Source organism: Ranitomeya variabilis, chromosome 2, assembly GCF_051348905.1.
Source record: "Ranitomeya variabilis isolate aRanVar5 chromosome 2, aRanVar5.hap1, whole genome shotgun sequence".
Taxonomy (NCBI): domain Eukaryota; kingdom Metazoa; phylum Chordata; class Amphibia; order Anura; family Dendrobatidae; genus Ranitomeya; species Ranitomeya variabilis.
The window spans coordinates 115,644,887-115,708,829 of NC_135233.1; the positions used below are offsets into that span (position 1 = coordinate 115,644,887).

General features: G+C 45.0%; 1 pseudogene across 1 annotated transcript; it reads right to left on the bottom strand.

The window, feature by feature from the left end:
- Window positions 1-313: 313 nt before the first annotated feature.
- LOC143803669 (barrier-to-autointegration factor-like protein) lies at window positions 314-24,528 on the bottom strand (annotated as a pseudogene). Its single transcript, XR_013220954.1, has 3 exons — window positions 24,520-24,528; window positions 24,277-24,409; window positions 314-567 (listed from the first exon to the last, which is right to left on the bottom strand). The product of XR_013220954.1 is annotated as a barrier-to-autointegration factor-like protein (transcript).
- Window positions 24,529-63,943: the final 39,415 nt, after the last annotated feature.

Genomic DNA, 63,943 nt, shown 5'->3' on the forward strand with positions numbered 1-63,943 from the left:
TGTCCGGGATGGGCTCCCTGGTTTTGGACGTGCGCCCTTGTGTCCGATGAGACCTTCAATCTATATATAAAAGGGTGCGGTTTTGACTTTCTTTTGTTTTGACTCTGAAAACCCACTGAGCAGCAATACACTACCATCACCATATGTGGATATGTTTATACTGCCTATGATATCAAATATATGGACAGTCACACAATCACTTTCTCAGTAGCAACTTTTCATCTATACCTCATACAGCAATTCGGAGTATTAAATAAAGGAATGTACAAGTAGGATGGAGTTTCCAAGTTTGTTAAGTCATTATGGCATTATTTTACATTTTATTTCTTAGAAAACTAGAAACATTTAATTAAATGTGATTACATTGCAGGTAAAAACATCAACATGAACAGACTAGACAAAAGTGCACACACAGCATCACAGGAAAGAAGAACACCATTCCTTCAGACAGGTAGAACACAACTCTGCTTGCCGAGAATTGGCCCCACAGGAATCCTTCAGCCAGTCTTTAAACAGATCATCTACATCTTTCTTTAGAATAAGAAATTGTCCCAGGAGCACATAGGCCTGAAAAATAAAAGTATCCATCTAATGTGTGTTTAAAGAGGTTGTCTGAACATGTAATATAGATTACCTGTGATTAGGAAACCAATACCAGATTGGTGAGGGTCTTACCCAGCACTTATCTGGTTTTCGCTCTGAAAATATAAACATGAACATAGATTCTGGGCAGCGACGAGGTCTAAAAGTATTATACAATGGGGTCCTCCCTATTGGAATCACCTTTGTTAGCCCTTTGCGGGACCTAAATCCATTTATTTTAAAGTAAGCCATTTCATTTTTCCTTGCCAATTTCCAAAAGATATCAAGTTCATATTTTGTGAATCAATGTGGGAAGGAGGTTGTCCAAACTGGGCAGCACCTTATGTGAACACTGAATGGAGCTTAGCTGCACGGCTCTGTTCTGTGTGGTGGAAGCTACTACAGCTCAGCTCCTATTAACTTCAGTAAGAGCTAATTTGCAGTAGCTGGAAGAGGTCGCTGAACATCCAATATACGACACCCAATGAAGCATCATATACAGTCCACCACAGCAAGTTTGCATGCTGCTTACATGACTGCCATGTGGCCAAGATCTTATCCACAGGTCCTGTAATAGATCTTCGAGACAAGAACTCAAACTGCAGTGTCTGCACATGCGCTACTAGAGGCCTGTGAGGAATACAGCAAAGAGGGTAATGTGGCTTCATTCTGTGCTGCAATGTGACAGCGGCTCCAGTGTATACAACAGCAACAATGATGAATTGCACAGGATGAATCTGTAACATACACCGATATACTGAGGCTGCCACCGAGACTGTAAAATTATGCTATGGATAAAGGATAATAACAGATTTACCAAAATAAGGCTGTGCGCACACGTCCGGAATTGCCGCGGAAATTTCCACAGCAATTCTGCAACTGTGCAGCGGGTAAAACACATGCGGAGTTGGCATGTGTTTTCCCGCTAAACACTAGCGTTTTACAAGCGTAATTAGCTTGCAGAATGCTAGCGTTTTCCAAGCATCAATAGTAAAAAGATCTAATGTTAAAAATAATAAAAAAATAATAAATTGTGATATTCTCATCTTCCGGTGTCCCTCGCAGCGTTCCCGCTCCTCGTGATGCTCCTGTTCCTAATAATGCCTAGAGGCAATGACCTCAGATGACGTAGCGGTCTCACGAGACCGCACATCATCACAGGTCATTTCCGCAAAGCATCACTGGGAAGGGAAGAATCACGAGGAGCGAGAACGCTGAGAGGGACGCCGGAAGGAGAGAAATCATGATTTATTTATTTATTTATTTTTAACAATTATATATGGTTCCCAGGGCCTGGAGGAGAGTCTCCTCTCCTCCACCCTGGGAACCAACCGCAAATGATTCGCTTACTTCCCACATGGTGGGCATAGCCACATGCAGAAAGTAAGAGGATCAATGCAATCCTGTGTGTGCGGAATCCCAGCGATTCCGCACAAGGAATTAACATGCTGCTTTTTTTTCTGGAATGAGATTCCGCCGCCGAAAAAAACGCAACATGTGCACAAAAATTGCGGATTGCATTCTAATAGGATGCTTAACCCCTTCATGACCTTGGGATTTTCCGTTTTTCCGTGTTCATTTTTCACTCCCCTCCTTCCCAGAGCCATAACTTTTTTATTTTTTCGTCAATTTGGCCATGTGAGGGCTTATTTTTTGCGGGACGAGTTGTTCTTTTGAACGACATCATTGGTTTTAGCATGTAGTGTACTAGAAAACGGGAAAAAAATTCCAAGTGCAGTGAAATTGCAAAAAAAGTGCAGTCCCACACTTGTTTTTTGTTTGGCTTTTTTGCTAGGTTCACTAAATGCTAAAACTGACCTGCTATCATCATTCTCCAGGTCTGTACGAGTTCATAAATAATAAAAAAGTCTCGCACTCAACTTAAATCTTTTAGATTGACAAATTTAATTGTATTGGAGTAGCACTGGAAACGTTTCAGCTCTTAATGAGCTTTCATCAGTCACTACAGTGTTCAAAATAAAGAATATATACAGTGTGTAAATAAAAATACATAAGGAAACAAAAGTATGTACATAATTTCAAATAATCCAACAATAGCCGAGTGTGCAGAAAACATCATAGATATAGTATTGCAGTGGATACATGCATATACATACTGGCCCGATATATTGTTAACTCAGAGATTACACATACCGTGCTGTGCCTTTCAGTGTGTGTTAATCATATCTTTGGTTAGAATATAGATCCTAAATTGTGCCTGGGAAGAGGACAGAATTTGTGTCATGGTATAGCAGGGGCTATAGGTGTTGTAGCCTAAACAGAATGGAGTGAATACTCACAGTGGATGGCCGCCCCGGGATAGCGTATTGGATATTGCTGGTATGCAAAGTGCATAGGAGCTAGGATTGAAAATAATAGAGAAGCAAGGAGGTTCATGCTAGTTTATAGTATGTTATATAAATTCTATATGCCGTGATCCCCTTCTAAATGTTATTACCTCATTTATATATGTTGTTGGAGGGGGTGGCCTCAATGAGGAGGGCCAGCACTTAGGTAGAGGCTAAGAGGAAAGTAACAAAGAGAATTATTTGGGGATGTGAGGTCACTTGTACATGCTGTGTAACAGCGTATAAGATCATACCTGGAGGAGTGTTGCCAGCACAGAAGTGGGGGCTGGAGGGGAAAGTAATAGAATTCATTAGTTTCAATAAGGCCAAGTATATGTGTGACGCTGGAGTGTGTCCGAACATACCTGGAGGGGAGCCGCCTCGACTTGTGTGTCAGTTATCCTCTCAGACGCGGTGTCCACCGCTAGTCTGTGATGTCTATGGAGTGCGCGCTATTTAAACAACACTCGTGCGTCGGGTTAGGGCGCCGAGACCGGATGTGACGTTCTAGCGTCCGGTCAGGGCGGAAGTACATGGCCGTGCGTTCCACCTTATGGATATGCGTTCCACTTGGCAGCGCTATAGCGCAGCTTTTAGTAAAAGTGTATTTTAGCAAGTGTGGGCACGATGTAAATAAGAATTATGGCTGTGGGCATGTAATCTGTATGTTTTTTTGAAGAATGTCCTTATTTTTCAGGGGCAGGAGGGGCCTTTGCATAGAAGGAATATGGGGGAGGAGTGTAAGATAAACAGGAGTAGGCATCCACTGGGGTAGATAGATGAGAGAGTACAGGGTGATATACGTACTGTATTAAAAGTGCCTGTGGAATGTTAAACGCCATGTATTGTGCGGTACCTAGTGGTCTATAGAAATGGACATATGATAGTGGTAAGAGTCCGTGACCGAGGTGCCGTTCACATAAAGACACGTATCCGTGGTGAAGGGTGGCACGACAGGTGGTGTTTGCTCTGGTGATCATTCGTGATGTGCCAATCATCATTAGTACAGACGGCTCTAAAAGATAAAATTCTCAGTCAGTATTTTCAAACATATTATACAGGATATTTGTATCAAAGGTACATGGAAATAACAGGCTGATTCGGTATCTAATGCTATGTCATCACATAAAAGCCGACAATTCATATTCCCTATTCAGTCCTTTAGGTGATAATGTGTCCAACATGTGGATCCAGTATGCCTCACGTTTTTTGAGCATGAGTATTCTGTTGCCCCCCCTGCGTTGTTTGGGGACTTGTTCCAGAACCTGAAATCTCAATTGTGCGATGCTGTGTTTCAATGCGTGGAAATGATGGGGTAGTGGTAGCAAGAGGTTATTGCAGCGGATAGTTGATTTATGTTTAGACACTCGGTCCCTGATCGGCTGTGATGTTTCCCCCACATATAGTAGTCCGCATGGGCACTTTATCACATAGGCAGAATTACACGTGAAGTATCCTCTGATTTTAAATTCTTTCCCAGAGTGTGGGTGTCTAACAACATTGCCTCTCTGGACATTGTTGCATTGGACACAATGCAAACAAGGGAAAGTGCCATCCCTTGGTGTGTCTAGGAAGCCTTGCCTTGTGATGGTGTTTGTGCCAACATCTGCTTTCACTAAGTTATCCCGTAGGCTGGGGGCTCTTTTGAAGCACGGAAGGAAGGGGTTTTGAAACTCCTTGACACTCGGGTAGGCACTGGAGAGGATTGCCCAGTTACCGCGGATGGCCCTATGTAATCTGTACATGAAGGGATGAAACGAATGTACGAAAGGGATTCGTGACGTGGTGTCTGTCCTGGGTCTATTAGTGGTGATCCTAGATTCCTCAAGGAGGGATGGCGGGTAGCCCCTAGCTATGAATTTTTGGGTCATCTCTTGTGTACGTCGTTCTCTGATGTCTGTGTCGGAAACAATACGTCTTACCCTCTGATATTGTGCCTTAGGTATGGATCTTTTGGTGGATGGGGGGTGGAGACTCTGAAAATGTAGGAGACTGTTGCGGTCTGTGTTTTTGCGATAAAGATCCGTACTTAATAGACCGCTCGAGTCCTTCACCACAAGTGTGTCTAAGAAATTCATGTTCCACAAGTCATAGTTCATGGTGAAAGTGATGCCAGGCCAAGAGGTGTTTAAGAAAGCTAGGAAGGTTTGGAGCGATTCTTCCGAACCCTGCCATATACAAAAAACGTCGTCTATATATCTTTTCCACACAATGACGTTATCTTTGAATAGAGTGCTGAGGTATATGATGCTTTCCTCAAATTGGACCATATACGCATTTGCATATGGGGGTGCTGCGTGTGATCCCATCGCGGTCCCCCGTTTTTGCAGGTAAAAGGTATCTTGGAATAGAAAAAAATTTGATGTAAGGATGATTCTGAGAAGGTCAATGCATAGTGATGTTTGGTCTATGTCTCTATCTGTACTTTCAAATAGGTGACGTACCGAGAGAATACCCTCTTCATGGGGGATGGAGGTGTACAGATCCTTTACATCTAAGGTTACTAAGAGGGCATCCACAGGGATGGTTTTTATCTCACTAATGAGGTGTAGAAAGGAGCCGGTGTCTAACAGAAATGATTTAGACTTTTGTATAAGTGGAGTGAGTATCCGCTCAATGTACTTCGCTAAGGGGGATAGTAGGGAATCTGTAGAGGCCACTATAGGTCTTCCTGGTGGGTTCTCCAGATTCTTGTGAACCTTCGGAAGGGTGTAGAAGACAGGTATGATGGGATTGGAGTTTAGGAGAAAACTACACGTTTTCTGGTCTAAGACACCTAGGTTAGTGTATTTGTGAAGTATGGTCTCAATTTTGTGACGTATGTCAGGTGAGGGATCCCTGTCCAATGCCTGGTAGATGGAGTTGTCACCCAGTTGTCGCATTATCTCAGACAGGTATTTGGTCCTGTCCATGATCACAAGCGCCCCACCCTTATCTGCTGGTTTCATTATAATGGACCTATCTCCCTGAAGATTTCTAAGGGAGTGTCTCTCCTCAATAGTTAGGTTTGGGGGATAAAATAGATTTCCCCTTTCAATATCCTCTTTAAGGGATGTGAATGAGTCCTTAATGAAACCAATAAAGGTTTCGACTGCGTGGGAGCAATGTGGGGGTTTAAAGTGGCTCTTGTTCCGTAAACCCAGACTGGATGCGGACAGTAATTTAGGATTAGGCTCAATAGGAACCATATCTGTAGCATGAGGGGCGGTAGAGAAATGTGCTTTCAATCTAATTAGACGAAAGAATCTCTGCAGATCCATGTCTAAATCGAAGGTGCGGCATCTATATGATGGGCAGAATGATAGTCCTCTTTGTAAAAGTGAATGTTCTGCCACACTAAGGGTACCGTCACACATTGAAATTTCCATCGCTACGGCGTTACGATTCGTGACGTTCTAGCGATATCGTTACGATATCGCAGTGTCTGACATGCTACTGCGATCAGACACCCTGCTGAGAATCGTACGTCGTAGCAGATCGTTTGGAACTTTCTTTCGTCGCTGGATCTCCCGCTGACATCGCTGGATCGTTGTGTGTGACAGCGATCCAGCGATGTGTTCGCTTGTAACCAGGGTAAACATCGGGTAACTAAGCGCAGGGCCGCGCTTAGTAACCCGATGTTTACCCTGGTTACAAGCGTAAACGTAAAAAAACAAACCGTACATACTCACCCGTCGGTGTCCTTCAGGTCCCTTGCCGTCTGCTTCCTGCTCTGAGTGCCGACCGGAAAGTGAGAGCAGATCACAGCGGTGCTGCGCTCTGCTCTCACTGTACGGCTGCACTCAGAGCAGGAAGCAGACGGCAAGGGACCTGAAGGACACCGACGGGTGAGTATGTACGGTTTGTTTTTTTACGTTTACACTGGTAACCAGGGTAAACATCGGGTTACTAAGCGCGGCCCTGCGCTTAGTTACCCGATGTTTACCCTGGTTACCCGGGGACTTCGGCATCGCTCCAGCGCCGTGATTGCAACGTGTGACCGCAGTCTACTACGCTGGAGCGATGATTATACGACGCTGCGACGTCACGAATCGTGCCGTCGCAGCGATGAAAATTTCAATGTGTGACAGTACCCTTAGAGTCCGAGCTGAGATATTAATAACTAAATTGTCCATACCTTCGACCGGGTGGTTCTGTAGGTGTCTTGATTTCTCCTTACGTTTCCGTCCCCGTCTCGTCTTCTTGTAGGATAGCGACGTGGTCCTAAAAAAGGAAGAGTAGATGTAGTGGTAGATGGTCCAGATTCGTGTTCGGACCCCGAGGTAGATGGATCTGAGGATGCTTGACGTGTGTTCATGCGTCGAGGGTTGTCCTGCCATCTGTAGACTTTGTTGTTCTTGTAGTCCTCTGCGTCTCTTGCAAATTTGTTGCGTTTCCTGACCTCAATGTCTCTTTTGTGTCTGGTGATCCGCTCCTGGATTTCGGTCTTGAGGGTGGATAACTCCTCCGGTGTACCTGTCGCAGACAACTGTAATTCAATAGCCTTGATCTTTTCAGTACTGTCAGTTATGGCGCGTTGGAGGTGTTCTACTGTTAGGGTGATAAGATCTAGGGAACACTTATTTAAGATGTGCTCAAATCTAGTACAGAAGTCAGGTGAGTCTTTAAACAGTGTGGGGCGCAGAGGAACCCGTAGTCCTCTTGGGATTCTTTGTACTTTTATATATTCTGACAGAGTGGCACAATGAAGTTCCAAGTTGGTTTGGGATCTAAGTTCACGTTCCAAATCACGCCCACAAATTTCTCGTGGGGGAATTAATAGGAACTCACTAGATAATTGTGATCGGGCAAGGATGTTAGCGGTTTCCTCTGCGTTGTAGGAAAATACAGGAAGGGTGGACATGGCTTGACAGCGTGCAGACACGTATGGGTAGACTATATATATATGTAAACGCCGTGTGCACAGCTGTATTTCTGGTGCAGAGACTAGGTTCCCAAACCATATAGTAAATAATAAAAAAAGCTTATTAGCTTTCTTAAACACCTCTTGGCCTGGCATCACTTTCACCATGAACTATGACTTGTGGAACATGAATTTCTTAGACACACTTGTGGTGAAGGACTCGAGCGGTCTATTAAGTACGGATCTTTATCGCAAAAACACAGACCGCAACAGTCTCCTACATTTTCAGAGTCTCCACCCCCCATCCACCAAAAGATCCATACCTAAGGCACAATATCAGAGGGTAAGACGTATTGTTTCCGACACAGACATCAGAGAACGACGTACACAAGAGATGACCCAAAAATTCATAGCTAGGGGCTACCCGCCATCCCTCCTTGAGGAATCTAGGATCACCACTAATAGACCCAGGACAGACACCACGTCACGAATCCCTTTCGTACATTCGTTTCATCCCTTCATGTACAGATTACATAGGGCCATCCGCGGTAACTGGGCAATCCTCTCCAGTGCCTACCCGAGTGTCAAGGAGTTTCAAAACCCCTTCCTTCCGTGCTTCAAAAGAGCCCCCAGCCTACGGGATAACTTAGTGAAAGCAGATGTTGGCACAAACACCATCACAAGGCAAGGCTTCCTAGACACACCAAGGGATGGCACTTTCCCTTGTTTGCATTGTGTCCAATGCAACAATGTCCAGAGAGGCAATGTTGTTAGACACCCACACTCTGGGAAAGAATTTAAAATCAGAGGATACTTCACGTGTAATTCTGCCTATGTGATATATGTGATAAAGTGCCCATGCGGACTACTATATGTGGGGGAAACATCACAGCCGATCAGGGACCGAGTGTCTAAACATAAATCAACTATCCGCTGCAATAACCTCTTGCTACCACTACCCCATCATTTCCACGCATTGAAACACAGCATCGCACAATTGAGATTTCAGGTTCTGGAACAAGTCCCCAAACAACGCAGGGGGGGCAACAGAATACTCATGCTCAAAAAACGTGAGGCATACTGGATCCACATGTTGGACACATTATCACCTAAAGGACTGAATAGGGAATATGAATTGTCGGCTTTTATGTGATGACATAGCATTTGATACCGAATCAGCCTGTTATTTCCATGTACCTTTGATACAAATATCCTGTATAATATGTTTGAAAATACTGATTGAGAATTTTATCTTTTAGAGCCGTCTGTACTAATGATGATTGGCACATCACGAATGATCACCAGAGCAAACACCACCTGTCGTGCCACCCTTCACCACGGATACGTGTCTTTATGTGAACGGCACCTCGGTCACGGACTCTTACCACTATCATATGTCCATTTCTATAGACCACTAGGTACCGCACAATACATGGCGTTTAACATTCCACAGGCACTTTTAATACAGTACGTATATCACCCTGTACTCTCTCATCTATCTACCCCAGTGGATGCCTACTCCTGTTTATCTTACACTCCTCCCCCATATTCCTTCTATGCAAAGGCCCCTCCTGCCCCTGAAAAATAAGGACATTCTTCAAAAAAACATACAGATTACATGCCCACAGCCATAATTCTTATTTACATCGTGCCCACACTTGCTAAAATACACTTTTACTAAAAGCTGCGCTATAGCGCTGCCAAGTGGAACGCATATCCATAAGGTGGAACGCACGGCCATGTACTTCCGCCCTGACCGGACGCTAGAACGTCACATCCGGTCTCGGCGCCCTAACCCGACGCACGAGTGTTGTTTAAATAGCGCGCACTCCATAGACATCACAGACTAGCGGTGGACACCGCGTCTGAGAGGATAACTGACACACAAGTCGAGGCGGCTCCCCTCCAGGTATGTTCGGACACACTCCAGCGTCACACATATACTTGGCCTTATTGAAACTAATGAATTCTATTACTTTCCCCTCCAGCCCCCACTTCTGTGCTGGCAACACTCCTCCAGGTATGATCTTATACGCTGTTACACAGCATGTACAAGTGACCTCACATCCCCAAATAATTCTCTTTGTTACTTTCCTCTTAGCCTCTACCTAAGTGCTGGCCCTCCTCATTGAGGCCACCCCCTCCAACAACATATATAAATGAGGTAATAACATTTAGAAGGGGATCACGGCATATAGAATTTATATAACATACTATAAACTAGCATGAACCTCCTTGCTTCTCTATTATTTTCAATCCTAGCTCCTATGCACTTTGCATACCAGCAATATCCAATACGCTATCCCGGGGCGGCCATCCACTGTGAGTATTCACTCCATTCTGTTTAGGCTACAACACCTATAGCCCCTGCTATACCATGACACAAATTCTGTCCTCTTCCCAGGCACAATTTAGGATCTATATTCTAACCAAAGATATGATTAACACACACTGAAAGGCACAGCACGGTATGTGTAATCTCTGAGTTAACAATATATCGGGCCAGTATGTATATGCATGTATCCACTGCAATACTATATCTATGATGTTTTCTGCACACTCGGCTATTGTTGGATTATTTGAAATTATGTACATACTTTTGTTTCCTTATGTATTTTTATTTACACACTGTATATATTCTTTATTTTGAACACTGTAGTGACTGATGAAAGCTCATTAAGAGCTGAAACGTTTCCAGTGCTACTCCAATACAATTAAATTTGTCAATCTAAAAGATTTAAGTTGAGTGCGAGACTTTTTTATTATTTACTATATGGTTTGGGAACCTAGTCTCTGCACCAGAAATACAGCTGTGCACACGGCGTTTACATATATGTACGAGTTCATAGACACCCAACATGACTAGGTTATTTTTTACCTAAGTGGTGAAAAAAAATTCCAGTTTGCTTAAAAAAAAAAAAAAAAAAAAAAAAAATCGCGCCATTTTCCGATACTCGTAGCGTCTCCATTTTTCATGATCTGGGGTCGGGTGAGGGCTTATTTTTTGCGTGCCGAGCTGACGTTTTTAATGATAGCATTTTGGTGCAGATACATTCTTTTGATCGCCCGATAATGCATTTTAATGCAATGTCACGGCGACCAAAAAAATGTAATTCTGGTGTTTCGAATTTTTTTCTCGCTACGCCTTTTAGCGATCAGGTTAATGCTTTCTTTTATTGATAGATCGGGCGATTCTGAACACGGCGATACCAAATATGTGTAGGTTTGATTTCTTTTTTATTGATTTATTTTGATTGAGGCGAAAGGGGGGTGATTTAAACTTTTATATTTTTTTCACATTTTTTTTTCCTTTTTTTTTTTTTACTTTTGCCATGCTTCAATAGCCTCTGCTACATAGCAGCGACCTGCTGTTCGCTGCTATGTAACAGAAAATCAGGTGTGCTGTGAGCGCCGACCACAGGGTGGCGCTCACAGCTGCCGGGGATCAGTGCCGGGTCTCAAGGACCTCTATGGTTACTATTCTGAAGCATCGCCGACCTCCGATCATGTGACGGGGGTCGGCGATGCCATCATTTCCGGCCACCCAGCCGGATGCGGTAGTTAAATGCCGCTGTCTGCGTTTGACAGCGGCATTTAACTAGTTAATAGGCGCGGGCAGATCGCGATTCTGCCCGCGCCTATTACGGGCACATGTCAGCTGTTTAAAACAGCTGACATGTCCCGGCTTTGATGCGGGCTCACCGCCGGAGCCCTGCATCAAAGCGGGGCTTCTGACCTCGGACGTACTATCCCGTCCGAGGTCAGAAAGGGGTTAATGTATGCTTTTTTTCACGGTTTTATTGCGTTTTTATAGTGAAAAAACAAGAAAAATCCTGAACGTGTGCACATCGCCTTAGAATATGTGCCCACAATCCAGAATATCAGCGTTTTGGATGCAGCTCACCTGCGCTTACAAGGACAGTGGATGGGTTTTTAAGAAATCCCATCCTCTGCTTCTATTTGACGCTGTGTAAACTCCTGTGGTGTGGGTTTACGAGCCGCAGCATGTCAATTACCTGCACCGTAGACGCCAGTCTCTATACTGCATAGCCATTCATTGGATGTGGTAAATCCACCAGGTTCAATGAACACATGCAGATTTACCTGCATGATTAGAACGCAGCATTTTGAATGCACTGAAAGCATTAAGCTACTTACGGGTAGCGGCATTTTTCGGAGGCCCATGACAGCACTACGAGAGAGGGGATCCGCCCTTAAGGAACAGGAAACCTACAGATACAAAAGGGCGGCACCTCTCCCATGCATCAGTTGTATTTCAGAGCCTTGAGAGGACTACCGTGGTTAGTGGCATACAAATATACATTATATACATTTTGAAACAGAAATATTTTATTAACTTATAACTAGACACCATACACGAGATCTACATATCACACTATATACATATCAGGAAGTGCAACCCCCAAGTGAATAGGGCGGGAACTAAGGGTGCTGTCATGGGCCTCCGAAAAATGCCGCTACCCGTAAGTAGCTTAATGCTTTATTCGGACTCCCATGACAGCACTACGAGAGATTTACAGAGATGTAAGCTACCTTAGGGAGGGACTATAGTCTGCAGCACCCTTAACCCGAAGGTGAGATCAGAGGAGGACCCCAAATCCAACCGATAGTGCTTAAAGAACGTGGAAGGGGATGACCAAGTGGCCGCCTTACATATTTGTTCCACCGACACTCCAGATCTTTCTGCCCAGGATGACGCCATGGCTCGGGTGGAATGTGCCTTTAGATTCTGCGGAGCTGGCCCCCCACCCGCTGTATAAGCCAGAGAGATAGTTTCCCTAATCCATTTAGCCAGTAAATATTTTGACACTCTACATCCTTTCTTTGGACCTTGGAAGGAAAGAAGCAGTGCCTCATCCTTCTTCCAACTATCGGTGACTGAAATATACTGTAGGAGAGATCTCCTAACGTCTAGCGTATGAAGCTCCTGCTCTTTAGGATTAGATGGATTAGGAACAAAAGATGGTAAAACTATTTCCTGCGACCTATGAAACCGTGTTGCTACCTTCGGCAGATATGCTGGGTCTGGTCTAAGGACTACTCTGTCAGACAGGAACTCTGTATATGGGGGAAGCCTGGAAAGTGCCTGGATATCCCCTACCCTGCGAGCTGAGGTTATGGCAATAAGGAAGGCTGTTTTAAGTGTCAACATTTTAATCGAGGCCTCGTGTAGAGGTTCAAAGGGGGGTTTTGTTAGTGAGGATAGAACTAAATTTAAATCCCACGGAACCGATCTATCTTTATACACTGGTCTAGTTCTACAGACCGCCTTCATAAACCTCGCTATCCAATAGTTGTTAGCTATATTACAGGAAAACAGGGCACCCAGAGCTGAGACCTGTACTCTAAGGGTACTAGTAGAGAGTTTTAGCTCAAACCCCTTCTGCAGAAACTCTAAGATTTGTTGTATCGGCACCCCTTCTTGGATGTTAAACTTTGAAACGGTCAAGAACTTCCACCAGGTCCTAGAGTAGATTTTGGTAGTTATTTGTTTCCTACTCTTTAGGAGCGTTTCTACCAAGTTCGGGGAGAAGCCTTTATCTACTAACAGTGACCGTTCAACCTCCACGCCGTTAAATGGAGCGCTGCCACTTGTGGATGGGAGATTGGTCCCTGAGAAAGTAAATTCGGGATCTCCGGCAGTACCCAGGGATCTGCTACAGACATTGTCCTGAGCCAGGCAAACCAGGTTCTTCTGGGCCAAAAGGGGGCAATAAGGATGACTTTTGCTCGATCTTCCCTGATTTTTCTCACCACTAGAGGTATCAGATTCAGTGGTGGGAAGGCATAAGCCAGTGGAAAATCCCATTTTATTAGAAATGCGTCCACCGCCAGGGGATTCTCTCTGGGATTCAGAGAGCAAAAAAGTTTTACTTTTCTGTTGCCTCTGGTGGCGAACAGATCCACCACTGGTTGACCCCATCTGTGGATGATACGGTTGAAAATGCCATCGTTGAGAGACCACTCTCCTTGCTTTAACGTGTTTCGACTTAGGAAATCTGCTGTTATATTTTCCTTTCCTTTGATGTGGAGAGCTGTCAAAGATTGAAAATTGAGCTCTGCCACCTGGAACAAGCGATCTGTGATCTGCATTAAAGTCTCGGAACGTGTTCCCCCTTGCCGGTTTATGTAGGCGACTGCAACTCTGTTGTCCGACAGAATTCTGACGTGCTGGCCCTGCAGATATATGAGGAATTTTTTAACAGCCAATTCAATTGCTAACAATTCCCTTTGATTGGATGAAAATGTTGTGAAGGGTTCCCATTGACCCTGGACCACCATGTCCCTCATATAGGCTCCCCATCCCGAAGAGCTGGCATCTGTGGTTATCACCTGGGTGACATTCACTATCCAGGGTACCCCTGCTGATAAATTTTGTTTGTCTAACCATCACCTAAGGGAATTCAGTGTTATTGGCTCCAACGTTAATCTCCCATTTAACACACCATTTAAGGCCCTGTCATGGAATAAAACGTCTTTTTGCAGGGATCTGGTGTGGAACTGAGCCCACTTAACAGCTGGGATGCAAGATGTGAGTGACCCTAGTAGGGACATTGCTTGCCTAAGTGTCATGGAGGGTGTTTTAATTGCTTTTAGCACATAACTTTGAATTAACTCTATTTTTTCTATAGGGAGAAGGCACTGCTGCGTTACTGAATTCAATATTAACCCAAGGAATTTTTGCATATTTAGAGGCTGTAACTTAGATTTTTCGAAGTTTATGATCCAACCCAGATGTTCAAGTTTAGCTTTAGTAATCACCCATTGTGACATACAGTGATCTACTGAGTTCCCGACAATGAGGAAATCGTCTAAGTAGGGGATAATAAGGACATTTGATTCCCTTAAATGCGCCATGACTTCCGCGATTATTTTAGTGAACACTCTAGGAGCAGAAGTTATCCCGAAGGGGAGTGCCCTGAACTGAAAATGTTGAATCCTTCTCTCCATTATCAGTGCTACTCTCAGGTATTGTTGGAAATCAGCATGAATGGGTACATGATAGTAGGCATCTTTCAAATCCACTACTACCATAAAACTGTTTTCAAAGAGCATTTTTATTGTCGAATTGATGGACTCCATTTTGAAAGTATGCTTTACCAAAAACTTATTAAGACCCTTAAGATTAATAATGGTCCTGTAAGTGTTATCTGGTTTTTGGATTAGGAAAAGGGGAGAGTAAAACCCTTTCCCTGCCTGAGAATATGGTACTTCCACCAAGACATTTTTAGAACAAAGAGTCCTCACTTCCTCTTCCAAGGCAATTTGTTCAGTGGGAGATGAGCGCCAAGGTGTTAATTTGAACTTGTCCCGCGGAGTATGAACAAATTCAAGTTTGAGACCATGGGAAACAGTGTCTTTTATCCAAACGCTGTTTGTGATTTCCGACCATTCTGCCGAGAAATGCAACAGTCTCCCTCCCACCGGGATTGCTAGTCATTGATCTTGTTTTTTGCTTTCCGTCGGGTTACGGCGAAACATGAGACCTGTACCTCGTTTTCGCTTATCATCCCATCTGGATCGATCTCTGCCCGGTGAGAAGGCGCGTTTCCCTCCCCGATTGAACCTTTCCTTGTTGAAGGGATGACGGTATGCATTAAACATATTGGGAAACTTTTTCTTATCGTCTCCTGCCTTCTCCAGGAGTTCATCCAGGGTAGGCCCGAATAAATACTCGCCTTTACAAGGGATAGCGCAGAGTTTTGCTTTAGCCTGCATATCCCCAGGCCAGCATTTCAACCATAGGGCTCTCCTTGCAGCATTAGAAAGCCCTGCTGCTCTAGCTGCCAACTTAACAGAGTCAATTGAAGCGTCCGATAAAAAAGCTGCCCCCTCCTGGATTACCGGCAATGCTGCTAGAATAGAGTCTCTGGAGGCCCCCTGTTTTAATTGGGTCTCTAACTGGTCCAGCCAAACCATCATCGACCTTGCCGTGCAGGTTGACGCCACCGCAGGTCTTAGGGTATGTATCCACGTTCAGGATTGCATCAGGATTTGGTCAGGATTTTTCATCAGTATTTGTAAGCCAAAACCAGGAATGGGTGATAAATGCAGAAGTGGTGCATATGTTTCTGTTATACTTTTCCTCTAATTGTTCCACTCCTGGTTTTGGCTTACAAATACTGATGAAAAATCCTGACCAAATCCTGATGCAATCCTGAACGTGGACACATACCCTTAAGGAGCCGGCTGCCATTTCCCAGGTCCCCTTTAGGAAGGTATCCACTTTCCTATCTAGGGGGTCCTTAAGCGTTCCCATACCTTCAAACGGGAGAGAGGAACGCTTTGCTACCTTGGCAATTGCCGCATCCAGTTTCGGGGCCTTTTCCCAGTTACCCACTGCTGGGTCATCAAAAGGGTATCTACGCTTTTGCGCAGGTGGTAAGGAGCCTTTCCTTTCTGGTTTTCTCCACTCCCTGTTGATAAGTTCCTGTATCTTTTCATTCAGGGGAAAAACTCTGCGCTTTCTCTGTTCTAAGCCGCTGAACATCATTTGTTCTTTAGAGAGTTGAGGCTTGGGTTCTACTATACCCATTGTGCCTCTGATTGCCTTTATTAATTTGTCTACTCTCTCCAAGGGTAAGCAAAACCAAGCAGCGTCTTCTTCCGAGGAGGAGGATGATGCTGCTGAATCGTCCGATTCTTCGCTTTCCTTATCCACAGATGAATCAGACGTCAACTGAGCTCTCTGCTTAGAGCCTCCTGTCTGTGAAAGGTTCTTAATGGACTGTCTGACCTCCATTCTAACCATCTCCTTTAGACTGGCCGCAATAGAAGAGGATTCTTCCGCTACCTAAGGGGATAAGTAAGGCAGACTAGTGTATAAGAACTACATGCCATACCCCCTCCCCTCCTTCCAGGACCTCACCGTCTGCTGGATACAGGGGTCACATAGTTTTTTAGGGTGTGAGTCGGGCAAGGGAACCCCGCAGATGGCACACTCCCTATGCTTCGTCTTACTGACATTTTTCCTTCCCTGCATAAAACATATGAGGGGACACTAGTCACTAAGTGAACTTTCTCGGAGATCACTTACCAGTGGCTGCCCACACCCAGAGAGATACCGAAGTACGAGGGGGATTCTTCTTGGCTGACACTCCAGACCCCTGTCTGGAGGAGCTTCTGCGGCCTGAACTATCGCTCCTTTTTTCGTGTTCCTTCTCCTTAGGCTTCTGGGATGCTTCTTCCAGCAGTACAATCTGCTGATCCTGATCAGACTCCATCTTCAGTAAACTAGAATCAGAAGCCAGGAACACGCCGCTGGAGCTTCCTTATAAAGGCCCCTCCTTCGGACAGCACACTTTGCTCAGCGTTCAAAAATGATTTCCCCGCCTTTCCGCAGCTGTGGGGGACCCTCCGGCGTTCTGAGGGAGAGCGGCATGAAACCCCGGTGGGCGCCGCCATCTTGGAGCCCCCGCGCATGCGCAGGAGCTCCGCGACCCGGAAGTCGTCGTCGGCTCCGCCTACCGACGTCACCACAGCTTACAGCGCTTCCTGTCAGCGCTGCAGCCATCGTGGGACGCCGAGGCCGGCCAGCTGAACTCTAGTCGGCGCCTCCAGGACACTGCCACCGCCCCCACACGCAGGGAGACCCACAGCACACGAGGGGACTTATACTTACCATACGCTGGCACCTGGAGACCGGACACCCCCTGGCGACCGCTCCTTGCTGTTTTAGTCACTGCCGTGCCGCCCTGCCAGGGCCACCGTGACCACATCAGGTACTCGCACCGGCCGAGGTAGGAGACCCCCTCGCTACCGGATTCGGTCCGGCCGGCCTGGAAACCCGTAGAAAAACTTCTGTAGGAATCCAGTCCCTTCAGGAACAGGAAACCAACTGATGCATGGGAGAGGTGCCGCCCTTTTGTATCTGTAGGTTTCCTGTTCCTTAAGGGCGGATCCCCTCTCTCGTAGTGCTGTCATGGGAGTCCGAATAAAATACGCTGCGTGCAAAGCACTGCTATATTCTTATCGTGGGCACATAGCCTTAGTGCAAAGGAATCCTTGTAAGGAATCTGTCAGCAGAGTCTTGCCATTTAATCCGAGAGTAGCATAATGTAGAATAAGTGATCCTGATTCCAGGGATGTATCACTTATTAGACTGTATGCTTGAGTTTCAATACCATCAGAATTTAATCAGCCAGAGTATCATTGCCTGACCAGGTCTCATGTGCACATCCAGCTAATCTGTGTAACCTCACCCCCAGGACTGATTAGCAGCTTGGTGACAAGTCGCTGTACACAGGAAGCTGACAGTCAGGGGTGTGGGTAGGGTTAGACAGTCCAGAAGTCTTCCCTTTGCTACTTCTACATCACAAAAACAAACAAACACAACAACAACAAAAAACAAAAAAAAAAACACGTATTCTATAAAAAAAACACTACACCAAGAAGCCCAGCACGTGATACACCCCTGCAATCAGGCTTTCTTGCCCTATATTAGGATGTTCTCAGGTTACCAAGCAAAAACTTCCTGACAGTCGCTTGAAAGAAATTTCAATAGGATCAACCCTCCTAAGCCAGCTACATGAGTATGCAGGTCATAGGAATTAAATGATACCTTAATATCGGTGATCTAATAGATCATTCCATAGAAATTCATGTTTTTGCTATATGGAAAAGAGTTAAACTATAGGCCGGACACAGCTCTGCATCAGAATCTTCCTCTAGAAGTTACAGTATTTTTAATAAAAGAGGTGTTACTAGTTTGAGACACAACAGTACACTAGAACTGAACGGTCTCCATATAAACACATTTGCTGCAGCTCTCACAGCTCTGCAACCCCATCTGCCTGTGAGCTGGAAGCTGAGAGGAACCTGCAGATGTGTCAGGTATAAATACACATGGCTCTGCAGTGAGATCAGAGAGCAGCCATTACACTTCACACTGGTAATGACTCCTTTCATTTAAAGAAATCTTTCGAAGCAGATCCTCATGCAGATCAGTGTATGGCCCATAAACTTGAACAGCTCTTTTACATACAAGAAAAATCTGCATTTTTACTTTTAAGAATTCATTATACAATGATAAACATATATGAGAGTGTGGTACAATAACCATGGTGAAACAATCAGGGTCATATAAATAAATCAGTAAGTCATTTTAAGTAGTTCACACTGGAGTGTCCAAGGTCATGGAGAGAATTAGTGCAACAGACATAAAAAAGAGGAGTATATATTAAAAAAAAAACGTAGGATGTAATCTAGCTCTGCATTAAAGGACCATACAGTGGGAGGGGAAAATTGCAGAGAAGGGAAAGGGTGTAAGAAAGTTTAAGAAACCGGGCATTAGGGAAATTGAGGGATAGACTGTGCGATTTGACATGACAGAGGAGAGGCTGGGGAATAGCAGGGGACAGGTGGATTAGTCGGGCTGCAGAATTTAGGATAGATTGGAGGGGTGTGAGAGTGTTAGAGGGGAGGCCACAAAGTAGGAGGTTGCAGTAGTCGAGGTGGGAGATGATGAGGGCATGCACCAGAGTTTTTGCAGATTCTACTGTAGGTTGAGGAATGTACAGATTCGGAAAAAAATTTTTTAGTTAAAGTCGGCAGGAAGTGGAAAGGGCCTGGATAGGTTGTTTGAAGGAGAGATCAGAGTCAAGGATTACCCCGAGGCAGCGAGCTTATGGGACTGGGGAGAGTGGGCAGCCATTTACTTTAATGGATAGGTCTGTTGGGGGGAATCGAGTGAGATTGGGGAAAGATGATGAATTCTGTTTTGTCCATATTAAGTTTTAGAAATCTAGCGCAGAAGGAGGATGAAATAGCAGACATATTGTGGGATTCTGGTTAGTAGGGAGGTGATATCTTGTCCAGAGAGGTAGATCTGGGTGTCAGATGAGAGGGTCTGTAGTAATAGGGAGTGGTGCACTGTGTCAAAGTCAGAGGACAGTAGTGTCGCTTGGCTTTGGCAGTTAATAGGTCATTGGTGACTTGTTTTTTGGGCAGTTTCAGTGGATTGACGAGGTCGGAAACCAGATTGTAAGCGGTCTAATGAGGGAGCAGGAAGAGGTGGGAGGACAGTTCAAAATGGACATGAAAATAATATCCTCCTCCTCCTTTTTAGGCATGTAGTGTTTTGAAGGACGAGATAAGTCTTCAGCTCCAGGAAAAGCATGTTTGATAAGTCTTAGGTCTTGTAAAGTTGTTTCCATCTCCCAAAACTAATAATTCAAGGCAGAACCAGAAAATATGGGAAAGCATACCTCCGTGGGAGTTGCATCTCCAGCATAGATTAGTTTAGATAAACCTAAATGGTGTAACAGCCCAGGGGTTCTATACCAACTGGACAGTATTGTGTAGTAATTTTCTTAAAGGGGTATGAATCTGGAGAAGACATGCAAATTAGACAGAATGGACTTTATGTCAGAATCAGAGTGCGATATTCACTTTTCTCCATCAAAGAAGGAAAGTTAGTTTATTGGATGTGTTGGGGAGATTAGATAATTATATTGTGGACATATCTGGTGACTGGAAGGGTAGTTTAGAGACCAGATCAAGCCAGGTCCATTCTCTGAGTGCAGAAAATTTTCACTTTAACCCCTTAGTGACAGAGCCAATTTTAACTTTTTTTTAATTTAAATCTGACCCAAGGTGCCAGAACAGCAGAAAAACTGACCCAGTTGTAGAAATCGCTCCTCTCAGTGAATTCATCTATGGCTGCAGTGACCATTTTGGAACATCCAGGCCAGGCTTTTTTTACCTGGAGAATTGCCAATCTGCAGGCCTAGTGCCCATAAATTGTGCCTTCATACAGTGTAGAGCTCCCATTGTTGCCAGCTTGTGCTTCTGCTGACACATACCATGTAAATTGATAAGTACCTTCACTCTACTACAATAATGCCAAACATGTGGCCACTTACTGTGGTTTAGGCACAGTGGGGCGTCTGAATTTGGGAGCACAGAATTCACTGGATTTTATTTGAGAGGGTGGGAGCCATGTCACTTTTCCAGAGTCTTTGTTCTACTAGTAATGAGGGAACCTCCTATAGTTTGTGACAGATGACTGTTATGAACTGGTGGTTTAGGAGCAACATGGGACGTGCTCTGGAGGAGGTGGTATCTGTACTGACCGCAGTTCCTGAGCTTATCACAACACTAGAAGTAGCCGTGGGATGTTCCTGTCACTCCCTAGACACCTCGTCACAGCAGGAGGACTAACTACCCCTAAAGATAGAAACAGGAAAGCTATCTTGCCTCAGAGAAAATTCCCAAAGGACAGACAGCCCCCCACAAATATTGACTGTGAGTGGAGAGGGAAATGACATACACAGAATGAAACTAGGATATAGCAAAGGAGGCCAATCTAGCTAGATAGATAGATAGATAGATAGATAGATAGATAGATAGATAGATAGATAGAACAGGACAGAATGCTGTGCGGTCAGTATTAAAAACTAGAAAAATCCACCACAGGAGTTTACAAAAATCTCCACACCTGACTAAAGGTGCGGAGGGTAAATCTGCTTCCCAGAGCTTCCAGCTTAACTGAATAAATCCATACTGACAAGATGGACTAGAAAAAAAAAACATAGAATGTGCTGAACGATTAAGTCCACAACAAGTGGAAAGCAAAAGAACAAAGCAAGGACTTATCTTTGCTGAACTGGTCAGAATATCAGAGAAATCCAAGAGAGATGTGAATCCAAGCAGGAACCATTGACAACTGGCACTAGCTGAAGGATAGAGCCAGGATAAATAGCCGAGCCAGAATAGACGATCAGTGGAAGCAGCTGCTGACTGCTAAGGCCATGTTCACACTTTGCGGTGTGCTCTGCAGGTTTATCCCGCAGCGGAATTGATAAATCTGCAGGGCAAAACCGCTGCGGTTATCCCTGCAGATTTATCGCGGTTTGTTCCGCGGTTTCCGCTGCGGGATTACTCCTGTACTATTGATGCTGCATATGCAGCAATATGCAGCATCAATAGTAATGATAAAAATAATAAAAATTGGTTATACTCACCCCCTCTGATGTCCGGATCTCCTGGGCGCTGCACCCGGCGGTCCGGTTCCAAAGATGCTGTGCCGAGAAGGACCTTCGTGACGTCACGGTCATGTGACTGCGGCGTCATCACGGTCATGTGACCGCGACGTCACCACAGGTCCTGCTCGCACAGCAAACCGAAGACCGGACGGCCGCGGGCAGCGCTGAGAGGTGAGTATAACATCATTTTTTATTTTAATTCTTTTTTTTTTTTTTACACTATTTATGCTTCCCAGGGCCTGGAGGAGAGTCTCCTCTCCTCCACTCCGGGTACCACCCGCACATTATCCGCTTACTTCCCGCAACGTGGGCACAGCCCCATGCGGGAAGTAAGCGGTTCAATGCATTTCTATGGGTGCAGAATCGCTGCAATTCTGCACAAAGAAGTGACATGCTGCGGGTTTTAAACTGCTGCGTTTCTGCGCGGTTTTTCCCGCAGCATGTGCACAGCGGTTTGCGGTTTCCATAGGGTTTACATGTTAATGTAAACGCTATGGAAACTGCTGCGGACCCGCAGAATCAAAATAACCGCAGATCCGCGGTAAAAACCGCAAAGTGTGAACATGGCCTAAATCCAAGGAGCAGCAGTTCCACTTAAATCCACCGGAGGGAGCCCAAGAGCAGAACTCACAAAAGTGCCACTTACAACCACCGGAGGGAGCCCAAGAGCGGAATTCACAACAATGACGGACCCGAGTGAGATCTGACTTATGTGGGATAAATTTGGGTTTTTATTGGCAACATTTTGGGTGATAATATATTTTTTTTATCTCTTCCAGTATAGCTGGGATCACATTCTTGTGTTCTATGTTGAGCACTTACATTGGGGTTTCCATGCAAATCCCACAAAAATGCGATTCAGATGGAACTCCCGATGATAGCACTCTAATGAGGCAGATGGAGTCACTTTGGTGTTTGTTCCAGTAGTATCCATCTTTTTAGGTGTGCACAGAACTGTGGTCAAACACACTCCTGTGTTAAAAAGACGCCAAAAATGATAGGACACTGCCAGAACGGACCAGACAGAGACCAAAGTGGCTCCATGTGCCGTGTAATTAAGTGGTTCTGTTAGGGGTTTCATCTGAATCACATTTTTTTGGAATTTACACAGAAATCCTGATGTAGGTACTCAGAGCACAGGATATATGTGGGCCGAACCTCGTTTTTGATTTTTCAGAGGCACAATGAACAAAGACTGCAGTACAAGAATAGTTATTTTTAGTTTTGCACAGTTCACTGTGCGGCATAAGTGATAGGACGGCTTTAATTTTCTGGTTGATGCAATTACAGTGATACCAGATTTATTTTGTCCTCACACAGTAGAAATGCTTTTTTTTATAGTTATTTTGTCGCCATATTCTGAGAGCTGTAACTTATTTTTTGGCATACAGCTGTATGAGGGCCTATTTTTTGTGTGACCAAGTGATGATTTTTTTGGTACCATTTTGGGATAAATAACGTTTGATTGTATTTTATTTCAATTTTTTTTAGAATCAGAATGAACCAAAAAACACAACAAATTGCTGTTTTTCTTTTTGTGGCCCTCACCATGTGGTAAATGTGAGAAGACTGATGTATTCTTCGGCTCAGTACAATTATAGCAATAAAAGATTTTTCTCTTTACTTTTTACTCTTTGCAACTTTTGCAGACTAGAAATAATATTTTACAAAAATTAATTTGTTTTTGCATCGCCATATTCTGAGAGCTGTAACTTTTCTATTTTTTGCTGACAGCCATATTAGGCCTTGTTTTTTGTGGGATGGTTTGGCGGTTCCATTTATACCATTTTTTTCCACGCATTTTTTCCACGTCTAATTGATTTTTATTCAATTTTTTTGTGCGTCAATATGAAATAGCAACATTTTCTGTGTTTTTTTATGGTGTTCACCGTACGGAATAAATAACGTGCCACTTTTATAGATCATGTCACTCTTGATGCGGTGATACCAATTGTATTTTTTTTTTCCATTTTAACGAAAACGCTCTTTAGTTGCTAAACTGCTTTTTCTGCCTTTTTTTTTTTTTAAACACATTTTATCTAATTTTTTTTTTCACTTTTTCCACTTAGTCCCACTGTGGGACATGTATAATTTTTACTGATTGGTGGTCTCACACCGCAGTACATGCAGGGTCCAGCCTGACTTTAGGAGGCCTTTTAACCCCTCAGATACCGTTGTTGCAATTTACAGTATTTAAGAGGTTTTAATGCACATTGGCAGTAGTTCATGGGTTAAAGAGGTTTAAGATATGGGCTTCAAGCGATTCTTCTAGCCAGAAGAAATGTGGATTTTTTCTGACAAAAAAAAAAAAATCTATCAGTTCAGATATCAAGGCATGATTTTATTCAGCCTTCTCTGTCCTGTATGCGCATATAGACGGCAGAGTTGATCCTACTGACAGATCCCCTTTAACTCTACACTTAAACTGAGAAAAGTAGTAAATATGACCAATTTGGGTTAAATTGGCACAGATTACTCCAATAAACATTTCTATTACCTTATCGAAGCCTAAACCTTCTAATTTGCCACCAAGAACTTCTCCAATACCAGCCAAAGCAGTAATTGGCTTTTCACCCATGTCTCAAGTCTCGGTGCTTCTGTGACGTGTGACAAAAAAAACAAAGCGACAACTTTTACTCAGATTTACCAAAACTTAAAACCAGATATTCACAAACAATGGCTAAGATAGTGGTGAACAGGCAAATACTTTTTGTAAAGCATGTATTAACCCCTTCCTTACATAAGACATACTGGTACCTCCTACGATATGCGAGTAGCACGAGTTCAGGAGCAGGGCAGGCACCATACACTGTGGGTGCTAACTTTACAGCCAGCACCTGCCTCTAGTGACAATGATGGGAGATGGCAGCATTTATGCGATTAAACGGGCGCAATTGGGCCATCATTTAAAGAATAATGTTTTAACTTTTATTCCATAAATCAACAGTACACATGAAAATAAGCAACTTTGCAATATTTTAAAGAACCCTGCTCCTTTCTCCTCCTAGAGACTGATAATTCTCAAATTTTGTAATTCTGGGATATATATATATACTAGCTGTACTACCCGGCTTCGCCCGGGTTAATGACTGCTGTTAGCAAAATAGAATGTGTTAACAAAAATTTATTCTGCACACAAAAACCACAAAACAAATAGATAGAAATGTAATTATTAAAAGGCAAAAACTAAGCAAATAGAAGCATTTCACAACATATATTAGCTTTGTTATACTGAGAATGTCTTTGTTGCCTATATTAACCAATCAGAGCTCAGGTTAATTAACTGTAGCAAAATAGAAGCTGAGCTGTGATTGGTTGCTATTGGCAGCCTGATAAATCCCCAGCCAACAGGAAGCCCTCCCCCCTGGCAGTACATATTAGCTCACACATACACATAATAGACAGGTCATGTGACTGACAGCTGCCGTATTTCCTATATGGTACATTTGTTGCTCTTGTAGTTTGCTTATTAATCAGATTTTTATTTTTGAAGGACAATACCAGACTTGTGTGTGTTTTAGGGCGAGTTTTATGTGTCAAGTTGTGTGTGTTGAGTTGCGTGTGGCGACATGCATGTAGCGACTTTTGTGAGATGAGTTTTGTGTGGCGACATGCGTGTAGCAACATTTTGTGTGTTGAGTTGCATGTGACAGGTTAGTGTAGCAAGTTGTGTGCAGCAAGATTTGTGCATGGCGAGTTTTGCGCGTGGCGAGTTTTATGTGTGGTGCATTTTGAGTATGTGCAAGTTTTGTGTGAGGCAACTTTTGCATGTGGTGCAACTTTTGTACATGTGGCAATTTTTCTGTGTGTGCAAGTTTTGCATGAGGTGAGTTTTCCATGAGGTGAGTTTTGCACGTGTGGCGAGTTTTGCGTGAGCCTAGTTTTGCATATGGCGAGTTTTGCATGTAGCGAGTTTTGAGTGGTGACTTTTGTGTTTCGACTTTTATGTGGCGAGGTTGGTGTGTGTGTGTGGTGAAATGTGTGCTGAGGGTGGTATATGTGTTCAAGCACGTGGTAGTGTGTGGCGCATTTTGTGTTTGTGTTCATATCCCCGTGTGTGGTGAGTATCCCATGTCGGGGCCCCACCTTAGCAACTGTACGGTATATACTCTTTGTCGCCATCGCTCTCATTCTTTAAGTCCTCATTGTTCACATCTGGCAGCTGTCAATTTTCCTCCAACACTTTTCCCTTCACTTTTTCCCCATTATGTAGATAGGAGCAAAATTGTTTGGTGAATTGGAACGCGCGGGGTTAAAATTTCACCTCACAACATAGCCTATGACGCTCTCGGGGTCCAGACGTGTGACTGTGCAAAATTTTGTGGCTGTAGCTGCGACGGTACAGATGCCAATCCCGGACATACACACATACATACATACACACATTCAGCTTTATATATTAGATATACCTGTATGTAATCTCCTGTATATAGTATATACCTGTGTGTCATCTCACCTATATATAGTATATATCTGTGTGTCATCTCCTGTATATAGTATATACCTGTATGTCATCTCCTCCTATACATAGCATATACCTGTGTCATCTCCTCCTGTATATACTATATACCTGTAGGTAATCTGCTCCTGTATATAGTATATACCTGTGTGTCATCTCCTCCTGTATATAGTATATACCTGTATGTCATCTCCTCCTGTATGTAGTATGTACCTGTATGTCATCTCCTCCTCTATATAGTATATACCTGTGTGTCATCTCTCCTGTATATAGTATATATCTGTGTGTCATCTCCTCCTGTATATAGTATATACCTGTGTGTCATCTCCCCTGTAAATAGTATATACCTGTGTGTCATCTCCTGTATATAGTATATAGCTGTATGCCATCTCCTCCTGTATTAGCCCTCGTTCACACGTTATTTGGTCAGTATTTTTACCTCAGTATTTGTAAGCTAAAATGGCAGCCTGATAAATCCCCAGCCAACAGTAAGCCCACCCCCTGGCAGTATATATTAGCTCACACATACACATAATAGACTGGTCATGTGACTGACAGCTGCCGGATTCCTATATGGTACATTTGTTGCTCTTGTAGTTTGTCTGCTTATTAATCAGATTTTTATTTTTGAAGGATACCAGACTTGTATGTGTTTTAGGGCGAGTTTCGTGTGTCAAGTTGTGTGTGTTGAGTTGCGTGTGGCGACATGCATGTAGGGACTTTTGTGAGATGAGTTTTGTGTGGCGACATGCGTGTAGCAACTTTTTGTGTGTCGAGTTGCATGTGACAGGTTAGTGTAGCAAGTTGTGTGCAGCAAGTTTTGCGCATGGCGAGTTTTGCGCGTGGCGAGTTTTATGTGTGGTGCCTTTTGAGTATGTGCAAGTTTTGTGTGAGGCAACTTTTGCATGTGTTGCAACTTTTGTGCATGTGGCAATTTTTCTGCGTGTGGCAATTTTTCTGCGTGTGCAAGTTTTGCGTGTGGCGAGTTTTGCACGTGTGGCGAGTTTTGCATGTGGAGAGTTTTGCGCGTGGCGAGTTTTGAGCGGCGACTTTTGTGTTTCTACTTTTATGTGGCGAGGTTGGTGTATGTGTGGTGAAATGTGCACTGAGGGTGGTATATGTGTTCGAGCACGTGGTAGTGTGTGGCGCATTTTGTGTGTGTGTTCATATCCCCGTGGTGGTGTGATTATCCCATGTTGGGGCCCCACCTTAGCAACTGTACAGTATATACTCTTTGGTGCCATCGCTGTCATTCTTTAAGTCCCCCTTGTTCACATCTGGCAGCTGTTAATTTGCCTCCAACACTTTTCCTTTCATTTTTTCCCCATTATGTAGATAGGGGCAAAATTGTTTGGTGACTTGGAAAGCGCGGGGTTAAAATTTCACCTCACAATATAGCTTTGACGCTCTCAGGGTCCAGACGTGTGACTGTGCAAAATTTTGTGCCTGTAGCTGCGACGCCTCCAACACTTTTCCTTTCACTTTTTCCCCATTATGTAGATAGGGGCAAAATTGTTTGGTGAATTGGAAAGCGCGGGGTTAAAATTTCACCTCACAACATAGCCTATGACGCTCTCGGGGTCCAGACGTGTGACTGTGCAAAATTTTGTGGCTGTAGCTGCTACGGTTCAGATGCCAATCCCGGACATACATACATACATACATACATACATACACACACACACACATTCAGCTTTATATATTAGATAAACAGCATCAAACACTACCTTACGACACATGCATATCTCTCCCGACCAGCAATCCAATGGTCACCAATGATAGATTCAAAAAAAGGAAAGCAGCACAAAAAAGTTTGAAGAAATAAAGTGGACTTTAATGCCTGAATGGCGTGGCAACGTTTCGGATGTGATATCCTTTCTCAAGCCAAGAAAGGATATGGCTTGAGAAAGGATATCACATCCGAAACGTTGCCACGCCATTCAGGCATTAAAGTCCACTTTATTTTCTCAAACTTTTTTGTGCTGCTTTCCTTTTTTTGAAAAATAAATAAATAAATAAATATATATATATATATATATATATATATATATATATATATATATATATTTTCAGTAATTCAGTGAAGATAGACTTTCTCCATTATTGAGATAGGATAGGAGATGATAATTACGACAAGTCTATGTTCACACGTTGCAGTTTTTATGCACGTTTTAAGCTGCATTTTACATTACCCGCAAAAGCTGATATTTCAGAAATCTCACGCTCGCACATTGGGTTTTTTCCTGACCGAGTTGGAAAACTGTTGCATTTTTTTTTTAAGAATCAGCATGTCACTTTCAGCGTTTCAGCAAAAGCAGGCATCAGGTTTTGCAGCAAAAACCTAAGGAAGTTGCATCATTTTTTTTTTTTTTTTTGGGGGGGGGCACTAAATTATATCAACATGTATAAGAGACAATAAAATACAGCAAAACCGGGAAAAAAAAAAAAACCAGCAAAACTTGCTTTTTGTAAGGCTTCTTTCACACTTCCGTCGCAGTGACGCATTCTGACGGCCGACGGAGGTCTTAAAAATAGTGGAAAACTGCTGTAACGCATCCAGTTTTTTGACGGATGGAGAGGGAGAGAGGGATATTCCCGACTAGAAAATCCTTCCGGGCATGCTCAGAAGAGAAAAACGGGATACATCGCTGGATTCCTACTTTTGACAGTCAGCGACGAATCCTGCATCCATAGGCTTCCATTATAGCCGCCGACGGGCAGCGCAGGACCCGTTGCTGAGCAATTTTCCGACGTGCAGAAAAAACGTTCTTCTGAATGTTTTCTCCGCCCAACAGACCGTTATTTTCCGACGGATCCAGTGCACGACGGATGAAATGGAAGGCCATCCGTCACTAATACAAGTCTATGGGAAAAAACAGGATCCTGCAGAAAAATTTTCAGGATCCTGTTTTTTCAAAAATCGACAGATTATGACGGGTGGTAAAAGACGCAAGTGAGAAAAAAAGAGGCCTAAGCAGCTTCTTTACTGCCAAGCGAGCAGGATTTGCATGCAGAAAAAAAAACTGCAAAAAGCAACGTGTGAACAGCCTTCAAGCACCACTCCAGCAGGTTTTTTTTTTTTTTTAATTTCACCGCTGGAGTGGTGCTTAAAATCCAAGTCCCCTGCCTTAGGCCGGCGTCACACTCGGCGTAAGACAATACGCCACGTATTATACGTCCGTACTACGGCCGTAATACGGAGAAATGTTCCCAAAATAGTGATCCGTAGTCAGGGTGTGTCAGCGTATTTTGCGCATGGCATCCTCCGTATGTAATCCGTATGGCATCCGTACTGCGAGATTTTCGCGCAGGCTTGCAAAACCGACATCTAATGGATTTATGTGCTCAAATGTTCATTAAAACATATATACAGTATATATATATATATATATATATATATATATATATATATATATATGTCATTGAGACACATATATATATATTCTGTATTTAGATTTCATTCAGCGCGATATCTGTGAACAGCCGGTAATTCAATTGCCGGCTTTTCATTTCTCCTGCACAAACCCGGCATGATATGAGACATGGTTTACATACAGTAAACCATCTCATATCCCCTTTTTTTTTGCATATTCCACACTACTAATGTTAGTAGTGTGTATGTGCAAAATTTCAGCGCTGTAGCTGCTGAAATAAAGGGTTAAATGGCGGAAAAAATTGGCGTGGGCTCCCGCGCAATTTTCTCCGCCAGAATGGTAAAGCCAGTGACTGACGGCAGATATTAATAGCCAGGAGAGAGTCCATGGTTATTGGCCCCCCCGTGGCTAAAAACATCTGCCCCCAGCCACCCCAGAAAAGGCACATCTGGAAGATGCGCCTATTCTGGCACTTGGCCACTCTCTTCCCACTCCCTGTAGCGGTGGGATATGGGGTAATGAAGGGTTAATGCCACCTTGCTATTGGAAGGTGACATTAAGCCAGATTAATAATGGAGAGGCGTCAATTATGTCACCTATCCATTATTAATCCAATTGTTGGAAAGGGTTAAAAAACACACACACACGATTAAAAAGGATTTTAATGAAATAAACACAGCGGTTGTTGTAATAATTTATTGTTCTCGCAATCCATTTCCAGGCCCTCGCTTGGCAAAATAATAAACGCACAAGATACATACCTTCTGATGTCAGATCAGGTCCCACGAAGTAATCCATCTGAAGGGGTTAACTAATATTACAGGCACGAGCTGCGATAAACCACTCGCTCGTGCCTGTAATCCCCCGGGTGCTGAAAGGAAAGCAGGATCTGTACTTACATTGAGTCGCGGTGATGCGCCCCTGCTGGATGTTCTCATGAACTGCAGCCTGGGAACTTTTTCCCACGCTCCAGGTCATATGAGGACATCCACCAGGGGGCGCCTCACCGCGACTGAAGGAAATGTAGATCAATGACCTACATTTCATTCATTCGCCGGGGATTACAGGCACGGAGCACACAGCTGCATTAGCAGGGCTCCTGCCTGTAATATTAGTTAACCCCTTCAGATGGATTACATCGTGTGACCTGATCTGACATCAGAAGGTATGTATCTTGTGCGTTTATTATTTTGCCAAGCGAGGGTTTGCAAATGGATTGCGAGAACAATAAATTATTACAACAACCGCTGTGTTTATTTCATTAAAATCCTTTTTAATCATGTGTGTGTGTTTTTTAACCCTTTCCTACAATTGGATTAATAATGGATAGGTGTCATAATTGACGCCTCTCCATTATTAATCTGGCTTAATGTCACCTTCCAATAGCAAGGTGGCATTAACCCTTCATTACCCCATATCCCACCGCTACAGGGAGTGGGAAGAGAGTGGCCAAGTGCCAGAATAGACGCATCTTCCAGATGTGCCTTTTCTGGGGTGGCTGGGGGCATATGTTCGTAGCCAGGGGGGCCAATAACCATGGACCCTCTCCTGGCTATTAATATCTGCCCTCGGTCACTGGCTTTACCATTCTGGCGGAGAAAATTGCGCGGGAGCCCACGCCAATTTTTTCCGCCATTTAACCCTTTATTTCAGCAGCTACAGCGCTGAAATTTTGCACATACACACTACTAACATTAGTAGTGTGGAATATGCAAAAAAAAAGGGGATATGAGATGGTTTACTGTATGTAAACCATGTCTCATATCCTGTCGGGTTTGTGCAGGAGAAATGAGAAGCCGGCAATTGAATTACCGGCTTTTAACACATATCGCGCTGAATGAAATCTAAATACAGAATATATATATATGTGTCTCAATGACATATATATATATATATATATACTGTATATATGTTTTCCCGAACATTTGAGCACATAAATCCATTAGATGTCGGTTTTGCAAGCCTGCGCGAAAATCTCGCAGTACGGATGCCATACGGATTACATACGGAGGATGCCATGCGCAAAATACGCTGACACACCCTGACTACGGATCAATATTTTGGGAACATTTCTCCGTATTACGGCCGTAGTACGGACGTATAATACGTGGCGTATTGTCTTACGCCCAGTGTGAGGCCGGCCTTAGGATTTGAACCCAGGACTCCAGTGCAAACCACTGAGCTAATCACAGTGCTGCCCATTAACAGATTTATATGCATGAGCCCCACGCAGCCTCCCCGATATGCGGCATGAGCCTCGCGCAGCCTCCCCATATGCGGCATGAGCCCCACACAGCCTCCTCCACATTTGGCATGAGCCCCACAAACCTCCCCATATGCAGCATGAGCCCCACACAGCCTCCCCATATGCGGCATGAGCACCACACAGCCTCCCCCATATGCGACTGTAATAATTATAGGGGATAACTCAGGAGACTCTTTGCGTGGAACAAGACAACTACAGGACACAGTTTTATAAGTGGTAAAATCTATATTATCACATGGTGATTCAAACAGGTGCAGAGAGAAACTCAAGTCCACAACACTTGGTGCAAATATCAAATGCAGCTCAGCAGTCTATAGGAAACTTCAGAGGAAAATGCAATCACACAGTAAGTCTATGAAACACAATTATTCTTGAGGATACTTGACACGAATAAGTCCTTGCTTAGTCCAAAACACAGATAGATATGCTTATAAGGCAGTTCAAATAATATCTTAGCTCAACCAGGGAGGTCTGGGTAATAGTCTCAGGTTCTTGCAGAGCAGCAACAGCTTACATGTCCAGCAAATGCAGATGGAAGTAAACACGAGCAGCAGATGAAGGAGGATTACTGGAACTGGTGTATGCAGCAGGAACTCAGAGCAGAGTAGCAAGATCACCACACAGGTTCACAGGAGCAGGTATATAGCCAGGGAGTCACCAGAGGTCAGGAGCTGGATGCAAGGCAGAATACTCTAGCACAGACTGAAGGCTGGGGTGGAGTTTTATAGCAGGAAGACACAGTGCACATGAGACCAAAGACGCCATCTTGGAAAAGGGCAGTAATGCACAAAAAGGTAATAAAAAATGTTCAGAGTCCTGACAGCGACATGAGCCCCACACAGCCTCCCCAATATACGACATGAGCCCCACAGAACCCATCCATATACAGCATGAGCCCCACAGAACCTCCCAATATACAGCATGATTCCCACAGAGCCTCCCCCATATGCAACATGAGCCCCACACAGCCTCCCCCATATGCGGCATGAGCCACACAGAACCTATCCATATACAGCATGAGCCCCACACAACCTCCCCCATATGTGGCATGAGCACCACACAGCCTCCTCCATATGCGACATGAGCCCCACACAGCCTCCCCCATACACGGCATGAGCCCCCACAGCCTCCCCCATATGTGGCATGAGCACCACACAGCCTCCCCCATATGCGACATGAGCCCCACAGAACCTATCCATATACAGCATGAGCCCCACAGAACCTCACCATATAGAGAATGATTCCCACAGAGCCTCCCCCATATGCAACATGAGCCCCACACAGCCTCCCCCATATACGGCATGAGCACCACACAGCCTCCCCCATATGCGGCATGAGCCCCACAGAACCTATCCATATATACAGCATGAGCCCCACACAACCTCCCCCATATGTGGCATGAGCACCACACAGCCTCCCCCATATGCGACATGAGCCCCACACAGCCTCCCCCATGTACGGCATGAGCCCCACACAGCCTCCCCCATGTACGGCATGAGCCCCACACAGCCTCCCCCATATGCGGCATGAGCCCCACACAGCCTCCCCCATATGCGGCATGAGCCCCTCACAGCCTCCCCCATATGCGGCATGAGCCACACAGAACCAGTCCATATACAGTGGGTACGGGGAGTATTCAGACCCCTTTAAAATTTTCACTCTTTGTTTCATTGCAGCCATTTGGTAAATTCAAAAAAGTTCATTTCTTTTCACAATAATGTACACTCGGCACCCCATCTTGACTGAAATTAAAAAAAACAGAAATGTAGACATTTTTGCAAATTTTATAAAAAAGAAAAACTGAAATTTCACATGGTCTGAAGTATTCACACCCTTTGCTCACTCATATTTAAGTCACATACTGTCCATTTCTTTGTGATCCTCCTTGAGATGGCTCTACTCCTTCATTGGAGTCCAGCTGTGTTTAATTAAACTGATAGGACTTGATTTGGAAAGGCATACACCTGTCTATATAAGACCTCACAGATCACAGTGCATGTCAGACCAAATGAGAATCATGAGGTCAAAGGAACTGGCCAAGGACCTCAGAGACAGAATTGTGGAAAGGCACAAATCTGGCCAATGTTACATCAGAATTTTTGCAGTACTCAATGTTCCTAAGAGCAGAGTGGCCTCCATAATCCTTAACCCCTTTACCCCCAAGGGTGGTTTGCACGTTAATGACCAGGACAATTTTTACAATTCTGACCACTGTCCCTTTATGAGGTTATAACTCTGGAACGCTTCAACGGATGTTGGCGATTCTGACATTGTTTTCTCGTGAGATATTGTACTTCATGTTAGTGGTAAAATTTATTCAATATAACTTGCGTTTATTTGTGAAAAAAAAACGGAAATTTGGCGAAAATTTTGAAAATTTCGCAATTTTCCAACTTTGAATTTTTATGCACTTAAATCACAGAGATATGTAACGCAAAATACTTAATAAGTAACATTTCCCACATGTCTACTTTACATCAGCACAATTTTGGAACCAAAATTTTTTTTTGTAAGGGAGTTATAAGGGTTAAAAGTTGACCAGAAATTTCTCATTTTTACAACACCATTTTTTTTAGGGACCACATCTCATTTGAAGTCATTTCGAGGGGTCTATATGATAGAAAATACCCAAGTGTGACACCATTCTAAAAACTGCACCCCTCAAGGTGCTCAAAACTACATTCAAGAAGTTTATTAACCCTTCAGGTGTTTAACAGGAATTTTTGGAATGTTTAACTAAAAATGAACATTTAACTTTTTTTCACACAAAATTTATTTCAGCTCCAATTTGTTTTATTTTACCAAGGGTAACAGGAGAAAATGGACCCCAAAACTTGTTGTACAATTTGTCCTGAGTACGCTGATACCCCATATGTGGGGGTAAACCACTGTTTGGGCGCATGGCAGAGCTCGGAAGGAAAGGAGCGCCATTTTACTTTTCAATGCAAAATTGACTGGAATTGAGATGGGACGCCATGTTGCGTTTGGAGAGCCCCTGATGTGCCTAAACATTGAAACCCCCCACAAATGACACCATTTTGGAAAGTAGACCCCCTAAGGAACTTATCCAGATGTGTGGTGAGCACTTGGACCCACCAAGTGCTTCACAGAAGTTTATAATGCAGAGCCGTAAAACTAAAAAATCATATTTTTTCACAAAAATGATCTTTTCGCCCCAAATTTTTTATTTTCCCCAGGGTAAGAGAAGAAATTGGACCCAAAAAGTTGTTGTGCAATTTGTCCTGAATATGCTGATACCCCATATGTGGGGGTAAACGACTGTTTGGGCGCATGGCAGAGCTCGGAAGGGAAGGAGTGCCGTTTGACTTTTCAATGCAAAATTGACTGGAATTGAGATGGGACACCATGTCACGTTTGGAGAGCCCCTGATGTGCCTAAACATTAAAACCCCCCACAAGTGACACCATTTTGGAAAGTAGACCCCCTAAGGAACTTATCTAGATGTGTTTTGAGAGCTTTGAACCCCCAAGTGTTTCACTACAGTTTATAACGCAGAGCCGTGAAAATAAAAATTATTTTTTTTTTTCACAAAAATAATTTTTTAGCCCCCAGTTTTGTATTTTCACAAGGGTAACAGGATAAAATGGACCCTAAAAGTTGTTGTCCAATTTGTCCTGAGTACGCTGATACCCCATATGTGGGGGGGAACCAATGTTTAGGCGCATGGCAGAGCTCGGAAGGGAAGGAGCGCCAGTTGGAATGCAGACTTAGATGGATTGGTCTGCAGGCGTCACGTTGCATTTGCAGGGCCCCTGATGTACCCAAACAGTAGAAACCCCCCACAAGTGACCCCATGTTGGAAACTAGACCTCCCAAGGAACTTATCTAGATGTGTTGTGAGAACTTTGAACCCCCAAGTGTTTCACTACAGTTTATAACGCAGAGCCGTGAAAATAAAAATTATTTTTTTTTCAGAAAAATTATTTTTTAGCCCCCAGTTTTGTATTTTCCCAAGGGTAACAGGAGAAATTGGACCCCAAAAGTTGTTGTCCCATTTGTCCTGAGTACGCTGATACCCCATATGTGGGGGGTAACCAATGTTTGGGCGCATGGCAGAGCTTGGAAGGGAAGGAGCGCCATTTGGAATGCAGACTTAGATGGATTGGTCTGCAGGCGTCACGTTGCATTTGCAGAGCCCCTGATGTACCCAAACAGTATAAACCCCCCACAAGTGACCCCTTATTGGAAACTAGACCTCCCAAGGAACTTATCTAGATGTGTTGTGAGAACTTTGAACCCCCAAGTTTTTCACTACAGTTTATAACGCAGAGCCGTGAAAATAAAAATTCTTTTTTTTTTTCTTCAGAAAAATTATTTTTAGCCCCCAGTTTTGTATTTTCCCAAGGGTAATAGGAGAAATTGGACCCCAAAAGTTGTTGTCCAATTTGTCCTGAGTACACTGATACCCCATATGTGAAGGGGAACCACTGTTTGGGCGCATGGCAGAGCTCGGAAGGGAAGGAGCGCCATTTGGAATGCTGACTTAGATGGATTGGTCTGCAGGCGTCACGTTGCATTTGCAGGGCCCCTGATGTACCCAAACAGTAGAAACCTGTTGTGAATTCCGTTCTCGTACTCCCTTCTGTGGTCATGAATGGTACTTTGGTTAGTTCTGCTCTTGGACTCCCTCTGGTGGCTTTGAGCGGAACTGCTGGTCACTGAGGTTGGCTTTGTCAGCTGCTCTCGTTTATTGCTTGCTGGCTTCCCTATTTAACTCCACTCAGAGCGTTACTTGATGCCAGCTGTCAATGGTTCAGTATAGGTTCAGATCTCTCTTGGACTTCTCTGAGGACCTGTCTACTCCAGCAGAAGCTAAGTCTTTGCTAGTTCATTTTTTGTTACTGCTTTCTGAATATATTTCTTAGTACTGCTATTTCTAGTCCGGCTTGCTATCATGATATTCCCTTGCTAGCTGGAAGCTCTGGGGTACAGAGTGGCACCTCCACACCGTGAGTCGGTGTGGGGAGTTTTTTTGCTTACTCTGCGTGGTTTTTTTAGCCTTTTGTGCTGACCGCATAGCTCCCTTTTCTATCCTCTTACTAAATTAGTGAAGTCTGGCCTCCTTTGCTAAAACCTGCTTCATTCCTGTGTTTGTGACTTTCCTCTTAACTCACAGTCATTATATGTGGGGGGCTGCCTTTGCCTTTGGGGAATTTCTCTGAGGCAAGGTTAGGCTTCTATTTCTATCTTTAGGGGTAGTTAGCTCTTAGGCTGTGAAGAGGCGTCTAGGGAGAGTTAGGTACGCTCCACGGCGCTTTCTAGTGTGTGTGATAGGAGTAGTGTTTGCGGTCAGCAGAGTTCCCACTTTCCCAGAGCTTGTACCGATTTCTAGTTTACTCATCAGGTCATTCCGGGTGCTCCTAACCACCAGGTCCATAACAGTACAGCTGGCCCACAAAGTGTTAATGCATCTCAAAAGAGGGATAAGAGAAGTTCTGAACCCATTTTTTTTTCTTTGCAGTGTGTTTTGTCTCTCTTTTCCCCTTAATCTCTGGGTGGTTCAGGACTCAGGTGTAGATATGGATATTCAAGGTCTGTCCTCTTGTGTGGATCATCTCACTGCAAGAGTACAAAGTATTCAAGATTATGTAGTTCAGAATCCGATGTTAGAGCCTAGAATTCCAATTCCTGATTTGTTTTCTGGGGATAGATCTAAGTTTCTGAATTTCAAAAATAATTGTAAACTGTTTCTTGCTTTGAGACCCCGCTCCTCTGGTGACCCCATTCAGCAACTAAAAATTATTATTTCTTTGTTGCGTGGCGACCCTCAGGACTGGGCATTCTCCCTTGCGCCAGGAGATCCTGCATTGCTTAATGTAGATGCGTTTTTTCTGGCGCTTGGATTGCTTTATGACGAACCGAATTCAGTGGATCAGGCAGAGAAAATCTTGCTGGCTTTGTGTCAGTGTCAGGATGAAGCGGAGATATATTGTCAGAAGTTTAGGAAATGGTCTTTGCTTACTCAATGGAATGAGTGTGCCCTGGCAGCAATTTTTAGAAAGGGTCTTTCTGAAGCCCTTAAGGATGTTATGGTGGGATTCCCCACGCCTGCTGGTCTGAATGAATCAATGTCCTTGGCCATCCAAATTGATGGGCGTTTGCGTGAGCGCAAAATTGTGCACCATTTGGCGGTGTCCTCTGAGCAGAGGCCTGAGCTTATGCAATGTGATAGAACTTTGACCAGAACTGAACGGCAAGAACACAGACGTCAGAATAGGCTGTGTTTTTACTGTGGTGACCCCACTCATGCTATCTCTGATTGTCCTAAGCGCACTAAGCGGTTCGCTAGGTCTGTCACTATTGGTACTGTACAGCCTAAATTTCTTTTGTCTGTTACTCTGATTTGCTCTTTGTCATCCTACTCGGTTATGGCATTTGTGGATTCAGGCGCTGCCCTGAATTTGATGGACTTGGAGTTTGCCAGGCGCTGTGGTTTTTTCTTGGAGCCTTTGCAGTATCCTATTCCATTAAGGGGAATTGATGCCACGCCGTTGGCCAAGAATAAACCTCAGTACTGGACTCAGTTGACCATGTGCATGGCTCCTGCACATCAGGAAGATATTCGCTTTTTGGTGTTGCATAATTTGCATGATGTGGTCGTGTTGGGTTTGCCATGGCTACAGGTTCATAATCCAGTATTGGATTGGAAATCAATGTCTGTGTCTAGTTGGGGTTGTCAAGGGGTACATGGCGATGTTCCATTGGTGTCAATTTCTGCTTCCACTCCTTCTGAAGTCCCTGAGTTTCTGTCGGATTACCAGGATGTATTTGATGAGCCCAAATCCAGTGTCCTACCCCCTCATAGGGATTGTGATTGTGCTATAAATTTGATTCCTGGTAGTAAGTTTCCTAAGGGCCGACTTTTCAATTTATCTGTGCCAGAGCACGCCGCTACGCGGATTTATATAAAGGAGTCCTTGGAGAAAGGGCATATTCGCCCGTCTTCATCACCGTTGGGAGCAGGGTTCTTTTTTGTGGCCAAGAAGGATGGTTCTCTGAGACCCTGTATAGATTACCACCTTCTCAATAAAATCACGGTCAAATTTCAGTACCCTTTGCCTCTGCTGTCTGATTTGTTTGCTCGGATTAAGGGGGCTAGTTGGTTCACCAAGATAGATCTTCGAGGGGCGTATAACCTTGTGCGTATTAAACAGGGCGATGAATGGAAAACAGCATTTAATACGCCCGAGGGCCATTTTGAGTACCTGGTAATGCCATTCGGGCTTTCAAATGCTCCATCTGTGTTTCAGTCCTTTATGCATGACATCTTCCGAAAGTATCTGGATAGATTCATGATTGTATATTTGGATGATATTTTGGTCTTTTCGGATGATTGGGAGTCTCATGTGAAACAGGTCAGAATGGTATTCCAGGTCCTTCGTGCTAATTCCTTGTTTGTGAAGGGGTCTAAATGTCTCTTCGGAGTTCAGAAGGCTTCCTTTTTGGGCTTCATTTTTTCCCCTTCTACTATCGAGATGGACCCTGTTAAAGTTCAGGCCATTTATGATTGGACTCAACCTACATCTGTGAAGAGCCTTCAGAAATTCCTGGGCTTTTCCTAATTTTTACCGTCGCTTCATCGCTAATTTTTCTAGTGTGGTTAAACCTTTGACTGATTTGACAAAGAAAGGTGCTGATGTGGTGAATTGGTCCTCTGTGGCCGTTGAGGCTTTTCAGGAGCTGAAACGCCGTTTTTCTTCGGCCCCTGTGTTGCGTCAGCCAGATGTTTCGCTCCCTTTTCAGGTCGAGGTTGATGCTTCTGAGATTGGAGCAGGGGCTGTTTTGTCTCAAAGAAGTTCTGATGGCTCTGTGATGAAGCCCTGTGCCTTCTTTTCTAGAAAGTTTTCGCCTGCTGAGCGTAATTATGATGTTGGCAATCGGGAGCTGCTGGCTATGAAGTGGGCATTCGAGGAGTGGCGACATTGGCTTGAGGGAGCCAAGCACCGCGTGGTGGTCTTGACGGATCACAAAAATCTGACTTATCTCGAGTCTGCCAAGCGGTTGAATCCTAGACGGGCTCAATGGTCGCTGTTTTTCTCCCGTTTCGATTTTGTGGTCTCATACCTTCCAGGTTCTAAGAATGTTAAGGCGGATGCCCTTTCTAGGAGTTTTGTGCCTGATTCTCCGGGAGTCCCTGAGCCGGCTGGTATCCTCAAAGAGGGGTTAATTCTGTCTGCCATCTCCCCTGATTTGCGGCGGGTGCTGCAGGAGTTTCAGGCTGATAGACCTGACCGTTGTCCAGCGGAGAAACTGTTTGTCCCTGATAGATGGACTAGCAGAGTTATTTCTGAGGTTCATTGCTCAGTGTTGGCTGGTCATCCTGGGATTTTTGGGACCAGAGATTTGGTGGCTAGGTCCTTTTGGTGGCCTTCCTTGTCACGGGATGTGCGTTCTTTTGTGCAGTCCTGTGGGACTTGTGCTCGGGCTTAGCCCTGCTGTTCTCGTGCCAGTGGGTTGCTTTTGCCCTTGCCAGTCCCGAAGAGGCCTTGGACGCATGTTTCCATGGATTTTATTTCAGATCTTCCTGTCTCTCAAAGGATGTCTGTCATCTGGGTGGTTTGTGATCGCTTTTCTAAGATGGTCCATTTGGTACCCTTGCCTAAATTACCTTCCTCCTCTGATTTGGTGCCATTGTTTTTTCAACATGTGGTTCGCTTGCATGGCATTCCGGAGAACATTGTGTCGGACAGAGGTTCCCAGTTTGTCTCTAGGTTTTGGCGGACCTTTTGTGCTAAGATGGGCATTGATTTGTCTTTTTCTTCTGCTTTCCATCCTCAAACAAATGGCCAAACCGAACGAACCAACCAGACTTTGGAAACTTATCTGAGATGCTTTGTTTCTGCTGATCAGGATGATTGGGTGACCTTCTTGCCATTGGCTGAGTTCGCCCTTAATAATCGGGCTAGTTCCGCTACTTTGGTTTCGCCTTTTTTCTGCAATTCTGGTTTTCATCCTCGTTTTTCTTCGGGGCAGGTTGAGCCTTCTGACTGTCCTGGTGTGGATTCTGTGGTGGACAGGTTGCAGCAAATTTGGACTCACGTAGTGGACAATCTAACGTTGTCCCAGGAGAAGGCTCAACGTTTCGCTAACCGCCGTCGTTGTGTTGGTCCTCGACTTCGTGTTGGGGATTTGGTTTGGTTGTCTTCTCGTTATGTTCCTATGAAGGTTTCTTCTCCTAAGTTTAAGCCTCTTTTCATTGGTCCTTATAAGATTTCTGAAATTCTCAACCCTGTGTCATTTCGTTTGGTCCTTCCAGCTTCTTTTGCCATCCATAATGTGTTCCATAGGTCGTTGTTGCGGAGGTACGTGGCGCCTATGGTTCCCTCCGTTGATCCTCCTGCTCCGGTGTTGGTTGAGGGGGAGTTGGAGTATGTGGTGGAAAAAATTTTGGATTCTCGTATTTCGAGACGGAAGCTTCAGTACCTGGTTAAGTGGAAGGGCTATGGTCAGGAGGATAATTCCTGGGTTGTTGCCTCCGATGTCCACGCTGCCGATTTAGTTCGTGCCTTTCATTTGGCTCGTCCTGATTGGCCTGGGGGCCCTGGTGAGGGTTCGGTGACCCCTCCTCAAGGGGGGGTACTGTTGTGAATTCCGTTCTCGGACTCCCTCCTGTGGTCATGAATGGTACTTTGGTTAGTTCTGCTCTTGGACTCCCTCTGGTGGCTTTGAGCGGAACTGCTGGTCAGTGAGGTTGGCTTTGTCAGCTGCTCTCGTTTTTTGCTTGCTGGCTTCCCTATTTAACTCCACTCAGATCGTTACTTGATGCCAGCTGTCAATGGTTCAGTATTGGTTCAGATCTCTCTTGGACTTCTCTGAGGACCTGTCTACTCCAGCAGAAGCTAAGTCTTTGCTAGTTCATTTTTTGTTACTGCTTCCTGAATATATTTATTAGTACTGCTATTTCTAGTCCGGCTTGCTATCATGATATTCCCTTGCTAGCTGGAAGCTCTGGGGTGCAGAGTGGCACCTCCACACCGTGAGTCGGTGTGGGGAGTCTTTTTGCTTACTCTGCGTGTTTTTTTTGTAGTCTTTTGTGCTGACCGCATAGCTCCCTTTTCTATCCTCTGACTAAATTAGTGAAGTCTGGCCTCCTTTGCTAAAACCTGTTTCATTCCTGTGTTTGTGACTTTCCTCTTAACTCACAGTCATTATATGTGGGGGGCTGCCTTTGCCTTTGGGGAATTTCTCTGAGGCAAGGTTAGGCTTCTATTTCTATCTTTAGGGGTATGTTGTGAATTTGGATTCTGGGCTCCCCCGGTGGCCGCTTGTGGAATTGGACTTGTCATCCTCTTTCCTGTTTCACCTGGTTCCATCAGTAGTGGGTGTCGCTATTTAAGCTCATTTCTCTGGTGGTTTCTTGCCGGTCAACAATGTTATCTGATGCCTCTCAGTGCTTGTTCCTGCTTCTAGACAACTACTAGATAAGTTGGACTTTTGTCCATGTTTTGTTTTGCCTATTTGTTCCAGTTCACAGCTGAAGTTTTGTTACTGTGTCTGGAAAGCTCTCGTTGATCAGGGATTGCTACTCTGGCGTTATGAGTTAATGCCAGAGTTTAAGGTAATCTCTGGATGGTGTTTTGTTAGTGTTTTTCTGCTGACCATGAAAGTATACTATCTGTCTTCTGCTATCTAGTAAGCGGACCTCAAATTTGCTAAGACTATTTTCCTGCTGCGTTTGTTGTTTCATCTGAACTCACCGTCATTATATGTGGGGGGCTACTGTCTTCTTTGGAATATTTCTCTAGAGGTGAGCCAGGTCTTATATTTCCCTCTGCTAGCTATTTAGGTCTTAGGCCAGAGCTGGGCATCTAGCGATAAATAGGAAATGCTACCTGGCTATTTCTAGTTGCGCGGCAGGCTTAGTTCATGGTCAGTATAGTTCCATCTTCCGAGAGCTTGTCCCTCTATAGGCTTGCTATGATCTCTGCCTGCAGAGATCATGACAGTTTGACCGGCCACTAAAGTGTTAAAGACCCAGGTTGAGAAAGGAGAGTTATAAGAAGTCTGCTGGAATTTTTTTTTTTTTTTTTTTCCTTCAGTCTGCCTTGCTGCAGTCTTTTTTCTCTCTCTCCTCCTAATCTCTGTATGCTCTGTGTGCACCTGACAATAATGGATCTCCAGAGTGTAACTGTGGGTTTGAATAATCTCATCACGAAAGTACAAAATTTACAAGATTTTGTGGTACATGCTCCGGTATCTGAGCCGAGAATTCCTTTGCCGGAGTTCTTTACAGGGAATAGAGCTAGCTTCCAGAATTTCCGAAATAATTGTAAGCTTTATTTGTCCCTGAAGTCTCGTTCAGCTGGAGACCCTGCTCAGCAGGTTAGGATTGTGATTTCCTTGCTCAGGGGTGACCCTCAAGATTGGGCCTTCTCATTGCCAGCAGGGGATCCTGCGTTACGCGATGTGGATGCGTTTTTTCTGGCCTTGGGCTTGCTTTATGAGGAACCTCATTTGGAACTTCAGGCAGAAAAAACTTTGATGGCACTATCTCAGGGGCAAGACGAAGCTGAAGTTTTCTGCCAAAAATTCCGTAAATGGTCTGTGCTTACTCAGTGGAATGAGTGCGCCCTGGCGGCAACTTTCAGAGAAGGTCTCTCTGATGCCGTTAAGGATGTTATGGTGGGGTTCCCTTTGCCTGCAGGTCTGAATGAGTCCATGACAATGGCTATTCAGATTGATAGGCGTCTGCGGGAGCGCAAACCGGTGCACCATCTGGCGGTGTCTATGGAAAAGACGCCAGAAAGTATGCAGTGTGATAGAATTCTGTCCAGGAGCGAGCGACAGAATTTTAGACGGAAGAATGGATTGTGTTTCTATTGTGGGGATTCTACTCATGTTATATCAGCATGCTCTAGGCGTACAAAGAAGCTTGATAAGTCTGTTTCCATTGGCACCATTCAGTCTAAGTTTATTTTGTCTGTAACCCTGATTTGCTCTTTGTCATCCATTGCCACGGACGCCTATGTTGACTCTGGCGCCGCTCTGAGTCTTATGGATTGGTCCTTTGCCAATCGTTGTGGTTTTGATTTAGAGCCTTTGGAGACTCTTATTCCTCTGAAGGGGATTGACTCCACCCCATTGGCTAATAATAAACCACAATACTGGACACAAGTAACCATGCGTATCAATCCGGATCACCAGGAGATAATTCGTTTCCTGGTGCTGTATAATTTACATGACGATTTGGTACTGGGATTGCCATGGTTGCAGTCTCACAACCCAGTCTTGGACTGGAGAGCAATGTCTGTGTTGAGCTGGGGATGCAAGGGTATTCATGGGGACGTACCTTTGGTTTCTATTTCGTCGTCCATTCCCTCTGAAGTCCCTGAGTTCCTCTCTGATTATCAAGACGTCTTTGACGAACCCAAGCTTGGGTCGTTACCTCCGCACCGTGAGTGCGATTGTGCCATAGATTTGATACCGGGTTGTAAATATCCAAAGGGTCGTTTGTTTAATTTGTCTGTGCCGGAACATGCTGCTATGCGGGAATATATAAAGGAGTCTTTGGAAAAGGGACATATTCGTCCATCTTCTTCTCCCTTGGGAGCTGGGTTTTTCTTTGTCTCAAAAAAAGACGGCTCTTTGAGACCATGTATTGATTATCGGCTTCTGAATAAGATCACTGTGAAGTATCAATACCCATTGCCATTGCTTACTGATTTGTTTGCTCGTATAGAGGGTGCTAAGTGGTTCTCTAAAATTGATCTTCGTGGGGCGTATAATTTGGTGCGGATCAGGCAGGGGGATGAGTGGAAGACCGCATTTAATACGCCCGAGGGCCACTTTGAGTATTTGGTCATGCCTTTTGGTCTTTCTAATGCCCCTTCAGTTTTCCAGTCTTTTATGCATGATATTTTCCGCGATTTTCTGGATAAATTTATGATAATATATCTGGATGATATTCTGATTTTTTCTGATGACTGGGACTCTCATGTCCAGCAGGTCAGGAGAGTTTTTCAGGTTCTGCGGTCTAATTCTTTATGTGTGAAGGGGTCTAAGTGCGTTTTTGGGGTCCAGAAAATTTCCTTTTTGGGGTATATTTTTTCTCCCTCTTCCATTGAGATGGATCCCGTCAAGGTGCAAGCTATTTGTGACTGGACTCAGCCCTCCTCTCTTAAGGGTCTTCAGAGATTTTTGGGCTTTGCCAACTTTTACCGCCGATTTATTGCTGGTTTTTCGGATGTCGTTAAACCACTGACTGATTTGACCAGACAAGGCGCTGATGTTGCTAATTGGTCCCCTCATGCTGTAGAGGCCTTTCAGGAGCTTAAGCGCCGTTTTGCCTCTGCCCCTGTGTTGCGTCAGCCTGATGTGAATCTGCCTTTTCAGGTTGAGGTTGACGCTTCGGAGATCGGAGCTGGGGCAGTGTTGTCGCAGAAAGGTTCCGACTGCTCCGTCATTAGGCCTTGTGCCTTCTTTTCTCGCAAATTTTCGCCCGCAGAGCGGAATTATGATGTTGGGAATCGGGAGCTTTTGGCCATGAAGTGGGCGTTTGAGGAGTGGCGCCATTGGCTCGAGGGGGCTAGGCATCAGGTGGTGGTATTGACTGACCACAAAAATTTGATTTATCTTGAGACTGCCAGACGCCTGAATCCTAGACAGGCGCGCTGGTCTTTATTTTTTTCTCGCTTTAATTTTGTGGTGTCATACCTACCGGGTTCTAAGAATGTTAAGGCAGATGCCCTTTCTAGGAGTTTTGACCCGGACTCTCCTGGTAATTCTGAACCCACAGGTATCCTTAGGGAGGGAGTAATTTTGTCGGCCGTTTCTCCTGATCTGCGGCGGTCCTTGCAAGAGTTTCAGGCGGATAGACCGGATCGTTGTCCGCCTGATAGACTGTTTGTTCCGGATGATTGGACCAGCAGAGTCATCTCTGAGGTACATTCTTCTGCATTGGCAGGTCATCCCGGAATTTTTGGTACCAGGGATTTGGTGGCAAGATCCTTCTGGTGGCCTTCCCTGTCACGAGATGTGCGAGTCTTTGTGCAGTCATGTGACGTTTGTGCTCGGGCCAAGTCTTGTAGTTCTCGGGCTAGCGGACTGCTGTTGCCCTTGCCTATTCCTAAGAGGCCTTGGACACACATCTCGATGGATTTTATTTCAGATCTGCCTGTTTCCCAGAAGATGTCTGTCATCTGGGTGGTCTGTGACCGTTTCTCTAAAATGGTCCATTTGGTTCCTCTGCCCAAGTTGCCTTCTTCTTCTGAGTTGGTTCCTCTGTTTTTTCAGAATGTTGTCCGATTGCACGGTATTCCTGAGAATATTGTTTCTGACAGAGGTACCCAATTTGTGTCTAGATTTTGGCGGGCATTCTGTGCTAGGATGGGCATAGATTTGTCTTTTTCATCTGCTTTTCACCCTCAGACTAATGGCCAGACCGAGCGGACTAATCAGACCCTTGAGACATATCTGAGGTGTTTTGTCTCTGCTGACCAGGATGATTGGGTTGCTTTTTTGCCATTGGCAGAGTTCGCCCTCAATAATCGGGCCAGTTCTTCCACCTTGGTGTCCCCGTTTTTCTGTAATTCGGGGTTTCACCCTCGATTTTCCTCCGGTCAGGTGGAATCCTCGGATTGTCCTGGAGTGGATGCGGTGGTGGAGAGATTGCATCACATCTGGGGGCAGGTTATGGACAATTTGAAGTTGTCCCAGGAGAAGACTCAGCGTTTTGCCAACCGTCATCGTCGTGTTGGTTCTCGGCTTTGTGTTGGAGATTTAGTGTGGTTGTCTTCTCGTTTTGTCCCTATGAGGGTCTCTTCTCCTAAGTTTAAACCTCGGTTCATCGGCCCTTATAGAATATTGGAGATTCTTAATCCTGTTTCTTTCCGTTTGGACCTCCCTGCGTCCTTTTCCATTCATAACGTTTTTCATCGGTCGTTATTGCGCAGGTATGAGGTACCTGTTGTACCTTCAGTTGAGCCTCCTGCTCCGGTGTTGGTTGAGGGTGAGTTGGAGTACGTTGTGGAGAAAATTTTGGACTCTCGTGTTTCCAGACGGAAACTCCAGTATCTGGTCAACTGGAAGGGTTACGGCCAGGAGGATAATTCTTGGGTCAATGCATCTGATGTTCATGCTTCTGATCTTGTTCGTGCCTTCCATAGGGCTCATCCTGGTCGCCCTGGTGGATCTGGTGAGGGTTCGGTGCCCCCTCCTTGAGGGGGGGGTACTGTTGTGAATTTGGATTCTGGGCTCCCCCGGTGGCCGCTTGTGGAATTGGACTTGTCATCCTCTTTCCTGTTTCACCTGGTTCCATCAGTAGTGGGTGTCGCTATTTAAGCTCATTTCTCTGGTGGTTTCTTGCCGGTCAACAATGTTATCTGATGCCTCTCAGTGCTTGTTCCTGCTTCTAGACAACTACTAGATAAGTTGGACTTTTGTCCATGTTTTGTTTTGCCTATTTGTTCCAGTTCACAGCTGAAGTTTTGTTACTGTGTCTGGAAAGCTCTCGTTGATCAGGGATTGCTACTCTGGCGTTATGAGTTAATGCCAGAGTTTAAGGTAATCTCTGGATGGTGTTTTGTTAGTGTTTTTCTGCTGACCATGAAAGTATACTATCTGTCTTCTGCTATCTAGTAAGCGGACCTCAAATTTGCTAAGACTATTTTCCTGCTGCGTTTGTTGTTTCATCTGAACTCACCGTCATTATATGTGGGGGGCTACTGTCTTCTTTGGAATATTTCTCTAGAGGTGAGCCAGGTCTTATATTTCCCTCTGCTAGCTATTTAGGTCTTAGGCCAGAGCTGGGCATCTAGCGATAAATAGGAAATGCTACCTGGCTATTTCTAGTTGCGCGGCAGGCTTAGTTCATGGTCAGTATAGTTCCATCTTCCGAGAGCTTGTCCCTCTATAGGCTTGCTATGATCTCTGCCTGCAGAGATCATGACAGGGGTAGTTAGCTCTTAGGCTGTGAAGAGGCGTCTAGGGAGAGTTAGGTACGCTCCACAGCGCTTTCTAGTGTGTGTGATAGGAGTAGTGTTTGCGGTCAGCAGAGTTCCCACTTTCCCAGAGCTTGTACCGATTTCTAGTTTACTCATCAGGTCATTCCGGGTGCTCCTAACCACCAGGTCCATAACAGAAACCCCCCACAAGTGACCCCATATGGGAAACTAGACCTCCCAAGGAACTTATCTAGATGTGTTGTGAGAACTTTGAACCCCCAAGTGTTTCACTACAGTTTATAACGCAGAGCCGTGAAAATAAAAATTCTTCCTTTTTTTCAGAAAAATTATTTTTTAGCCCCCATTTTTGTATTTTCCCAAGGGTAACAGGAGAAATTGGACCCCAAAAGTTGTTGTCCCATTTGTCCTGAGTACGCTGATACCCCATATGTGGGGGGGAACCAATGTTTGGGCGCATGGCAGTGCTCGGAAGAGAAGGAGCGCCATTTGGAATGCAGACTTAGATGGATTGGTCTGCAGGGCGTCACGTTGCATTTGCAGAGCCCCTGATGTACCCAAACAGTAGAAACCCCCCACAAGTGACCCCATATTGGAAACTAGACCTCCCAAGGAACTTATCTAGATGTGTTGTGAGAACTTTGAACCCCAAGTGTTTCACTACAGTTTACAACGCAGAGCCGTGAAAATAAAAAATCTTTTTTTCCCACAAAAATGATTTTTAGCCCCCCAAATTTTTATTTTCCCAAGGATAACAAGAGAACTTCGACCCCAAAAGTTGTTTTCCAATTTGTCCCGAGTACGCTGATACCCCATATGTTGGGGTAAACCCCTGTTTGGGCGCACGGGAAGGAGCACTGTTTTACTTTTTCAACGCAGAATTGGCTGGAATTGAGATCGGACGCCATGTCGCGTTTGGAGAGCCCCTGATGTGCCTGAACAGTGGAAACTCCCCAATTCTACCTGAAACCCTAATCCAAACACACCCCTAACCCTAATCCCAACGGTAACCTTAACCACACCCCTAACCCTGACACACCCCTAGCTCTAATCCCAACCGTAAATGTAATCCAAACCTTAACCCTAACTTTAGCCCCAACCCTAACCCTAACTTTAGCCCCAACCCTAACCCTAACTTTAGCCCCAACCCTAACCCTAACTTTAGCCCCAACCCTAACTTTAGCTCCAACCCTAGCCCAACCCTAGCCCTAACCCTAGCCCTAACCCTAACCCTAGCCCTAACCCTAGCCCCAATTTCTTTTGGGGGAGGCGTTTATACCGTTCCACGTTTGGTAAAATTGATAAAGCAGTTTTATTCTTCGGTTCAGTACGATTACAGCGATACCTCATTTTTATCATTTTTTTATGTTTTGCCGCTTTCATACGATAAAAGCTATTTTATACAAAAAATAATTATTTTGGCACCGCTTTATTCTGAGGACTATAACTTTTTATTTTTTTGGTTATGATGCTGTATGGCGGCTCGTTTTTTGCGGGACAAGATGACGTTTTCAGCGGTACCATGGTTATTTATATCCGTCTTTTTGATCGCGTGTTATTCCACTTTTTGTTCGGTGGTATGATAATAAAGCGTTGTTTTTTGGCTCGTTTTTTTTTTCTTACGGTGTTCACTGAAGGGGTTAACTAGTGGGACAGTTTTATAGGTTGGGTCATTACGGACGCGGCGATACTAAATATGTGTACTTTTATTGTTTTTTTTGTTTTTTTAGATAAAGAAATTTATTTATGGGAATAATATATATATTTTTTTTCTTTATTTAGGAATTGTTTTTTTTGTTTTTTACACATGTGGAAATTTTTTATTTAACTTTTTTACTTTGTCCCAGGGGGGGACATCACAGATCGCTGATCTGACAGTTTGCACAGCACTCTGTCAGATCAGCGATCTGACATACAGCCGTGCAGGCTTACCAGCGCCTTCTGTGGACCCGGAAGTACTCCCTGTAGGACCCGGATGCAGCCCCGTGGCCATTTTGGATCCGGGGACTGCAGGGAGGAGACGCTCGGTACAAGTTGAGTACATCGCCTTGTACCGATCGTCTCAGGGAAGCCCGCAGGGAGTCCCCTCCCTGCGCGATGCTTCCCTGTACCGCTGGTACACTGCGATCATGTTTGATCGCAGTGTGTCGGGGGTTAATGTGCCGGGGGCGGTCCGTGACCGCTCCTGGCACATAGTGCCGGATGTCAGCTGAGATAGTCAGCTGACACCCGGCCGCGATCGGCCGCGCTCCCCCCGTGAGCGCGGCCGATCGCATATGACGTACTATCCCGTCGGTGGTCATACGGGCCCACCCCACCTCGACGGGATAGTACGTCAGATGTCAGAAAGGGGTTAAATGAAAGAAGTTTGGGACCACCAGAAGTCTTCCTATACCTAGCCGTCCAGCCAAACTGAGGAATCGTGGGAGAAGAGCCTTGGTGAGAGAGGTAAAGAAGAACCCCAAGATCAGTGGGGCTGAGCTCCAGAGATGCAGTGGGGAGATGGGAGAAAGTTCCACAAAGTCAACTATCACTGCAGCCCTCCACCAGTTGGGCCTTTATCACAGAGTGGCCCGACGGAAGCCTCTCCTCAGTGCAAGACGCATGAAAGCCCGCATAGAATTTGCTAAAAAACACACATGAAGGACTCTCAGACTATGCGAAATAAGATTCTCTGGTCTGATGAGACAATGATAGACCTTTTTGGTGAGAATTCTAAGCGGTATGTGTGGAGAAAACCAGGCACTGCTCATCACCTGCCCAATACAATTCCAACAGTGAAACATGGTGGTGGCAGCATCATGCTATGGGGGTATTTTTCAGCTGCAGGGACAGGACGACTGGTTGTCATTGAAGGAAACATGAATGCGGCCAAGTACAGAGATATCCTGGATGAAAACCTCTTCCAGAGTGCTTTGGACCTCAGACTTGGCCGAAGGTTCACCTTCCAACAAAACAATGACCCTAAGCACACAGCTAAAATAACAAAGGAGTGGCTTCAGAACAACTCTGTGGCCATTCTTGACTGGGCCAGCCAGAGCCCTGACCTAAACCCAATTGAGCATCTCTGGAGACACCTGAAAATGGCTGTTCATCAGCGTTCACCATCCAACCTGGCGGAACTGGAGAGGATCTGCAAGGAAGAATGGCAGAGGATCCCCAAATCCAGGTGTCAAAAACTTGTTGCATCATTCTCAAGAAGACTCATGGCTGTACTAGTTCAAAAGGGTGTGTATACTCAATACTGAGCAAAGGGTCTGAATGCTTATGACCATATGATATTTCAGTTTATTTTTTTTAGCAAATTTGCAAAAGATGGGGTGCAGAGTGTACATTAATGAGAAAAAAATGAACTTTTTTGAATTTACCAAATGGCTGCATTGAAACAAAAAGTGAAAAATTTAAAGGGGTCTGAACCCTTTCACAGTCACAGACACAATCACAGACTGATAGAGGGGAGAGGACCCTGCCCTTGAGGGCTTACATTCTACAGGATGGTGGAGAAGAAGACAGTAGGTTGAGGGGTTGCCGCAGCTCTGGTAGTGGTGAGGAGGCAGTGGGGTCAGTGCAGGCTGTAAGCTTTCCTGAAGAGGTGGGTGTTCAGGTTCCGTCTGAAGGATCCGAATGTGGTTGATAGTCGGATGTGTTGGGGCAAAGAATTCCATAGGATGGGGGATATTCGGGAGAAGTCTTGGAAGTGGTTTGTGAGGAGCGAATAAGTGTGGAGGAGAGGAGGTCTTTTGAGGACCGGAGATTACATGAGGTAAGATATCGGGAGATTAGTTCAGAGATATATGGAGGAGACAGGTTATGGATGGCTTTGTAGGTCAGTATTAGTAATTTGAACTGGATACGCTGAGGGAATGGGAGCCAGTGAAGAGATTTGCAGAGGGGAGAAGCGGAGGAGTAGCGAGGAGAGAGATGAATTAGTCGGGCAGCAGAGTTAAGAATGGACTGGAGTGGTGCAAGGGTGTTAGCCGAGAGGCCACAGAAAAGGATGCTGCAGTAGTCGAAGCGGGAGATGATGAGGGCATGCACAAGCATTTTAGTAGATTGAGGGTTGAGGAAAGGATGGATTCTGGAGGTATTTTTGAGCTGGAGGCGACGAGGTGGAAAGAGCTTGGATGTGTGGTTTGAAGGACAGGGCAGAGTCAAGGGTTACTCCGAGGCAGCGGACTTCCGGTACGGGGGAAAGCGTGATGTCGTTAATTACGATAGATAGGTCAGGTAAGGAAGATCTATGAGATGGAGGAAAGATGATGAGTTCAAATTTGTCCACACTGAGTTTGAGGAAGCGAGAGGAGAAGAAGGAGGATATGGCTGATAGACACTCCGGGATTCTGGACAGCAGAGAGGTAGATCTGAGTGTCATCATCATATAGGTGGTACTGGAATCCATGGGACTTTATGAGATGTCCCAGGCCAAGAGTATAGATTGAGAAGAGTAAGGGTACTAGAACAGAGCCTTGGGGCACTCCAAAAGAGAGAGATTGGGATGAGGAGGTAGTGTGTGGGAGATGCTGAATGTGCGGTTGAAAGGTATGAGGAGATCCAGGATTGGGCAAGGTCTTTGATGCCAAAGGAGGAAAGGATCTGTAGTAGGAGGCAGTGGTCAACTGTGTCGAAAGCAGAGGACAGGTCTAGGAGGAGTACAGAGTATTGTCCGTTCTCTTTGGCTGTAAGTATGTCGTTAGTAATTTTGGTCAGGGCTGTCTCAGTTGAGTGATGAGGGCGGAAACCAGATTGTAGATTGTCAATGAGCAAGTTAGATGAGAGGTGGGAGGAAAGTTCAGACGTGCTGCTCCAGGAGTTTGGAAGTGAATGGGAGCAGCGATATTGGGCGATTGCTGAACATAGCAGTTGGATCGAGGGTTGGCTTTTTAGGGATAGACGTGATTGTGGCATGTTTGAAAGCAGTTAGTGACAGGTTGAAGAGGTGGGTTAGTGATGGGATAAGAGTGATGGTGAGGTTGGTGAGGAGATGGGATGGGGTCGAGAGCACAGGTGGTGAGGTGCAATTTGGAGAGGAGACAATTAAGCTCCCCTTCAGTGATGTTGGATAGGGAGGTTATGGGGTTTGGGCATTGGTCTGGTATACAAAGGGGTTGTGGGGGATGAACAATGAAGACTTGCCTTGTTTGGTCCATCCTATTTTTAAAAGTGTGTGGCAGAGATGAGGGAGGTTGGAGGGGACAGTGGGGGCGGAGGAGGGAGTTAACTGTTTTGAGTAACTATTTGGGGTTGTAGGACAGGGAAGAAAGGAGGGTTGTGAAGTAGGCCTGTTAGCAGAAATGAGATTAGATTTGAAAGCGAGTGTTGTTTGTTTGAATGCAGTGAAGTTGTCTTGCGAATGTGTTTTCTTCCAACGCCGCTCTGCAACCCTGGACACTTGCCAGAGCTTTTTAGTGGTGTTATTGTGCCATATACTGTATATACACTCACTGGCCACTTTATTAGGTACACCTGTCCAACTTCTTGTTAACACTTAATTTCTAATCAGCCAATCACATGGCGGCAACTCAGTGCATTTAGGCATGTAGACATGGTCAAGACAATCTCCTGCAGTTCAAACCGAGCATCAGTATGGGGAAGAAAGGTGATTTGAGTGCCTTTGAACGTGGCATGGTTGTTGGTGCCAGAAGGGCTGGTCTGAGTATTTCAGAAACTGCTGATCTACTGGGATTTTCACGCACAACCATCTCTAGGGTTTACAGAGAATGGTCCGAAAAAGAAAAAAAATCCAGTGAGCGGCAGTTCTGTGGGCGGAAATGCCTTGTTGATGCCAGAGGTCAGAGGAGAATGGGCAGACTGGTTCGAGCTGATAGAAAGGCAACAGTGACTCAAATCGCCACCCGTTACAACCAAGGTAGGCCTAAGAGCATCTCTGAACGCACAGTGCGTCGAACTTTGAGGCAGATGGGCTACAGCAGCAGAAGACCACACCGGGTACCACTCCTTTCAGCTAAGAACAGGAAACTGAGGCTACAATTTGTACAAGCTCATCGAAATTGGACAGTAGAAGATTGGAAAAACGTTGCTTGGTCTGATGAGTCTCGATTTCTGCTGCGATATTCGGATGGTAGGGTCAGAATTTGGCGTAAACAACATGAAAGCATGGATCCATCCTGCCTTGTATGGAGCATCTTTGGGATGTGCAGCCGACAAATCTGCGGCAACTGTGTGATGCCATCATGTCAATATGGACCAAAATCTCTGAGGAATGCTTCCAGCACCTTGTTGAATCTATGCCACGAAGAATTGAGGCAGTTCTGAAGGCAAAAGGGGGTCCAACCCGTTACTAGCATGGTGTACCTAATAAAGTGGCCGGTGAGTGTATATATATATATATATATATATATATATATATATATATATATATATATATATATATATATATATATATATATATATATATATATATATATATATATATATATACACACATATATAAAAATATTTTTTTTTTAAATAGCATATTTTCGGATGATACATTGCCTATTAAATGTGAAACACTATTCTGTCAGTATGGTCAAATTGAATTGTTGATGGCTCATGAAGACAACCAGTCAAGATAGAAACAAGTTTTATTTTTCTTGTAATAACGTACAGCCTTTTTAACAAGCCATTTTCATACAATAGCAGTCAATGTCATTGTGTCCGTCTCCATTAATGGCACTGCCCATTCAGAAGTTCTTTTGCCTATTTTTGTTTTTGCACATATCCTAGGCAATGAGATATATCCAAAGTCTGAAAATCTCATCTGTAGGAAGTCACTTCCCAATGTAGCACGATGGATTTTGTTCTACAAAGTTATAAGATAGCAGGCAAGCTTTTATCCTCCGATACCAGACTTTTTATGAAATATTATATTTCTACTATGTGTGCATGGGGCAGAGGTCAAGCCTGTGCAGGGAATTACAGGTGTTCACTTCACAGCATTGTTTTTACTTTATTACAGAAGAATTTTGTTTGCTAGTAAAAAGGTAGTTGTGGATGGTTGTGCTGCGCTACTTCAGAGTGGTCCCCCATTAATGATGACCCATGGTGGTAGAGCAATTTCCCGATGATGATGATGATGATGATGATGAAGGAATGCAGATATACAGTATATTGGCAGTTTTCTCATCAATAGGCAACAAGCTTTTCAGTTACAAAGTATTACAAGAGGCAAAAAGATTGCAATTACAACATACACACGGAACTGTTTGGCTGAAATAGAGGTAGCCAGTTGATATTTTTACAACATTATGACATCAGTGAGGAGCCACTTTACAAAGTCCTCTGTCAGTCATAGCAACTTCATTAATTGAGTTAATCACTAAATGGTTTGGTTTTGAAGATCAGCTTTATCTGGGGGGAAAGCTGTTTGTACATATTTCTTCTTGCAGAGTAAATGTAGTTAAAGTAATCACTGGGCAATCATGTGAAACATGCTTATGATGCTAGTCACCAGGGTCGGACTGGCCCACCGGAGAACCGGAGGATTCTCCAGTGGGCCCAGGCACTGACACCTGCTGGCATGCAGGGCCGGCAGCTGCCTAGGGCCCCCACTGCCCCAGGGGCCCCCAGCCAGTGGCGTGTCGCTAATAGCAGCACACCACATAGCTGCTACATGGTCCATGAGCCAGGGGGGGCCCATCCAGTGCCAGCAGAGTAGCAGTGGGTGACAGAAGGCAGGAGCCGGCTGCTGCGGCTAAAGCCACGCCTGTTTATCTCTCTCCCATAATGATAGTTCTGCTTCACGTCACCTGCCTTATCTATTGCATCATTTCTTTCTGTGCTGTGTATAAATATGTGATTCTTCAGATTTTGTATTATTCTATGCCTGATGAAGGGACCGGAGTAGTCTGGAAAGCTTGCAATTTGTTACCATCTTTTCAGCTAGCCATTAAAAGGTATCAACCACTGAGGACTCTCAATTCTAAATCTTTTTCTATCTACTGGCTAACACGGTAAAAAGATATATAACATCTCTGCATTGCAAGACTAATGATAAGACGTTATATTCCAGTGTGCGCCACTCTGGCAAGTGCTCTAGATGTGGCCTCTCTACTCTTGAATGATGGCTGTAGTGTTGTAGTGTAGCATGATATCAGAGGAATTAATTTTTCACACCAAAGTCCATTGCTATTGCTAAATTTGTCCATACGTGTCATCACTAATGATCAGATTGTCTATGGTCCCAAAATAATTTATATAGGTGAAATTATTTCTGAAATTACATTTAATTACAAGCCATAATGAGAAAACTATGGCTACAAAGTTCCTAAACACAGCACTATTATCTTGCTACTACTGATGTGGGTTCCTTATTTTTCTTCTGAAAACGATCAGCACCATTTTTTTTTTTCAGAGACAGTCATCTCGCCCCGCTTAGAAAAGTCAAGCAGGACACATCTGTGTCTACCTAGACCAGTATTTCTCAACCGGGCTGCTGCGGCACCATGGGGTGCCATTGAAATCCACCGCCATAGTCAACTTCCAGAGTTGCAATCTCACGTTTTGTTCTAAAGTTGAAGATTATCGTGAACAAGCATTTTTACAAACATTCGTTTCACAATAATCTTTCAATGTAAACAGGCTGATTATCCAAATAATGAGCAAAATGCTCAGTTATCAGTGATCTTTTGTGCTGCATCTTTCTCGGCAGCTCTGAGCGATCTATTACAGATCATTGCGCATCATTCACTGCCTTCTGCCTGTGTAAACAATTAAAATATACAACAGCCAAACAGTAAGTGTTTAGTGGTCTTCGGATATTTAGTGCCCCCATGTAACTGGACCTTAAGGCTATATGCACACGTTGTGGATTTGACAGTGGAATTTTCTGTGCAGATTCTGTATTTCTTGGCAGAAAACGCAGGTCAGAATCTGTGCGGGTTTTTTTGCGTTTTTTTGTGTGGATTTCTTCCTATTTTTACCCCTATGGATTTCTATTATGGAATGGGTGTAGAAACGCAGCAGATCTGCAAAAAGAATTGACATGGTCCTTTTTTTTTAAATCTGCTGCATTTTCCGTGCGGAAGAACAGCGGTGCTGCATGGAGCTCCCCAGTCCCTCTCCACTTCCTCATCAAGAGGGCGGCGGATCGAGGTTGACTGCACCTCCCCTCATACCTCGCCTGAAGAGGAGCATAAGCGGTGAGTCTGGCAGGGGTGGGGTGGGCTGCCGAACACACCACGGGCTCGGCTGCATCTTAAGGCTGGGCACCGCTAATTTAGTCCCCGGCTTCGCCCCCAGGTAGCCGACATCTACGCCCACAGTGCGCGTCACACGTGAGGGTCCGCCCACCAGTTTAGCGCTTCTTGCACACTGCGAGAAGCGCCCCATATACTCTCGGCGGCCATCTTGGACACAAGGAGCTTCAGGACGCCAGCAGCACCTTCTCCCGGTCACAGCGTGGCATCAGGACCTGGGTAGGTGCGCTGCACACTGACACAGGCCCTCCTACTCCTGCACAAACTGCTCCGCTTTCTTAGCTGCACAAGTGCCAACATCAGCCCTGCACGGAGGTTAACAGTACAACATGTCTCTGCCTAAACCCTCCAAAAAGTCTGCAAAAACACATACGTGTTTTTCACTTCTTGCACCTCCTGTCAGGCTGCGCTACCAAGCGGGCATACTGCTCCGCTCTGTAATGCTTGTGACCCTAAATGCGCTCAGGAGCCCAACGCTGCAAACGAGCCTGCGGTGACAAGTCCCCCTGAGTGGGCTTTGTCACTTTCGCAATCTATGGCTTCTTTGACTAAAGCTATCGAGTACCTCCACGAGCAGGACCACTAATCCGCCTATTCAGGAAACTTCCCCTATGGCTGCGGAATCTTCAGCCTGCAGGGGCCGCTCTCATTCTAAGCACAAGCGGCCATCTAGGAAGCGCGCCCGTAGCTCGTCCCCCAGGCTCTCTGGTGCCTCGGCGTCCGTTAGCGCCACTTCCCGGTTTCGCTCCCCAGGACTCTGATCCTGAGTCTGATGGGCCTCTAGATCTGGAGTTGCCAGGTTTTCAGAGCTCTATAGATAGTCTCATTGAGGTAGTCAACCAGTCCCTTCAGGTTGATGAGGAACCGGCGACCTCCAGTACAGATAATTTGGGGTCCTTCAAAAGGATCAAACGTACTCATAGGGTGTTTGCCAATCACCCGGAGTTCCAGGACATAGGGAGCGTCCAGACAAATGCTTTCAAGGCCAGAGATCTCTGGAGTCCAAATATCCTTTTTCTCCTGATCACTGCAAACAATGCACAGAATCCCCTCCTGTGGATCCTCCTGTTTCACGTTTGTCCTCTAAAACCCTTCTATCCGTGCCGGACGGATCTTCTATCAAAGATCCCACAGATCGCCTAGTTGACAGTCTCACCCGTTCAGCTTTTGAGGCTTCAGGCTCGGCACTCATTCCCTCCTTCGCTGCTACCTGGGTAGCCAAAGCCGTGACTTGTTGGGCAGACTCTCTGCATAAGGCCTAACAGAACAGTGATCTTCCTTCTGACATAGCGGAGCTAGCAAATCAAATTTCCTTGGCTGGCGATTACTTAGTAAACGCTTCCCTGGACGCGGCGAACTGCTCTGCACTTACGGCTTCAAACGCTGTGGTGATTAGGAGAGCGCTATGCTTGAGGGACTGGCGAGCGGACTCCGCATCTAAAAAGTCCCTCACGCCCCTGCCATATCTCAGTGGCCGTCTATTTGGTGAAAAGCTGGACAAGCTGATTTCAGACGCTACAGGGGGAAAAAGTACTTCCCTCCCCAGCAGAGATTCAGACAACCATTCCGACTACAGCCGCAGGCTCATTTTCGGCACTTTCGGGGAACTTACGCATGGCATTCCTCTGCCAGTTCCCCTGGTTCGGGGCGCTGCGCCGGCAGAGACAAAAGCCCTCAGGCTTCATACAGGCCCAACCATTCCTGGAGGGGCCGCTCCACGCAGTCTAGGTCCAGGGGATACTGACCCCAACCATCTTCTAAATGACTCACAACCTCGTCCGGACGACATCGGCAAAGTAGGCGGACGCCTTATTATTATTATTATTATTTATTGTTATAGCGCCATTTATTCCATGGCGCTTTACAAGTGAGGAGGGGTATACATAATAAAAACAAGTACAATAATCTTAAACAATACAAGTCATAACTGATACAGGAGGAGAGAGGACCCTGCCCGCGAAGGCTCACAATCTACAAGCCTTCTTTTGTTTCGTCATGCCTGGCTCGCAGTCGTTCACGACGAGTCGGTCAGGGATCTGGTGTCCTCCGGTTACAAAATCGATTTTTCCTTCCCCCTCCAACCCTGTTTTTCCCTTCCTGCCCTCCCGAAGCGGGAACGTGCGCTCGGGCTTTTTCCCAGGCTATCGAGTCACTCTGCCAAGACGGAGTGATTGTCCCTGTCCCAGAGGACGAAGGGTTCCGCGTTTTTTATTCAAATCTGTTTATGGTCCCCAAAAAGGATGGAACAGTCAGGCCCCGAAACGTTGTCCTCAAATCTTCCCTCACCCCACCCCGTTACACAAAATCTTTGGTGTCTTCAGCTCCACTGACGCACTTACCACGAATGTTGCTCGCACTTCTGCATCGCCGGTAAGTGACGTCAGCAGCGTGATCACATGAATGATCACGTTGCTGACGTCGCCCTGACCCGGCGGTCAGACCTCCAATTATTCCTGAAAGACATGAATACAATTGATCACTGAGAGCCAGCGCACTGCACCTTTATCTTGACAGCCAGCTTACAGAACGCTTTATAAGTGAGTAAAATAAATAGCAACAGAATATGATCAGGAACATAATTTTAAGATGAAATTGCACTGGCCATCACTGGTGCTCTCCTTACTTCGCTATGTGATTTTATGTGTTTTTAAATTGTACTGTAATGTTTTAACTCAATGTTGTTCAATTATGTACAGTCTCCATGGTAACATAGGAGGGACGTGTGGAAGGAGTGGCCTAATGGTTCTCATATAAAATGTCTCTGTACTGCATTAGCTTTATCTGCCATTTTGCTTATGCTTGAAGAAGGCCGGTTGTTGGCCGAAACATTGTTTTTATGATGCATTTGGATAAATAAAAGAATTAAATTAGCTCTCTGGTGCATTGGAAACAATTTGTTTCTCCATCTTTATACAGAGCCATGCCAAACTCCAAACTGCCCCTTTTCCATATTGCCCTATCTACATACAATGCTCTTTGTATATTGAGTTTCTCTGCCCACCCCCATACTTCCCCTTTTCCATACAAAGCCGGTCCTCCATATTGAGGTTCACCCCCATGCTGTGTCTTCTCCTTACTAAATCCCTCCATCTATAACAACTACCCCCTGTATCTTTGGCTCTGTGAGCGCTTGTCTTCTGCCAACCGTGGCTGCAGCTCCCTCGACGTCCCTTTGGGGTACTGTAGCAATGTTCTCAGCGTGATCTTACCTTTGAGACTGGGGTAAGTTTTGTGGCATAAGGTACGCCACAGCATATCATGCAGTAGAAGAGCAAGTGTTGTAACAAAAGCAATTCCCATAACACCATGAATTTTCCTTCTTGATGTTCCAATTTCAACGTTGAGTGTAGGTTGGGTCAGGAGGCCCCTGGCCAGTCAAGAAATGTCGCTCCTTACACAGACAATGAAATGCGTACATATGAAAGCTGATCTAAAGGTACGGACACCCAGCAGCTATGTGCTTCTGGAAATAGTTACTACTCATAGGGTGGTCAAGAGTGAAAAGCAAATGTTCCCCCAAATCACTACCAAGGATCTGCAGAACTGTGAGTAGCCACAGGCGTAGACATTCACTGTGCAACAGGAGATGTGCTAAGATCAATGATATTCTACAGAATGATCACAGTAAGGAAAGTGCAGTTGGTTTTTGCATAAATTGACCGTCAGTTGGCTTACACGGTGAAGGAAATAATTATTTGATCTCTTGCTGATTTTGTAAGTTTGCCCTCTGACAAAGACATGAAAAGTCTATAATTTTAAGGGTAGGTTAATTTTAACATTGAGAGATAGAATATCAAAAAGAAAATCCAGAAAATCACATTGTATAAATTATATACATTTATTTGCATTTTCTAGTGAGAAATAAGTATTTGATCCCCTACCAACCATTAAGGGTTCTGGCGCGAACAGACCGGTTACACCAGGGGTCTCAAACTGCATTCTTCGAGAGCCACAAACCATGCGTGTTTTCAAGATTTCATTCACATTGCACAAGGTGCTGGAATCATTATCTGTGCAGGTGGTTAAATTGTCACCTGTGCAATACAAGGAAATCCTGAAAACATGACCTGTTTGCGGCCCTCGAGGAATGCAGTTTGAGACCTCTGAGTTAGACGCTCCTAATCAACTCGTTACCTGCATTAAAGACAGCTGTCTTACATAGTCACCTTTATAAAAGACTCCTGTCCAAAGACTCAATTACTCAGACTCTAATCTTTACAACATGGGCAAGACCAAAGAGCTTTATAAGGATGTCAGGGACAAGATCATAGTCCTGCACAAAGCTGGAATGGGCTACAAAACCATAGGTAAGATCCTTGGTGAGAAGGAGACAACTGTTGGTGCAATAGTAAGAAAATGGAAGAAATACAAAATAACTGTCAATCAACATCGATCTGGGGCACCATGCAAAATCTCTCCTTGTGAGGTATCCTTGATCATGAGGAAGGTGAGAGATCAGCCTAAAACTACATTGGAGGAACTTGTTAATGATTTCAAGGCAGCTGGGACCACAGTCACCAAGAAAACCATTGGTAACACATTACGCCATAAAGGTTTCAAATTCTGCAGTGCCCGCAAGGTCCCCCTGCTCAAGAAGGCACATGTGCAGGCCCGTCTGACGTTTGCCAATGACAACCTGGATGATTCTGTGAGTGATTGGAAGAAGGTGCTGTGGTCAGATGAGACACAAATTGAGCTCTTTGGCATTAACTCAACTCGCCGTTGGGCCAAAGAACACCGTCCCCACTGTCAAGCATGGAGGTTGAAACGTTATATTTTGGGGGTGTTTCTCTGCTAAGGGCACAGGACTACTTCAACGCATCAATGGGAGAATGAATGGAGCCATGTACTGTAAAATCCTGAGTGACAACCTCCTTCCCTCCGCCAGGACATTAAGGCTATGTGCCCACGTTGCGGATTAGCCTAAGGAATTTTTTGTGCAGATTCTGCATCTCTTGGCAGAAAACGCAAGTGCGTTTTCTTGTGCGGATTTGCTGCGGATTTCTTGCGTTTTTTACCTCTGCGGATTTCTATAATGGAATGGGTACAAAAACGCTGCAGATCTGCAAAAAAGAAGTGACATGCTACTTCTTTTAATCTGCAGCGTTTCCGCACTGAATTTTCCGCACCATTAGCACAGCGTTTTGTTTTTTTCTCATTGATTTACATTGTACTGTAAATTACTTGCGGATCTGCAGCGTTTCTGCACAGTAAAAAACGCTGCGGATCCGCAGGAAATCTGCAACATGTGCACATACCCTAAAAATGGGTCGTGGCTGGGTCTTCCAGCAAGACAATTGCAGCGCCCCAGAGTCCTGGTCGTTGCAGTACTGTGGCTCCGCCACTATGGGGAGCCATGGTGCGTCCGATGGCACTGAAGGAGTTCATCTGACCAGGTATCACAGACACCAATACATTTCACAGCAGGGCCTCCGGGGGGAGCTAAGGGTGCTATTCATTAGGCCACTCCCCACCATAGTGGGTAAACCGGGGGTCAGGCAGGAAGTTAGATCAGAAAGCTGACTGGATTGGACGAAGCAACACTCAGTGGCAGAGGGTGTTGTGGAGGAAGAGACAGTAGGGTCTCTGTCAGGGGTGGGATCCTGACAGAGGCTTGGCATTGGAAAGAACGTAACGGGTCTGCGCCAGCTCCGGGAAGCGGCGGGGCCCAAGAAAGGACTAGAAGCGAGATAGATTGTGCTGAGTGAGAAACGAGATCAAGCGATAGGAGAATTCCAGTAGGGGTCGTGCTGTAAGACCGAAGCAACACCCTACTGAGGCGCACTACCGGTGGCCGGAACGCCGAGGGAGTATTATAACATTCAGCTTCAAGCAATACTCTAAACAGCGGCAGGACAGTCAGTTTAAGGCGGGCTGTCTAACACATAACACCTATGAAGTCTTGGGAGGCAATTGCGGGAGAGGGGCGTCTCTAGGGTCCCGGAAGAACTCCAGGCCTACCCGACAAACGGGTGCCGTTCTAACCGTAACATCAGGAAGGGATGGACGATTAGAAGAACATCATTTAATCGAGTTGTGAGGGAACTTAAGAAACAGACACAACAGTTGTGGGGTACTTTCCGTAAGCACAGCAGGGGAGGACTACAACACATAGCGCTAAGAAGGAAGGCACCGATTTCCACCTGTGAAGAGGACTCTGGAGGTGCCATTGGACCGGCCGGACTTGCGCAGCCTGGTGAACCGTATTCTGGACTGAGGACTCAGAGATCTCCAGTAAAGAGGTAAAGAGACTGCAACCTGGTGTCCTCGTTATTTACCGCGACCTGCACCCCACAACTGCACCGTTACAACACCACTTGTTTCACCGGACGTCCCCCACTGACAGACAGGGCCACGGACCGGGTCTAGCCACCGTGACAACCCCTAGACTGAGACCCAGCGGCCCGGCTCCGGGTACCCCTCGGCCCTGCGGCGGTGCGGGGGCGCTCCAACATGACCCAAAACATACAGCCAAGGCAACAAAGGAGTGGCTCAAAAAGAAGTACATTAAGGTCATGGAGTGACCTAGCCAGTCTCCAGATCTTAATCCCATAGAAAACTTATGAAGGGAGTTGAAGCTGAGTTGCCAAGCAACAGCCTCAAAATCTTAATGATTTAGAGATGATCTGCAAAGAGGAGTGGACCAAAATTCCTTCTGACATGCGCAAACGTCGTCGTCATCAATTACAAAAAAAAATCTGACTGCTGTGCTTGCCAACAAGGGTTTTGCCACCAAGTACTAAGTCTTGTTTGTCAGAGAGATCAAATACTTATTTCTCACTGCAAAATGCAAATACATGTATATAAATTTCTACAATGTGATTTTATGGATTTTATTTTTGATATTCTATCTCTCAATGTTAAAATTAACCTACCCTTAAAATTATAGACTGTTCATGTCTTTGTCAGTTGGCAAACTTACAAAATCAGCAAGGGGTCAAATAATTA